The sequence below is a fragment of the Salmo salar genome, chromosome ssa17, assembly GCF_905237065.1.
Source record: "Salmo salar chromosome ssa17, Ssal_v3.1, whole genome shotgun sequence".
Taxonomy (NCBI): domain Eukaryota; kingdom Metazoa; phylum Chordata; class Actinopteri; order Salmoniformes; family Salmonidae; genus Salmo; species Salmo salar.
The window spans coordinates 64,350,064-64,422,152 of NC_059458.1; the positions used below are offsets into that span (position 1 = coordinate 64,350,064).

General features: G+C 43.9%; 2 protein-coding genes across 3 annotated transcripts; one reads left to right on the forward strand and one right to left on the reverse strand.

The window, feature by feature from the left end:
• The first annotated feature begins 565 nt into the window (after window positions 1–565).
• Window positions 566–10,117, forward strand: LOC106576427 (platelet glycoprotein 4). The gene is made up of 12 exons (XM_014153607.2): window positions 566–874; window positions 1,229–1,389; window positions 1,730–1,877; window positions 3,834–3,980; window positions 4,190–4,281; window positions 5,103–5,152; window positions 5,374–5,443; window positions 5,962–6,146; window positions 8,048–8,166; window positions 8,435–8,508; window positions 8,607–8,661; window positions 8,810–10,117. Exons 1-12 carry the CDS (start codon window positions 752–754, stop codon window positions 8,978–8,980), a joined length of 1,395 nt encoding a protein of 464 aa, XP_014009082.1. The 5' UTR covers window positions 566–751; the 3' UTR covers window positions 8,981–10,117.
• A 676-nt stretch (window positions 10,118–10,793) lies between these two features.
• Window positions 10,794–58,221, reverse strand: LOC106576426 (semaphorin-3C). Of its 2 annotated transcripts, none has more exons than XM_045699969.1 (18): window positions 57,852–58,221; window positions 53,216–53,390; window positions 35,640–35,800; window positions 33,495–33,557; window positions 28,914–29,033; window positions 27,605–27,695; window positions 26,314–26,433; window positions 25,922–26,079; window positions 25,663–25,777; window positions 25,009–25,078; window positions 20,886–21,030; window positions 20,341–20,563; window positions 18,648–18,736; window positions 17,853–17,894; window positions 17,471–17,628; window positions 15,614–15,681; window positions 14,552–14,682; window positions 10,794–13,367 (listed from the first exon to the last, which is right to left on the reverse strand). In XM_045699969.1, the coding sequence occupies exons 2-18, from the start codon at window positions 53,349–53,351 to the stop codon at window positions 12,936–12,938; spliced, it is 2,322 nt and encodes a 773-aa protein (XP_045555925.1). In that variant the 5' UTR covers window positions 53,352–53,390; window positions 57,852–58,221; the 3' UTR covers window positions 10,794–12,935. The 2 variants fall into 2 exon arrangements, with proteins under 2 accessions (XP_045555925.1, XP_014009081.2); XM_014153606.2 differs by having other exon boundaries at window positions 25,937–26,079; window positions 57,852–58,215.
• Window positions 58,222–72,089: the final 13,868 nt, after the last annotated feature.

Below are 72,089 nucleotides of genomic sequence, written 5' to 3' on the forward strand. Positions count from 1 at the left end.
CAGTACGGTATTGCAATAATAAGTACTCCTGTTCAACAAAAGATGTAGGTCTGTATTTGTAACACCAGGGGGCATATTTGTAACACAGAATCTCCCACATACTGAATGACCTGACATTTGACCAGACTGAGGGAGAAGATAACTCCAATATCACTCAAATTTATGGCTGTCATAAACATGGTTTGCCATAGTCATATAATCAAGATTACGCTTCTTCTTCTTCGTTATCAGCATGAGATTAATAAAGCTCTGCAAATTCCATTGAAAACATACAGTTGTGGATATATTATATGAAAAGTACCCAATTCGTCTCCTCCGACACACCTCCAACAGTGACCATCTCATCTCTTCCTCTAAGCAGGGGAGAGCATAAAGCAACCCCCATCCCATCAGGAAATAATATTAGAATAGAATATCCAGTTAACACAGCATGATATACAGAGACCTGCTCTGTATTTAAAGGTACAGAAATCACAGTGCCTCTCAGAGCATCTCCTTCCTTCTTGACTCCTCCTCAGTTAAGCAAAGCTCTAATCAGCTGTCATATAGTGTGATGATATCTTTTGGCCAGGAGTCATCATCACTCAACCTTCAACCCCCAGCAGTCACATTATTATATACCTCTTATCAGTAGGTGGCCTGGTTTAGGACCAGCTACGTCTGCCTGTACTTGTCCTTCAGTCTCAGTCGCTCCACTGGCACAGCTGCTGCTGGGACCTACATACCCCCACAGACAGAAACACACAGCACCATGGATTGCTGTAACAAGCTGTGTGGGCTGAAGGTTGGAATTGGGGCTGGAATTGCGGTGGCCATATTAGGTATAATCCTTATCCCCGTGGGGAACAATATCATCCATGAGACTGTAACAAAGGTGAGTGTCAGCTGGCTAGAGGTGTAAACATTGTGGAGGTGGTCAATCAAATGCATGAGAGGTGGGCAAGAGAAAAATAGAAATAAGAGGATTTCAAAGAGGGCCATTTAGGAAAAAGTGGTTTTCTGCTAGCAAGAAAGGGACATGAGAGTGGATTCTAAATAGTAAGTGAAAGAAACATCTTCATTTGTTAAATCTCTTGCATTACTAGGTACCAGGTCATATTTTCCAAATGCATCTAAAAAGTTGACAGCCACTTTGGTCATAACTTAAATAAATGAGTGAAAAGTTTGCTGCTTTACTTAAAACCAGGGCACTGTATAGAAACAGTTAATGTCTGTCTGGTGAATGCAGGAATCGGTCATCGAGCCTGGGACCACAGCCTGGGACAACTGGGTGTCTGCAGACGCACCTGTGTACAGGCAGTTCTGGCTCTTTGACGTGCAGAACCCGCTGGATGTGGTGGAGAATGGGTCAAAGCCAAAATTGGTGGAGAAAGGGCCCTACACATACAAGTATGTCCCTACTCACTCAAATGTCTCTAAAAGATTAACAAAATGATGTATATATGATGTGCATCATCTCTGTTAGGTGATTTCAACGTTGTATAGAGGAAAAAAACTATGGTGTTCATCACTTTGTATTCTAAATATAATTGGATGACTTTGAATTATAAATTGCTCTTTAATTCTACAATTAATATAAATGAAGAGAAAACACCTATATTTTACTAAATCTAATCTAGAATCCAATCTAATATGGTATAATGTACGAGAGATTAAAAGTCACTGGGTGAGAAAACAGGAGACCAAAGGGTGGGTGACACTCGTCCGTGTGTCTCTCTCTACCCATCAGGACACGGTACCTGCCCAAAGAGAACATCACGGCCAACCCAGAGACCTACACCATCTCCTTCCTGCTCCCTGCGGGGGCCATATTTGAGCCCTCCATGTCTGTGGGATCTGAGGAGGACAGTGTCACCTCCCTCAACCTAGCTGTGGCTGTAAGTGGGTGACATCTCATTACATTGTAATGGCTCTCTACCTGTCTGAGTGGATGTTGTGTATTCCACCTCTGTCGGGGTTACTTTGTCTGGAGTAGAAAAAAACACAATAAGGAGAGCTGGGGTTGAAGGGAACCAGGTGTCTGGATTGTACGAGCACAACATAAATTATGGGGCCCTAGCTTTCACTGTTTTTACAAACCACAACTTATTTAGTTGTGAGTCTGGCTGTGGTGGTCTCACAACACTCCAGTGTTATTGTGAATGTTTGGTTGAAGTGCACATGTACAGTGCCTTCGGAAAGTATTCAGACCTCTTGGCTTTTTGCACATTTTGTTACTTTACAGCCTTATTCTAATATGGATTAAATCGTTTTTCCCCCTCATCAATCTACACACAATACCCCATAATGACAAAGCAAAAACAGGCTTTTAGAAATTGAAATATCACATTACACTACCGTTCAAAAGTTTGGGGTCACTTTGAAATGTCTTAGAAAGAAAAGCACATTTTTTGTCCATGCGTCCTCCGAAGCACAACCCAACCAAGCCGCACTGCTTCTTGACACAATGCACAGCCAACCCGGAAGCCAGCCGCACCAATGTGTCAGAGGAAACACCGTACACCTGGCGACCTGGTCAGCGTGCACTGCCCCCGGCCCGCCACAGGAGTCGCTAGTGCACAATGAGACAAGGATATCCCTGCCGACCAAACCCTCCCTAACCCAGACGAGGCTGGGCCAATTGTGCACCACCCCATGGGCCTCCCAGTCACAGCAGGCTGTGACAGAGCCTGGGCTCGAACCCAGAATCTCTGGTGGCACAGTGCCTTAGACCACTGCACCACCCGGCAGGCCCAAGTTTATAATTTTTAAAGGCTAATTGATCAATTGAAAACCCTGTTAGCACAGCAGAAAACTGTTGTCCTGATTAAAGAAGCAATAAAACTGGCCTTCTTTAGACTAGTTGAGTATCTGGAGCATCAACATTTGCGGGTTCGATTATAGGCTCAAAATGGCCCGAAATAAAGACCTTTCTTCTGAAACTCGTCAGTCTATTCTTGTTCTGAGAAATGAAGGCTATGCCATGCGAGAAATTGCCAAGAAACTGAAGATCTCGTACAATGCTGTGTACTGCTCCCTTCACATAACAGCGCAAACTGGCTCTAACCAGAATACAAAGAGGAGTGGGAGGCCCCAGTGCACAACTGAGCAACAGGGACAAGTACATTAGAGTGTCTAGTTTGAGAAACAGACGCCTCACAAGTCCTCAACTGGCAGCTTCATTAAATAGTACCCGCAAAACACCAGTCTCAACATCAACAGTGAAGAGGCCACTCCGGGATGCTGGCCTTGATTGGGGGAGTGTGGCAGAGATGGTTGTTTTTCTACAAAGTTCTCCCATCTCCACAGAGGAACTCTAGAGCTCTGTCAGAGTGACCAAAAAAAAGGATGATCAATGGAAACAGGATGCACCTCAGCTCAGTTTCGAGTCTCAGCAAAGGGTCTGAATACTTATGTAAATAATGTATTTCTGTTTTTTATTTGCAATACATTTGCAAATTAAAACCTGTTTTTGCTTTGTCATTATGGGGTATCGTGTGTAGATTGCTGAGGATTGTCTTTATTTAATACATTTTAGAATAAGGCTGTAACCTAACAAAATGTAGAAAAGGTCAAGTGGTCTGACTCCTTTCCCGGAGGCACTGTAGATAACAGATTGGGACTTTTTTATCCTATATGTTCAAGGACCTATAAGATTAGAGGCAATAAATACAACCGTTTGTAGGACACAGCCCTCTCTCGCATGTCACCATATCAGTCATAAAACGTTGTTGTTGTAATATTCTATCTTTATGAGCCGGGGAAGCAGTGATATGCGTGTGTGCTGACATTGTGTAATGTACTCGTTTTGAATATTGGAAATGTGACTTCATTTTTCTTCTCCTTCCTTTCAGGGTGGGTACAAGTTGTTTCCCCCATTGGTACTGGAAGCTGCAATAAAGTTAAACAATGTCTCACTCTTCCAACGACGGACAGTGAGAGAAATACTCTGGGGTTATAAAGACCCCATTCTGAAAGGGACACTGGGCCTCTTTTTTCCTGTAAGCTCACATGCATATCATTTTCATACACCTTCGCTATACAGAATAATAATACAAATCCTTTATTTCGTTTTATATGTACATTATTAAAATAATTACCAATCTGCATTATTTATGTGACATTCACTGAAAATGTAAGAATAACTTAATGAAATGTAATGTTGTGTAGCTACCTAACTGTACTATGGTGTGATGTGCTGTTTCCTCAGTACAACGGCACCTATGATGGGCCATACAGTGTCTTCACAGGCAAGGATGACATCTCTAAAGTGTCTATCATTGACAGCTGGCAGGGGGAAAAGTGAGTCTATCTTGAGCCTCAACACACTAAAGTTGATGGAGAGTTGTTGTGAGGGTTGAATCCAAATAGTGAAATGAGTACACACTAACCTATATCATAACAGGGACCCATGATGGACCCATGATGGGACCAGGGACCCATGATGTAATTCATGATGTAATTCTCTTACCGTTATTCCGTTACCGGATGTAAATCCACTTCACCTACTGTAATATCAACAAACAAAATAAAACATAAATATACCGTAATTCTGTGAGAAAAATGTGCATCTGCACAGTACTAGTAAATGTGTTTTTGTGACATTTTCTGTGTAAATTGTTCAAAGTAGTCCTTGTGCATAGAGTTGCATGGTTTGTTATTAAACTTTGAAATCATGGATTTTTGTTTGGCATACATTTTAAAGTGAAAAATCGGAGTCTGGTCCATATTGTCAATTCAGTCTAATGACATCATGGATTTGCAGCATCATCTGTAGTATTCTCCTGGCAAACCACATAAAACCACAGGTCTTTGGTGATTGTAGGCAGGCGCGGACTGATGCCAGATGCAAATGCCAGATGGGCTGGTCCATTTGTAGCCCAGTGGGCTTGTCTAACTAGTTTTTTTTGTTGCCCCAAATAATTATCTGGCTAATAATGGGGGCCTCAAAGAAAAAAAATAGGCCGGTGTGGGGGCCTCAAGGGGGAAAAAAATAGGCTGGTATGTTTGAAATGCCAGGGCAATTTATTGTCCCAGTCCGCCCCTGATTGCAGGTAGTTTTTGTCTGAGTCATATTACCCAAAAACGGATGGTTTTACTGAGAGGCCATTTCTCTCTAATAGGAAGGTGTCTTTCTGGAACAACACATACTGCGACATGATCAACGGCACAGGTATAGTCACCCAAATACCCAGGCAGCAGACAACTTGCATTGCATCACTGTCTGGTTGAATTATATTTTACTCTATCATCACACAATCAAAACATTTCAAATGCGTAAGAAATCAATTAAGAACACTGGAGAATAATTACTAAGTCATCTTATACTCCCATGGTTAATATATTCAATTTTATGTTCTTCACCATTGATCTGACTAACTTGTATTTCATCAGATGGCTCGTCATTCTCTCCCTTCCTGGACAAGAAGAAGCCTCTGTACTTCTTTTCCCCTGACATCAGCAGGTGGAGTGATCTGTTTTTCATTTACCTATTGGGGTGGATAGTAATGTTCTGATCTCATGTAGACTGGCGTTATGGTAAACAAAGACAAGTGGAGATGACAACTAATTTAGGTTTTGCAGTGGGCCTAATTTGTAAAGCAACTTCCATCAGCTTTAATCCTGTTCACTGCCGCCATACAGCCAATAAGCATTTACTACTTGTTTATCTTCACTATGTCCTTTGGCCTAATATTCACAGACACTGTAGTCAGATCTGGGGCCATATACAATGAGCATCTCAGAGTAGTGCTGATCTAGGATCCCCCCTCCATGCAATCCTATTCATTCATCTAAAAGACTAAACTGATCCCAAATCAGCACTCCTACTCTGAGAAGCTTTATACATACAGTAGGGCCCCTGATCTTTTATTTCCATCATCACTTTTGAGGATGCCTTTCTAATCATGACCACAAGAGGTCCGGCCCTGGCAAAAACAAAGAGCCTTGTCTCCTAAAAGCACTGTTCTTCAATGTCTTCAGGTCTGTGTCGGCTGAGTATGAGAGGAGCCTGAACCTGAAGGGGATCGAGGTGTACCGGTTCAAACTGCCCCCGCTCACCCTAGCCTCCCCTGCAGTCAACCCAGACAACCAGTGCTTCTGCACGGACTCTGTGGTCACTAAGAACTGCACATTGGCCGGAGTCCTGGACATCAGCTCCTCTCGTGGTGAGGGACACGGGCAACCATCACTAACTGGTTCCTGCACTGCTGGACATCAGCAGATAAAAATCATAATATGATCTAATGATCTATTAGCACTGTATGAATGGGACCGACGTCTAATAAATTCATATTTTACTCATGTTAGCAGACACTCTTATCCAGAGAGACTTACAGGAGAAATAAAGGGTTAATAGCAACTAGCATTTACTGCAGTTCCGTTGGACTATAAGCAGGTCCTAGAGTTTTTCATGGTCAGGGAAAACTGTGGGTACTACGCTTACAGTCGTGGCCAAAAGTTTTGAGAATGACACAAATATTAATTTTCACAAAGTCTGCTGCCTCAGTTTGTATGATGGCAATTTGCATATACTCCAGAATGTTATAAAGAGTGATCAGATGAATTGCAATTAATTGCAAAGTCCCTCTTTGCCATGTAAATGAACTGAATCCCCAAAAAACATTCCACTGCATTTCAGCCCTGCCACAAAAGGACCAGCTGACATCATGTCAGTGATTCTCTCGTTAACACAGGTGTGAGTGTTGACGAGGACAAGGCTGGAGATCACTCTGTCATGCTGATTGAGTTCGAATAACATACTGGAAGATTCAAAAGGAGGGTGATGCTTGGAATAATTGTTCTTCCTCTGTCAACCATGGTTACCTGCAAGGAAAGACGTGCTGTCATCATTTCTTTGCACAAAAAGGGCTTCACAGGCAAGGATATTGCTGCCAGTAAGATTGCACCTAAATCAACCATTTATCGGATCATCAAGTACTTCAAGGAGAGCGGTTCAATTGTTGTGAAGAAGGCTTCAGGGCGCCCAAGAAAGTCTAGAAAGCGCCAGGACCGTCTCCTAAAGTTGATTCAGCTGCTGGATCGGGGAACCACCAGTACAGAGCTTGCTCAGGAATGGCAGCAGGCAGGCGTGAGTGCATCTGCACGCACAGTGAGGCGAAGACTTTGGAGGATTGCCTGGTGTCAAGAAGGGCAGCAAAGAAGCCACTTCTCTCCAGGAAAGACATCAGGGACAGACTGATATTCTGCAAAAGGCACAGGCTGCTGAGGACTGGGGTAAAGTCATTTTCTCTGATGAATCTCCTTTCCGATTGTTTGGGGCATCCGGAAAAAAGCTTGTCCGGAGAAGACAAGCTGAGCGCTAACATCAGTCCTGTGTCATGCCAACAGTAAAGCATCCTGAGACCATTCATGTGTGGGGTTGCTTCTCAGCCAAGGGAGTGGGCTCACTCACAATTTTGCCTAAGAACACAGCCATGAATAAAGAATGGTACCAACACATCCTCCGAGAGTAATTTCTCCCAACCATCCAGGAACAGTTTGGTGACGAACAATGCCTTTTCCAGCATGATGGAGCACCTTGCCATAAGGCAAAAGTGATAACTAAGTGTCTCGGGGAACAAAACATTGATATTTTGGGTTCATGGCCAGGAAACTCCTCAGACCTTTATCCCATTGAGAACTTGTGGTCAATCTTCAAGAGACAGGTGGACAAAGAAAACCCCACAAATTCTGACAACTCCAAGCATTGATTATGCAAGAATGGGCTGCCATCAGTCAGGATGTGGCCCAGAAGTTAATTGACAGCATGCCAGGGCGGATTGCAGAGGTCTTGAAAAAGAAGGGTCAACACTGCAAATATTGACTCTTTGCATCAACTTCATGTAATTGTCAATAAAAGCCTTTGACACTTATGAAATGCTTGTAATTATACTTCAGTGTTCCATAGTAACATCTGCCAAAAATATCTAAAGACACTAAAGCAGCAAACTTTGTAGTAATTAATATTTGTGTCATTCTCAAAACTTTTGGCCATGACTGTACTGTATGCATGTACTGTGTACAGTACCAGGTGATCAACATGTACATCTTTGATATTCTCAACCAGGACAACCAGTCTACATCTCCCTGCCTCACTTCCTGCATGGTAGTCCATACCTGGTTGAAGATGTGGAGGGCCTTGGTCCTAGTGAAGAGCATCACGTCACGTTCCTGGATGTGGAACCGGTGAGAGCGCTGCATCCATTCACCTTTCACCTCTGTCAAATGACCTTCCCAAATATGCAGTCATCTGTGAATATGCTAACACTCCCCAAAAAGTCTTAGCACGCATGGTATTCTTGTGCTGTTCTCGCAATAAGCGACATCCTTTTGCTCTCGCAACTATTTCGATTTTGACAGATCATGATTGTCTGTTGCTGGCGTGTGCAGTACAGTAGGCCTAACTGCTGTGGGAATAAATGTGTCTTATTTGGTGTTTGTTTGTTTCTGTCAGACAACAGGGTTCAGTCTGAGGTTCGCTAAGAGACTGCAGGTGAACATGATGTATGGCCCCTCCAAGATCATCACGTAGGTTTAATGTCTTGGTCTATTATTTTCCTGTACTTTACTATTGTATATACAGCAACTCATCCAAGGATATCTCTCTCTCATTACATATTCTCCAGGGTGTTAAAGAAAGTGAAGGATTACACCATACTCCCTATAGTTTGGCTAAACGAGGTAAGTTATTTGAGTTGTACTTACTGCTGCCAGGTCTTACTTCTAAAGCTTTAACTTGCCTTTTATTGCATATTTCCAAAGTATTTAATGAGTATATAATCTCTCGTTTCTGTACATGCTATACCTCAACGACTGTCTGTTTCTACAGACGGCATCCCTGGATGACGAGACAGCGGACAGGTTTAAGAAGGAGCTGTTATCTCGTGTTGACATGCTGGAGACGGTGCAGTTCACGCTGATAGGCTTAGGGTCAGCAGCCTTTGTACTCTGCACAGTGGCACATTGTTTGATAAGCAGAAACAACAACAAGCTTGTGTGAGAGGGACAATGCTGCTGTACAACAGAGGAACAGCGGGGGTACAAGGATATCAGTGTGCTGTAACCTGTCACTTTTAATATCCTGCACGTTCTTCATTTCAATGTTATTTACAATGTGAAAATTCTTGCTCTGTTACATAGTGAGGATATATTGTAGACGTGAGTTAGAATGTACTTTTTGTTGTAGATATTCTTATAAACTGTTCTTTCATGTTATTGTAATTTGATTTGCACACACCTCCCTGCTAGATTTTGGTCAGGGATCTTGAAAGCTAGAATATACAGTGGTTGAAATTGCTATGGCATTAATGTAGCGAACATTCATGGCTCCAACAAAAATAAATCAAGCCGATTCAAATGTATTCAACTTAATCTCTGCTCACGCTGAAGTTGAGCCATGAATATCAATGGAGGCAGGAACGGGGAGGAAGTGAAGTTATTTTTTTATGATACCTTGCTTCTCAAGGGGTCTTAAGTAGGGTTATGACACGGCATGAGTCTAGCAAAACTGGCCCACATCCCCATGGGAAGTAACCAGCTTAGGTTCTCTCATTGCTGGAACAAACCGCTCTATTGTACATTTGAAGCCAAATTATTCAGTTTCCCTTTCACCTCATGTGGCCCGTAAATCAAAATGAGAGTCTAAACACCCCCATACGGATGATTATTCTGTGGTTTCTGGCACTTGGGTTTGTTTGGTGAGAAAGCACTGTTTTTGCCCTGCAGGAAACTTCTCTTAGTTTTAGGGGGTTTTAAATGACCATTTGCCAATTCCCGGGGCTCTTTGTTTCCTCTGTCTACTGTAGAGAGTACAGTAACAGTGGAAAGTGAGATTGAAGGAGACATCTTTACTTGCCTTAGTGCTCCTCAGCTCTCTCGCCTTCTCTGCACCAGTGCACTCTGTAAGGCAGCCATTTTCTTTCTAAGCCATATTTTCATATGGCTTAGAAACATGTGTGGCTGTTTGAAAATGAACATTAAATACTGAGTATGAATCTACAAATGGAAACTAACCAATATTCAATGCTAGTTCTAACAGCAGCTACTGATATCTTCATTGAAATATTCTGAAGAAAAGTAGGCCAATTTCTAAAATATTTAAACTTGTGGGCACCTAATAAATCACATTGTAAATCTATTCGGCTATCACTTGGAGTCATTACATTGTTTCCCAGAATTCTTACCCGTTTCCCATTTGCATGGGCAGCTTCTTCCTACCCATAATTCCTCAGAAGTGACCCCTGACCTTTTTCTCAGTATTAATGCCGCGTTCACGTGCTAGTCGGAACTAGGAAACTTACATTTTTGACTTGCTAAATGGTTGTAGTTATTATACACGTGCCGCGTTCATCCAGTTAGCAAGATGGAAATTTCAGCGTTTCAACTAACACATGAACACAGCAAATATCTAGCCAATAGAACAGTAATGTGATTGTTTTCATTCATCATACAATTTCATCAGTGGAGGCTGCTGAGGGGAGGATTGCTCATAATAATGGCTGGAATGGAGTCGATGGAATGGCATCAAACACATGGAAACCATGTGGTTGATGCATTTGATACCATTCCACCTATTCCACTCCAGTCATTACCAGAAGCCCGTCCTCCCCAATTAAGGAGCCACCAACCTCATATGAATTTCATACATTCAATAAATCTATGTAAAGCCTAAGCGTGACTGTGAACGGTGAAAGTGTATCACATCTGAAGAGATAAGTGAAATATGGGGACTTACTGCTCCTTGGAATGATCCTGCTGTTCCTCTGTCAGATTCATCTAGGACTACTTACAACCAAAATGTATGAAATTCAAAGTAGTTTCTAAATGCATTTATTCAGGCTGTCATTACATTAATAAATAGAAATACACCAGTTTTATGATAACATGGAAATGACATTGAACATTCACTATGACGACACTTCTTTGTTAAAAGTTTGAATCGATCTCAAAACTTCAATGAGTCGTCAGTCTAGAGATTTATGTTAAGGAAAAGTCAGACCTTCAAAAAATATTTTGTCAAAATGAAAATATATCTCTACGATTTGCAGATACGGTCGAGAATATTTTATGAAATATGTTAAATTATATACACTAGGGTCACATTCAAAAGCGCAGATCCACAAAAACTGGACACAATGACATAAGTTATAATGATGAAAATATAGAATGAAAAACACTCTGTACACATAACAACCATGAATACATCTACACAGACTATACTTTGAGACAAACAGGAAAGAGCTATTCACACTATATAAACAGAGTGCACCAATCTGACCATCCCACAAACTGTGAATTAAATGCATTATTCAAAATGATTAAAATGATATTCAAGTTAAATGGTCATCATGATTATTTTTGATCATGCATGTCTGTCTTGCTGTGTGTGAAATGAAAACTCAGTAAGGAGATGAAATATATCTCATCAAATCATGGATCAAGAAAATGCGAACCCCCAAATCAGGAGTGTATACATGCATGTACCTGAATACAAAAGCTAGGATGTGCGTGACTGCTATACTCCATCAGTATAAAACCAATCCAGCAATGTATTGCAAATAGCCACAAAGTTTAGATGGATTTTATATACATTAACATGCTTATGTGCTGACAACACAGTATCATACACTATCGAAGAGATAATGGAGAGATACTTGTACAGTATGGCACAATGTCCCGTACCATTTAAGAACATAAATGTTCCAAGTAATGTGAATAAATACAGGAAAAAAAGACAGAATGTAAGGATGCTGTGACCTAACGTTTTACATGACCTTTGTCCTATTAAACGTGATGTTTAGAAAATGACTAAGTAAAGATTGTGAACATGTAGGGTGGTCTTGCCCGTGTTCCTATAATAAATTGAGCAGAATCCCTCCCAACAAAGGTTCTTTGCTCACACAGCGCTACATGTTCTAGGGTAACGGTACTGTCCATATGGGTGGCAGCTGAGCTGGAGGTGTACTTTGGCCTAGCCACTATGTTTTCATTTCCAAGGCTGGAATCTTTTTATTGGGACCACTTAGTATGGACAATATGCCCTTTGTATAGACAGTGCTGCCATTTTATCTGGTGTTAGGAGGGATAGAGTTCCTCCATAGAGACAGAGCTACAACGTGTACATAGAAACGGGTCATACAATGAGAGATTTGTTTTGATCTTGATGATAGCTCTGTCGTTTTGTCAAATGTAAAACTGTAATAGGTGGTAGTTGTAAACAGTGTCCATATGGAAGAATATGATATGAATATGAGTCAATGTACAGTTGCAGAGTGTAAACAGCTAGGGTGCTCCCTATAAAACACCCCTCTTGGATATGCAATGATAATATGCCAATGATTTCCCTACTCAAATTACAACCTTCACCATCTGAAACTCCAGGTTTGTTCTCCTTGGACCAGACAACCATTCATATTAAGCCATTACATGCTGCCTGATACATTTCCCCATTCTGTAAATGTCTATACTGCAATATACTACATTACTGCTATCAGACCATTGCCTACTGTATAGCGTGACTACAGTATACATGTGTGGCAAGTATTATCATACAACTACATGAGCAGCAGTGAATGCAGTAAGTCATCCTGTGTATGTAGCCAACGACACCTGAACCCGATGCCTAAATCCACACATCTCCATGTGTCCTGATCCAGGGTCAGGGCTTACACCTCTGTCTAAATGGCGAGTGTGACAGGATGTGAGATGTGTATGTATATCACAGTAATCTGGTCAGCGTACCTCATGCATATAAGACTACAGACAGCCCCAGGCAGGGTGAGTCCCACTCCCACTTCCTCCTTGTAAACCTATAGTAGCTAGAGCTGGGGAAGCATTCAGTTCAGGTCCATTGCCTCTGGGCAGGGCGGGAGCTCAGGGGATGTGTGTGTGTGGCCAGGTGTGTGTGTTCATGTATACCCCCCTCTCCACAGCCGTTAACCCCTTGTTTCCCCCAGTCAGACATCAGGCAGTTCCAGGTGGTTCCTGCGGTTACGGCTCTTCCGGAGGTCTAGCAGAGGCTTGAGCTTGGCCATGTCTCCCCGAAGAGGGGGCCCTCCCCTCGGCCCCTTCTGCTGCCTGGCCCCCTGCAAGCTCTGGAGCTGCTTCCTCTCCTTACAGTACTGCTGTACGGCCAGGCTCTCTGCAGGGCTGAAGGCTGAGAGCAGGGCCTTGGGGTGCAGGGTGCTGGCCCAGGCCCAGGGAGACTGCTGCTTGTCCGTCAGCACTGACACCATGGCCTCACTCAGGACACGCAGGCGGAGCTTGGCCACGGTGCGCTTGAAGGTGTTCTCCGTGGCCAGGCAATAGTACAGGCCCTGGTCGGACAGCTGGACGGAGCGGATGAGCAGGCCATGGTCAGTGGCGACCACACGGTCACCCAGCTTCACCTGGAAGGGGGAAAGAGAGGTGTCAGCAGAATGGTCTTAATTGTCCTATAGCATAACACATTATCCCACAGCATGATCTATAATCAAGTAAATCGAGCAAAGACAAATCAACTTCAAGTGGCACTCCAGTCTCCTTTTCACCTCATTTAACACTGGATTTACTTAACGTAAGGCACATCTCAATAGGTAGTCCAGGTATGTCATTACATAGCACAAGGAAGGGGGGGGCTTTCCTCTTTTATTCTCTGTTGTTCCTCAAGCAAGGGGGGAGGCCCATGACATCACTACTTCCCATCAGCCATCAATGTCCTACTCCTAGAAGTTTGCTGTTGTGTCTAAAAAACACAATTTTGCTCAAAACAAACATTTTTTACCCTCTAGGGTGTCCTTTACTGTACGTATACTGGGGATATGGCTTTTCAACAGTAAAAGGTCAAAAATCACTGGAGGACGTCTTTAAACAGTTCATCTGGAATACTCATTCTCATAGAATCTCTGATATAAATATTACTCATGAGCTACAAACAGTGAAATCTGTAAAAGATGTGAATCTTTATCAAAGAGCAGGTTCTCTTTGCACAGCCCCGTATCATTTCTCATGGCCTGATGGGTAGCAGGAAGTCTTAGAGGGTGTCAGTAATGTGAAATGTTTCCCCCCGTTGAGAATAGACTCATTAGTTAGGCTCCATATCACATCTGATCTACAGTATATCACTACTCATTATCTTGTTACACAGACAATAAATACTTTGCAACGTCATCCCCGAGGCATGCCATGATAGTGGTCTGATATTATTTCAAACACGTCATCACAGTCGAAGGATTGTGTCAAATGCCTTGATCTAGTTCCAACTAGTTCCAACTAGATCAAGGCGTTCGACACAATTATTTGACACAATCATTCGATTGTAACAACGTGTTTGATAATGTAATCGACCACCAACAGCCTTTGTACTCAGTCTGTCCCGTGTGTTACTGACTGAGGAAAAACGATACCTCCTTAATCCTCCTTCATGTCATGGGATTCCATATTTGCTTAAAAAGTCATTGATTTCCAAGAAACTGGAGTCGGAATTGAGCCATTTGAGCCAGCTCCGACGTTGAACACATAGAATGAATCATTCCATTTCTATGGTTCAACCCAGCTTCTCAGTTAACTTTGACTCGGGAAGTTGTTGTCTGACCTCTTTCCTCCGGTCATTGTCTCTGTGGATGAGCCAGCGGACGGAGGCCTGGGGAGACTTAGGAAGACACTCCAGGAAGGTGGTGTTGTTCTTCACCCCATACTGGGTCATCTCCACCGCGTTCCTGTACGCTGAAACAAGAGCGTTTCACACACGTCAACTCACTGACAGACATAAACCACACAGTTGTATGATGTAGGTCCCAAGAGTCAGGGTCAAAAGTTGACCTGAGGGTTAGTGACACCTGCAGTACAACCAAACCCTCCCAGTCACTAGGGGGTGAATCCTAACTTCCACTGAAGTCTAATTTTCACTTAGTCTCACATTGACTTTAATGTTCTAAAGAAATTTGACTCAAGTTAAGATTATCCCCCATGTACGCTTGTTTGTCAGATTGCATTCCCACTGAGATGCACTTCATATCTGTATAGTAGAACAAGCTAGGTTGACCTGGTCTTTAACTGACAGCATTGCCATCTGATGTTTATGTCCCAGACAACTAGCTCCATGCTGGATGGATGACAGGGTATAAACTAATTAGCACCAATGACCATATGGTTTAGTCCCATGACATATGTTCAATTACACAGACTTATACTGGAATGTAGCACTATGAGGGCCGTAGCTCTTCCCCTTGTAAGACCGCTTGCCGACAGCTGATTGAGTGAATCATCTCTGTGTAGTCTGTTTGCTTACACACACACACACACACACACACACACACACACACACACACACACACACACACACACACACACACACACACACACACACACACACACACACACACACACACAGTCTCAAGGGGACAATACAGTAAAACACAATGCACTTGCTACTGAACCACGAGAGGGCATGAACTCAAATGACCCATAAACCAACAGAATCTATGTTAGACCCTTTTAGAGTAAAATGAGTACAGCTGGGATAGACCAGCCACAGAGCAAATGAGTCGAGGAAATCAGATAAATGGACTAGCATACCAATGCCCTCTGTTGGCCAATTCAACAGAGCTGTGGGTTTCTCAGGCATTGGGTACATGTTGGCTGGATGTTGTCATACCTTTCAGGTTGAATCCTCTGCACTGAGTCAGTGGGTTGCCATGGATGATGTCCTGTCTTCTGCTCCTTCTGTATAGAAACCATAAACATACATAAATATTTCCAATGCCACAATACAGTCCCGTATATATGTTATGTACTGTGAAGTGGCATAAACGTTGAATCCTGTCAAATATATTGTATATCTAGTTTCATTGCCTACACAAACTAGTTGGAGAATACATACATTTCACAAAGCCCAGTAGCTTAGAAACCCTCCAGCCCATAATGAAAATCTCTAAAATCCCATAATATCAACAGTGAGGAAGGACCACTGAGCCAGACACAGAGGTGTGAGGAACATTTGACAATGTTATTCCACTACATGGTTCAATCGCTTCCCATCCAACAGCTACAGGGAGAGGGAGCTTAAACAGCAGGCACATTTCCAGCAGGTTTTCTGAGGAGTAAAGGGGCAGAGCCTCTGTTCCCTGACCAAGCTAAACTTGAACTGCGGTTGACTGTAATGGCAGCTGAGCAGCCGGTGAGGAGGGAAACCAGAGGGGGGACTGTTCAAAGTAGAACAGTATCACTCACTGCTACGGCTGTGTTATGGCTATGGTTGGAACAATTCAAGAATACATGGTGTATACACTGAGTATACCAAACATTATGAACACCTTCCTAATATTGAGTTGTACCCCCCCCCTTTGCCCTAAGATTAGCCTCAATTCATCGGGGAATGGGCTCTACAAGGAGTCGAACTCCAATGCTTCCCACGGTTGTGTCAATTAGGCTGGATGTCCTTTGGGTGGTGGACCATTATTGTAAGAACCGACGCTGATGATGAGAAGCAGGTACGGAGAGTGAACATTTAATCAAGCACAGACGAGGAGCAGGACAGGAACAGCGTCAGAACAGGGGGAACAAAACGGCATGACGACAATAATGCTGAAGCAGGGAACAACCTCGGGAACAACCTCGGGAACAGACAGATATAGGGGAGGAAATGAAAGCAGGTGATTGAGTCCAGGTGAGTCCAATGAATCGCTGATGCACGCGACGAGGGAAACAGGTGTGTGTAATGATGGTGGCAGGAGTGCGTAGTGCTGCGCAGCCTGGCGCCCTCGAGGGCCAGGGAGGGAGAGCGGGAGCAGGCTTGACAATTATTTATACACACAGGAAACTGTTGAGCGTGAAAACCCCAGCTGTGTTGCCATTTTTGACACAAACCGGTGCTCCTGACACTTACTACCATACCCCGTTCAAAGGCACTTAAATCTGTTGTCTTGCTCATTCACCCTCTGAATGGCACACATACACAATCCATGTCTCACTTGTCTCAAGGCTTAAAAATCCTTCTTTAACCTTTCTCCTTCCCTTCATCTACACTGATTGAAGTGGATTTAACAAGTGACATCAATAAGGGATCATATCTTTCACCTGGATTCACCAGGTCAGTCGGTCATGGATGTTTTCTATAGTGTATGTTATCATTACGACCTGCAGATACATTGTATAACCAGACTAATACATTACCTTATACCAGTGGAATAACCTAGCTATGTAATTACAGTAACATCAGTATATCGTTAGCTCAAACCTTTTGGTATTTTGGGGAAACGAAAGAAACAACTAAGTGCTGTGTAATGACTTGTACTCATTCCCCATGAATAACACCTAAGCTATGTGAAGTGTTGCCCTATACTGTAACCCTTAACAACCTGGGTCCTCAGCACCAATGTTTTATGGGTAAAAGCAGACTGCAGCATAGAGTGGAATAACACTGTCACCGCTCGGTTTGCTTTAGAGCGCTCCTTTCTCACAGCTGGTACTGTACTGTTGATGTTGACCCAAACCAGGGTCTGTAGTACCGTACCTCTTGCCAGTGGGGTAGAAGCGGGAGCAGCTCAGGCCGTCCCAGGCACAGTAGGGGTCTCTGGCTAAGCAGCAGTCGGCGCAGGCTGAGCCGTAGGCATGGCAACGGTGCAGAGACACTTGGGACACGCCGTGCTCTGAACTTACGTACAGCTGTTGCTGCAAGGCAAAACAGTTCAAATGTCAACCACACTGTTTGTTTTAATAAGTGGAAGAGTGACTTGATTAAGTTAAGCTCACGGACCATTATGGCTTATTAGCTGACTTTCCGGCTGAGTCACAATTTTAATGCAGAAAATAAACTATTGCATTAGGCAATAGCAATGAACTAATCAGAAGCATTCTGAAACAATATTGATTAGGCAATGCTTGCATATACTTACTTTTTTGGAAGATATTCTCAAGTTTGTCACTGGAGCTTGGTTCTGGGAAGAGAGAAACATGCCAAAATGTCAATACTCTTATGTAACAAATGTTTTGACCCTATGTCATAAATGTAATGGGCCATAATAACTTTCTTATCTTTCATGTCATATTACATAAGGTGTGTTTGAGCTAGTCCTTGTTGCACACCGGAAATCTTAGGAAATTAATTTGGTCCTTTACATTCGGTGGAGGGATCTTTTAATCAATGCTCTCACTCATTCATCTCACACTCAGGTTATCTTGCATCCTATTGAATACCATATAACCTTCCACCGCGCGGCACTAGTAGGAACACTATGTGAGATCTCGATGACACGTCAAACCACACTAGTGGGAGACTGGGAGACCGGTGTCGTCCAGGTGCAGAGAGAGATTAGCTTGGTTGGGCCTTGATCACACGGATGATTTGCTTTGTTTATCAGGCTGAGATAAAACACAGCTTGTGAGGGTTGGTATGGGTGACTGGCATCGCCCTCTATCGTCAGTATGCTTCCCATCATTCTTGTGTGGTGGTCTAGTGCCTGGGTCATCACTCTCCTGAATGCCCCTCCCTTAGGAGTATAGTCTGCAACCCCTTGTGAAGAAGCCAAGAGTTCCTATTCTGCCTGCCTTTGATGTCTGTCTGTCTGTCTGTCTGTCTGTCTGTCTGTCTGTCTGTCTGTCTGTCTGTCTGTCTGTCTGTGTTTGAGAGAGAGAGAGAGAGAGAGAGAGAGAGAGAGAGAGAGAGAAAGAGAGAGAGAGAGAATTCAAACCTTAAACACTTCCAGCTCTTCTAGTATCAAATCCTGGTCCAGGGAGCGGTTTGTGGGGAGAGCGATGACCTTTTGCACTGTCCCTTTGTCTGAGGACACACACACACACACACACACACACACACACACACACACACACACACACACACACACACACACACACACACACACACACACACACACACACACACACACACACACACACAGACAGACAGAGATACATTTTCATTTGATTTATTAGGATCTCCATTAGCCAATGGCGATAGATAGTCTTACTGGGCTCCAACACATAACGAAAAAGACATTACAGACAAAAGACTTTACAATTGACATACATTTAAAAACATGAACATCTAGTGTGTGTGTGCATCTATCGGTTCCACATACATGTAAGAGAATGGAGACAGTCATTAGACAACCACTTCATAGGCACAAACCCTACGCACACTAAACACACACAAACCTCACCACAGACCCAACACTGACACATGTGGTTAGCGAAATTAGAGTGCTAGCGAAATCATTGTAAATAAGAATTTGTTCTTAACTCACTTGCCTAGTTAAATAAAGGTTTAATTCAAAAATGTAAAAAAACAAACATATTTGGGTTTAAATTAAACTCGACTGCTGTGACCGGCAGCCACAGTAAAGTCAGTTGGTGTGTGATCTTTAGAACCCACAGACAAGAGAACGGACAAAGGCCACGAAAAGGGCAGAACTCTGTTTGTCCCGGAGTTAGCTAGCGAGCAGAGGGAGGAGAGAGGAGAGTTACAGCAAGATCTCCTGGAAATCCCTGAAAAAAACTCTCCACATCCCTGAAACAAAGCCTCCACCTCTCCACCCTGCAGTCTGACATTACTGGCATGTCTTCAGGAATTTTGGAAGACTGGAAGGCTGATAAACATAAACAGCTGTGAGTGAGAGAAAGGAGAGAGGCTCCCTGGGATGCAGGACGTACAGCCAGCTCCACACTCCCCTCTGTGTTGCGCAGACCTTTCCTCTTCCTCTTCCTCCTCTTCCTCCACCCAGTGGGCTGCATCGCCCTCCTGAACGTCTATTTGTCTCTGTTGCAGCTCATTACAGTGTAGGCTATTGTTCTATTCACTGAGGAGCGAGACAGACTACTTATCTTGAGTTCATATTCCCTCTGTAATCATTTGCCTATGAAACGCCAGTGTTATGGCATGAGAGAGCAGAGATAGATTATTACAATATAGAATATAATGGAATTAAGTGGGTTATGTATAATGAGGGCATTGTGGTGGCGCCACACCCTGGTGACAGAGAGAACAGGTCATTTAGGCTGTCATGCTGGGGCCTGGAATCTATTAGCATCCGTAGCCAACATGGATGCTCCACCATGGACGATGTCACACTCTTTACGAAGCATCCCACTCATGTAACCCATGTGTAACTCACTGTAACTCATGTGTAACTCACTGTAACTCATGTGTAACTCACTGTAACTCATGATGGTTATTGAACACAAGTGGCGAGACGAGGAATATGAGAATGTTAGTCTGAAGGAGAGATCCTGAACAAGCATCCTGAACAGCTACTTAGGTGCTGATGTAGGCGATGTACAGGCGTGACCCTGTGCTGCTCCCAGCCTGTGGCGTGTGTATGTTGTGTGGTGGGAATGGGTGCTAGTTGTCTCTAATAGATCAATAAGGATGCATCGTTCAGTACAAACCTGTGCCCAGGAAGAGGACCTGGTAGTGCCCGTCTGCGGCGGTCACCTGGTCCACAGCGATGGAGGTGTACTTGTAGTCAGCTTGCGTTCTGACCACCAGGGGCCTCCTGCCCACGGGGTAGATAGAATTGAACATGACCGGGTGGTTCCTGACAAACGTCACCACGTCGTCAGGGAACTCCTTGGTGCTCTGAATGTGAGGGGTGAAGGCTCCGCCTGGACACTGAAGGGAGGGAGGGAGGGAGGAAGGAGAGAGCAAGAGAGAGAGAGAGATTTGTTATAGAGGTGAATACATCCCTACTACTCAGCTCTGTGACAAAGGTACAGAAAGTAAAAGCCTAACCCCTGACCCTGAACTCTGCTGTCCTCATCCTCATTGATTCATGTTTCTCTGACCTGGTTTCCTCAACCACACTGATAGACACAGTAGATACACAGTAGATACACAGTAGATACTGAGTAAGAGAAGAACAAGGAACTGTACATTTGCATTGGAGCTCTTGTCTTATTTTGAGTTCAATACAGATATTAGATCCTAAACTCACTGTTCCAGGCCGGGGGTAAGGGATCCGTCCCTGGTACGCCACCCACTGAAAGTTCGGCCCATCTCTGTGAGCGAACGGCCCATTGAAGACTGTCAAGATGTCCGCCATGTTGTACACACACACGGCCGAGCCCTTAAACACTGAGCTGTGGGAAACGACACACACACACATTCCGGCGGTCAGTGTGATGTGAACTGACATCCTAGAAGCCCCCAGATCCACCCAGTTAAAACATCACAGTCCTTTAAACCCTGCTGTTCATAGGATATCCAAGCCATCAAATCCGGGTGAAGCTTACTGCCACACCACTCCGCTCTACCCAACTTGCCCCTCTTCCCCCATTCTTACTCCATTCCCAGAAGGTTATGAGGATATGATGTGGTTTGGACCGGACCCTAAAACCATATGACCATCAGTAATACAGAGAGAGCCTTTGTTCAGCGAGCGAAACAGAGGAGAAAGCCTGAAGGAGCGAGAGGAAGAAACACATTGTGCTGATAGGAATGACAACGTTGCCTGGAGACCTGGAGACTACAGACTGTTTGTGTTGGCTATAGAGAGAGATAAGAATGACCACGTTGCCTGGAGACTACAGACTGTTTGTGTTGGCTATAGAGAGAGAGATAGGAATGACCACGTTGCCTGGAGACCTGGAGACTACAGACTGTTTGTGTTGGCTATAGAGAGAGATAGGAATGACCACGTTGCCTGGAGACCTGGAGACTACAGACTGTTTGTGTTGGCTATAGAGAGAGAGATAGGAATGACCACGTTGCCTGGAGACCTGGAGACTACAGACTGTTTGTGTTGGCTATAGAGAGAGATAGGAATGACCACGTTGCCTGGAGACCTGGAGACTACAGACTGTTTGTGTTGGCTATAGAGAGAGAGATAGGAATGACAACGTTGCCTGGAGACCTGGAGACTACAGACTGTTTGTGTTGGCTATAGAGAGAGAGATAGGAATGACAACGTTGCCTGGAGACCTGGAGACTACAGACTGTTTGTGTTGGCTATAGAGAGAGAGAGATATGAATGACCACGTTGCATAGAGACTACAGACTGTGTTGGCTAGAGAGACAGATATGAATGACAATGTTGCATAGAGACTACAGACTGTGTTGGCTAGAGAGACAGATATGAATGACAACGTTGCATAGAGACTACAGACTGTGTTGGCTAGAGAGAGCAATAGGAATGACAATGTTGCCTGGAGACTACAGACTGTTTGTGTTGGTGTTACGTTCCCCAGTTTCTGTGTTGTGGTTTTGTATGTATGTATGTATGTATGTATGTATGTATGTATGTATGTATGTATGTATGTATGTATGTATGTATGTATGTATGTATGTATGTATGTATGTATGTATGTATGTATGTATGTATGTATGTATGTATGTATGTATGTGTGTGTGTGTGTGTGTGTGTGTTTCAGGATGGCTTCCTCAAATTCTCCCAAGCAGCCCTCTCATCAGGATACAGCTGTATCCCATTAGACTCCTTCTCCAGCTATATAAGCCAGTGTTCTGTTGCTTAGAAGAGAAGATGATTATTGTGTCCTGTGTTGGTTGGTTGGTTGGTTGGTTGGTGTTGAGAGAGAGCTGATGGTGATGTCCTGTGTTGGTTGTTGTTAAGAGAGATGATGGTTGTATCCTATGTTGGTTGTTGTTGAGAGAGCTGATGGTGATGTCCTGTGTTGGTTGTTGTTAAGAGAGATGATGGTTGTATCCTATGTTGGTTGTTGTTGAGCGAGCTGATGGTGATGTCCTATGTTGGTTGTTGTTAAGAGAGATGATGGTTGTATCCTATGTTGGTTGTTGTTGAGAGAGCTGATGGTGATGTCCTGTGTTGGTTGTTGCTTAGAGACAGGTTTTTGTTAGGTATTTTTGTAACCGCTGCTCTGAGGTATGTGTGCCAATAGGATGCAGTGTTTTGATTCTTGAAATTGATTACTTATGCTTGTATTGTTTAATTTGTTCCCAGGGGGGAAGGCCCCTAGGGAGTGCTTAGGCAAGAGGCCTGCGGGCATACATAACCCGTAGTATTTACTGTCTATACACACTAGGTAAGACCTGGGCGGACCACCCCCTGTATTTTGGTCAGTAGTGGGTAGGTCACCAGGTGGTGCTAGTTAGGTCAGTAGTGGGTAGGTCACCAGGTGGTGCTAGTTAGGTCAGTAGTGGGTGGGTCACCAGGTGGCGCTAGTTAGGTCAGTAGTGGGTGGGTCACCAGGTGGCGCTAGTTAGGTAAGTAGTGGGTGGGTCACCAGGTGGCGCTAGTTAGGTAAGTAGTGGGTGGGTCACCAGGTGGTGCTAGTTAGGTAAGTAGTGGGTAGGCAGGTAAGGTAGAAGAGGGGTCTTTGACATTTACTTTCTTTGATTTGGTTCCGTTCAGCCCCTTTTCCCCAAATTTACCGTGTGAAGGAATAAATTCAAAGTAAACGGTAAATTCTCTGCCTCAACGGGGAGTTGAGTTGAAGCAGGGTGTTGCGTTCCCTCTCTAAGAGGTGTACGTAACAGTTGGCTAGAGAGAGATAGGCATGACAATGTTTCCTGTAGACTAGACTGTTGGCTATAGAGAGAGATGACAAGACTCTGAAGACTCCAGAGATGAAGACTCCAGACTGTTTGTGTTGGCTATAGAGGGAGAGAGAGATGGGAATGACAACGTTGCCTGGAGACTACAGACTGTTTGTGTTGGCTATAGAGGGAGAGAGAGATGGGAATGACAACGTTGCCTGGAGACTACAAACTGTTTGTGTTGGCTATAGAGGGAGAGAGAGATGGGAATGACAACGTTGCCTGGAGACCTGGAGACTACAAACTGTTTGTGTTGGCGAGAGAGAGATAGGAATGACAATGTTGCATATAGACTGTTGTCTATGGAGAGAGAGATACAAATGACAACTTTGCCTGGAGACTACAGACAGTTTGTGTTGGCTATAGAGAGAGAGATAGGAATGACAACATTGCATGGAGACCTGGAGACTACAGACGGTTTGTGTTGGCTATAGAGAGAGGATGAGTCTCAAATGGCACACTCTTGCCTATATAGTGCACTACAGAGCCCTATGGGCAGGGTCAAAAGATACAAGCATTTCCTTAGGATTTATGGAAGGGTCACGGTACAAGGTTAAGTAACCCTGATCTAGATACTGCCCAATTAGCCTTGATGACTAAAGAAACCAGGGTTGTATTCATTAGTGCACACCAACGCAAAATGTTTTGCAATGTAAAAAAGAAAATGTGTTTCTTATTGATAGTTCCCTTCCTGTTTCTGTGCGTTTGCTTCTGTTTAGTTCCTAGTGAATACAACCCAGTGAGTACACGTAACAGGCACGCATAGCCATCCTGCAAAAGCCCTTGAGGATAAATAACGTAATTGAACACATATAGTGTCTGAGTTACCACATACAGTAGACCTCAGGAAACACCAGGGGTACTACATGGTGATACTCATACATAATGAACTTGCTGTCAACATTGCGAAAGGAAGCAGAGCTCACTAACTGCATTGCTAGTACATAAGGAAAAGTGATCAATGTAATGAGAACGGTATGGTAAAGTCAATGAGCCAAATACTGTAGTGCTGGTGGGAGGAGCTATAGGAGGATGGGCTCATTGTAATGTCTGGAATGGAACATATGGAAACCACATGTATGACTCCCTTCCATTTATTCCATTACAATGAGCCCATCCTCCTATAGCTCCTCCCACCAGCCTCCCTGGTACATGCAGGTCACTAGAGTAGGCTCCCAAGTGGCGCAGTGGTCTAAGACACTGCATCTCAGTGCACGAGGTGTAACTGCAGTACCTGGTTCGAATCAAGGCTACACCACATCCGGCCATGATTGGGAGTCCCATAGGGCGGTGCACAATTGGCCCAGCGTCGCCCGGGTTTGGCTGGTGTAGGCCGTCATTGTGAATAAGAATTTGTTCTTAACCTTGATTAAGTAAAGGTTACATTAAATATGCTATGCTAACTGGCATTTCCAGTGAAAGGTGATACTGGGGTCTCTATCCAGGAGCTCCTGTCATGTCTGCTTCATTCCTAGTGATATCCGGTGCTGCCATGCCAGTCAGCATAGCCACCAAGGCTTGAGCAATATTACCATTGGCCTCACCTTGTGGATGTGAAGACGCCGAACACCAGGAGGCTCTTGGGGTGATCGGTTTCCAGCGAAAACACACTCTCTGGAAGGGAAAACACAGCGTTGTGTTATGGAGTCAGCGTTCATCATGCACCTTATAGTTTAATATTCCTGGAATGGAAGAGTCTGAAGTGGAGATGAATTGAATGAATGTCCGTGTTGACAGACCTCCATAGACTCACAGAAGACTAAAATAATACTACGGGATGAGTTGGGTCACTCTGGTTGGATAGTCCGGATTGTCATATTATCAACAAACGATCTGTTGATAAGCAACTGCTTGTTAGGATTAGACTAAAGGATAGGGTAAAGGTTAATATTGGGGTTAGAGCTAGGGTTAGTAGATTGTTTACATGTTACTAATAGTCTGTAGATAGTCTGTAGAGCATCTACAGGTGGACTAGCCAACTAAAGTGCAACCATGAATTCTTTCAATACTGACGAGAAGGTCAAGAAATAGGTGTAAAGACCCTTCTTATAATCCAAAACACCTGAGAATCTGAGATACATTGGTATTTGTAGAGACTGGCCAGGGAGATGTTTAGTTCTAGGTAAACAGGAGAGGTGGTTTGGGTTGGAACAGAATGTTCCAGGCCTTAGGTAGGTAGGTGTTGGCGTATTCCTCACCGAGCTCGTCAAAGTGTGTCTCGGTGCCGTCCTCCTCCAGCACTGAACACACCATCCGGGCCTTCAGGAACGTGGTCCACTTGTTCACCAGGCTACGCTGGCCACCTATGTCATTCTGTAGACGTTGAAAGAGATGCATGTTAATGTCTCATGCATGCACACATATGCAATGCACACACGCACGTACACACACACTTCCTGAACACACACTTACAGGACACACACTTACAGAACACACACTTACAGGACACACACTTACAGGACACACACTTACAGGACACACTCTAGCGACCATGGTGTGGATGTTCTTGGTATTCCCACTGTTGTCCGTCAGTCTCTCCCGGAAGAAGAAATACAGTTTAGCATCGTTGGGATCCGATCCATCTGGGATTAACTGGGCGTCTATGAAGATGGGTTCTATGGAAAATAAATAAACAGGGTAAAATGTTACAGTATAACGTTCTGTCCATTGTCTCCAGTATCAAAGTAGTTGAAGTACTTTTAATTTACTTCATGTGGATCTCCAACTCCAGATGTGTTAGTGCAGGGATGGAACAAAAGCCTGCCCAACCTCTAGCTTTTCAGGGTCACAGTTGGAGACTTCTGGTGTACATTACATGTGCTTCATATGTTTCTGCTGTATGTGCTCACCGCTCAGCCACTTGGAGTTGTGCTGGTCTGTCCTCACTGCGTTCCTCCTGGTGAGGCTCCTGAAGATGGCAGCGTCCGTCCCCATGAAGTCTATGTACATGCCTGAGAACAGCTCCTGGTCTGGAACACAGAGACACATACAGGGCTGTGTTCATTATGGCACAACATGGAAGAAAACAGAGTGTAACAGGGAGGTACTACCGGAACTTGTTCTACCTGAACTTGTCCACTAAGAAAAGCTTGTTTTAATTTTCCATTGCAAAAAGTGTTGCCATATAGTGTGCCCTAATGAACACAACCCTGACCCTGGAGACTTGGCAACACAAGATCAACCACTGACTATTAACAGCCAACGGAACAAAAATGTGCCTGTGTCAACGAACATTCTGGGTTCATATTCAATGCTGATGGAATAAACACAACTATATAATAATTTTGAACCTTTATTTAACTAGGCAAGTCAGTTAAGAACAAATTCTTATTTACAATGACAGCCTTTGATGTACTGTTTACAATGACAGTACATCACTGTGGACAGGGAATGGTGACAGTAAACAGTAATGGAGCCAACAGAGGATTTACAGCCATAGTGTTTGATCTCCCTGTACTTTGCTAATGACCCTGGCTGTGAGCCCGCACTATCTCTCTTTCTTTCCTCTCTCCACACCCGCTGTGCATTTCATCATTCCATTACTCTGTCACTTCATCATTCCATCAGCCCCAGCCCAGCATGCAGCAGCCTGTACTCTGGCGGTGTGGCTCAGGTCCAAGTGGGAGTGTTTGTATGTGGTTGGCTGCTCTGAGGGGAGCAGTGGTGTCAACATCCCCCAGACAGCACAGGCTCATATGAGGGGTTCAGTATGGAGATAGAGCCTTTTATCTAGCCCAGACACAGGCCTGATTGTCCCCTAGTCTGACTCAGAGGCCTTCTCTCTGCCACCACTACCCCTCCTCTCTGCCAACCCTCTCCTTGTGACCGGACTGCCCGGGCTTGAGGGGCTGATGATGGGTAGGGCTGCTGATGCCACGGGGCTCGGGTGTCAGAAAAGCGAGCTGTGCGTGCGACACGGTGACTCCGGCTATTTCGTCAGCAACTTGACACCCGGCAACCAATCAGAGACCATAGGACAACACAGAGTGACGAGGGTGTGCGGCCCGACCTACGGCAGGGTCACCGATAAGGGGGAGTGGGGTTAACCATAGGGTGGTGAAGTATAGCGGTTTGTGTTTTTGGATGGCGCGTGCTACAGAGACATAAATAGAGCCAATAGAGGGACAGAGGAGAACTTACGAAGCATGACGGAGACAGTGTTGACTCTAGGACTGAAGGAGCACCTTCCCTTCCCAGATTCCGCTCTGGAGTCAATGTGGAACACTTGCTCCTACAGGAAAAGAAAATGTAAATAACAGATTTTAGAATGGGAATTTGGCAGAACTCTACCCTCCGCTCTTATTAGCAATAAATATGAGATTATGAGCATTTCAAATGTTCTCAAGGTAGTCCAGTGTAAGGTTTTATCCCTCTGGTTTAAAGAGTTACAAAGCCAGCGCTGGGCTTTACCTTTACTGGTCTGTACGGGACATTAAAAGAACATGTCCTCCGATGGGCTGAGATGCTGTGGTTCCATCTCAGACCTGGCCCTCTGCCACCCCTCACAGTGAAATGGATCATCTGAATTTACAATCTTGGCAGTCAGCGGAAAATCCCCCCATCCCATCCCCCCGATTTGGTCCTACCCACACTTCGACAGTTCTGACTGGGGGAATGAAGGGGAAGGGGGTGTCGTCAGCCCAGGGACGTTCTCCAGAAAAGCGCGACTGATCTCCACTGCGTGAAGATTCCCCGTGGCTCTGGCGGTGAACCGTGGCCATTCATCACAGGGTCTGTACGGCGACACCCTCACACAAAAGGTGACCTGTCTGTGACACTGAAATCCCCCTCACTAGGCTCCCATACAACAATGTGACACGCGCTTAGGGGTCAAAGTGCCCAGGGAGTTATGCGTCAAAGTCCCACAATAGCAGCTTGGTACTGTTAGCAAACCCAGTCTGAGACACGATACTGACACATCCAAGCATTGGCTGATGGGAAAAACAGAGCAAAGCAGCTTTTCAAACAAAACCCTAAATGACAGAAGACACCATACTGCAGAAAGAGCCTGGTTTCGAACTCTGTGCCGATTAGTACTTGGCAGGCGCTGCAGACTGCTGTAACTATGAGTGAGTTCAGTGAGCGCTTTTCTCCTGGAGGTTTCTCAGTCTGGTTTCCAGGGCCGGGTGGCCAGAGACTGGGTCAGACAGCTCCTCCATCCCTCTCTTCTCTGTCTCAGAGAGACAGACACACATGACTAAACTCAAATGGCTGCTTTCCTGAGGATGTCTTGGATTAAGACAGACTTCCTCTTGCCCCAGACGAAACATAAAAAATCCCATAGTTTGGTTTCAGAAGCAGACGCCCAGTAGTAAACCTAAGAAGCTTTCGTTTCAGCAATATCCACATCACATATCCACAGGAATTTCCATTTGTATGACACTATGGTGGTAGAGAATGTACTGTAGGTCAAGAATAGCATAACTGTCATGGTCTGGAGCATACTAACTTCTGGTCTCCTGCCCCTGTTGATGAAGGCACAGACAGGACTGTAGGCACCACTCCCACAGATGAACAGATGGGTTCTGTTGAACGGCTGGACCACCCGGATGAAGTTCCCACATCCATGCTGCAGAGAGATGGGGAGGAAATTGGTTAGTACATGTATGAAATCACCAAAGTATTCATACATCAGTCAATCAATCATCAACAGCAAAATCCTTCCAGACTGCAATTGTTGAGAAGGTCATAAAAGCCAACAGTGGCCAAGTTGTGTTTGGTCAGGGACTATGCTTCATAAAGAACAATTACACAGTTCCAAATGGTTAGCTACCAATGTTATTCCAACTTTCCTCACTTGCTACTTACAGCTGAAGTTGGAAGTTTACATACACCTTAGCCAAATACATTTAAACTCAGTTTTTCACAATTCCTGACTTTCAATCAGAGTAAAAATTCCCTGTCTTAGGTCAGTTGGGACCACCTTATTTTAAGAATGTGTAATGTCAGAATAATAGTAGAGAGAATGATTTATTTTAGCTTTTAGTTCTTTCATCACATTCCCAGTGGGTCAGAAGTTTACATACACTCAATTAGTATTTGGTAGCATTGCCTTTAAATTGTTTAACTTGGGTCAAACGTTTCAGGTAGCCTTCCACAAGGTTCCCACAACAAGTTGGGTGAATTTTGGCCCATTCCTCCTGACAGACCTGGTGTAACTGAGTCAGGTTTGTAGGCCTCCTTGCTCGTACACGCTTTTTCAGTTCTGCCCACAAATTTTCTATAGGATTGAGGTCAGGACTTTGTGATGGCAACTCCAATACCTTCAGTTTGATGTCCTTAAGCCATTTTGCCACAACTTTGGAAGTATGCTTGGGGTCATTGTCCATTTGGAAGACCCATTTGTGACCAAGCTTTAACTTCCTGACTGATGTCTTGAGATGTTGCTTCAATATATCCACATAATTTTCCTCCCTCATGATGCCATCTATTTTGTGAAGTGCACCAGTCCCTCCTGCAGCAAAGCACCCCCACATCATGATGCTGCCACCCCCGTGTTTCACAGTTGGGATGGTGTTCTTCGGCTTGCAAACATAACGATGGTCATTATGGCCAAACAGTTCTATTTTTGTTTCATCCGACCAGAGGACATTTCTCCAAAAAGTACGATCTTTCTCCCCATGTGCAGTTGCAAACCGTAGTCTGGCTTTTTATGGCGGTTTTGGAGCTGTGGCTTCTTCCTTGCTGAGCGGCCTTCCAGGTTATGTCGATATAGGACTTGTTTTACTATCGTCGGACGGGGCGACAGTGTCTCCCAACCCCTCCTGTCTCAGCCTCCAGTATTTATGCTGCAGTAGTTTATGTATCGGAGAGCTAGGGTCAGTCTGTAATATCTGTATATTTCTCCTATCTTATTAGGTGTCCTGTGTGAATTTAAGTATTATTTTTTTTCTCTCTCTCTCTCTCTTTCTCTCTCTCTCTCTCTCTGAGGACCTGAGCCCTAGGACCATGCCTCAGGACTACCTGGCCTGATGACGCCTTGCTGTCCCCAGTCCACCTGGCCATGCTGCTGCTCCAGTTTCAACTGTTCTGCCTGCGGCTATGGAATCCTGACCTGTTCACCGGACATGCTACCTGTCCCAGACCTGCTGTTTTCAACTCTCTAGAGACAGCAGGAGCGGTAGAGATACTCTGAATGATCAGCTATGAAAAGCCAACTGACATTTACTCCTGAGGTGCTGACCTGTTGCACCCTCGACAACCACTGTGATTATTATTATTTGACCCTGCTGGTCATCTATGAACATTTGAACATATTGGCCATGTTCTGTTATAATCTCCACCCGGCACAGCCAGAAGAGGACTGGCCAACCCTCATAGCCTGGTTCCTCTCTAGGTTTCTTCCTATGTTCTGGCCTTTCTAGGGAGTCTTTCCTAGCCACCGTGCTTCTACACCTGCATTGCTTGCTGTTTGGGGTTTTAGGCTGGGTTTCTGTACAGCACTTTGAGATATCAGCTGATGTAAGAAGGGCTTTATTAATACATTTGATTTGATATTGTGGATATAGATACTTTTGTAGCCGTTTCCTCCAGCATCTTCACAAGGTCATTTGCTGTTGTTCTGGGATTGATTTGCACTTTTCGCACCAAAGTACCTTCATCTCTAGGAGACAGAAAGCGTCTCCTTCCTTAGCGGTATGACGGCTGCGTGGTCCCATGGTGTTTATACTTACATACTATTGTTTGTACAGATGAACGCGGTACCTTCAGGCATTTGGAAATTTCTCCCAAGGATGAACCAGACTTGTGGAGGTCTACAATTTAAAAAACATTTTTTTTAGGTCTTGGCTAGTTTCTTTTGATTTTCCCATGATGTCAAGCAAAGAGGCACTGAGTTTGAAGGTAGGCCTTGAAATACATCCACAGGTACACCTCCAATTGACAAAAAGTATGTCAATTAGCCTATCTGAAGCTTCTAAAGCCATGACATAATTTTCTGGAATTTTCCAAGCTGTTTAAAGGCACAGTCAACTTAGTGTATGTAAACTTCTGACCCACTGGAATTGTGATACAGTGAATTATAGGTGAAATAATCTGTCTGTAAACAATTGTTGGAAAAATGACTTGTGTCATGCACCAAGCAGATGTCCTAACCGACTTGCCAAAACTATAGTTTGTTAACAAGAAATTGTGGAGTGGTTGAAAAACGAGTTTTAATAACTCCAACCTAAGTGTATGTAAACGTCCGACTTCAACTGTATATACTGCCATGAAGTACAATCATAATAGCATAATATCATAATATCATAATTTCCAGTTTGCTCCCTGGCACTGGTAGAGTGGAAAAAAAGCGTGTCAACAGTGAAAGTGATATTTTGTCAAAGCCCCGTCTCCAGGGCTGAGTATATACAGCCCTGTGATCTGATTACAGATCCAATCGCGATCTTTCCCTCTTCAGCACGAGGTGGGAGTGGCCGGAGCACTGGGCTTTGTGCGTAATAAAAACTCAGACCGCGGAGCGAGCCAGCAGAGGAGAGGAGCACCCAGGGAGCCATTAGGAACTTGGCCATCCCCACGGAAACGGGGCAGCTGTGTCCGCTCACACTCTGCACACCAACTCTACCGAGAAAAACAATGATACGTCCAACATCACACACCCTTCATTCCCTCTCTCGTTTTTTCACCATCTCTTTCATTCCCTCTCTCTCTCCTCCTAGCAGATAAACACCCCTCAGACGACACCCACCATCAACTCTACACCCCCCACTGTCTGCTCATATCCAATAGCAGATTTACATATAAACTAATATCATGTCCCAGAGCTTGCTTGGGTTAACTATCCAGCCACAGCCCCCCTTCAGAGACAAGCCAGAGCAACTGTAGCAGGGGATTTAAAACCAGGCTGATGGCCTTTAAGGGAGGATCACACAGCGAGGGAACTTTTAAACATGGATTTAATCAATCTCAACCTTTTATACATACAATAAAGGAATATTTCTCCCCAAATGCCATCCTCCAGTGCTTACAATGTGTGGTCGTAGTTTGGAGGCCCGGTGACCCCAGATTCTATCGTAAAGGAGGAATTGAATATATACACATCAGGAGGGTAACCATAACAAACTGACTGCGATTCAGGAAGAGAAATAAAATGTCCGGGAGAAACTGCATTATAAAAACAGAGTTTAAACAGAGAGAGAGAAAGAAAGAGCGAGCGAGACAGTAAGAGTAAAGCGAGAGAGAGGGGGGAGAGGCCGAGAATGCAAGAGAGAGAGACCAGGCAGGGCTGCGAAAGAGAGGGATGGCAGAGTAGAGGCGGAGGAGGGAGGTAAGCTGACCACTGGTCTTCTCCACACAAATATTTGTGTGAGGCTGTCCACAGAGCTGGAGCCGTGACTCTAGGCAGCACTAATCACCCTCCACTGACTGGAAACAGCTTCTTCTCTACTCCTACAGTACAAGACTATGGTCCTACACTATAGTACTGTACAAGACCACAGCTCTCTGCCATGGTGGCTGTTGTTGCTAACTAAGGCTACTAGCTTCGTAACAGTACACCACATGCATGCCTTTGAAGTCACAGTCCAAGTAAAAACAGGCCAATACAGTCCAATAAAAACAATGGAACAAAAACAGAACTTTTGTCCTAACATGCAAAACAGCCTAATTAGTTACAAGAAACTGAATCACCAGCTGCTGTTTTGAGATTGTCAATGTTGTATATGCTAATACAGAGACGCAGTGCAGTAAGGGTTCAGGCCAGGTTATGAGATCTGTTGTCAGTCACAGTGGTTAACGTACTGCTTTCATGCTTGTTTGTTTTCTCTGGGTGGATTAGAGCACTCCTACGCCTCATTCTTCTATCGACTAACATAAAGAATGCCAAGAGGAGTCAATGACTCTCCTCAACTCCACATCTGCAGCCCCACGTGTTTGGAACTCAGGATGCTAACATGCTAATACATGCTAATGGAAAAGGACCACATCCTCAGTATAGTGTGTTCATTCATTTAGTTAGCGGGTAGCATCACACATGACTTTCAGTGGATTTAGTTAGCGGTTAGTGCTACATATTGAGCATTACTCTTCTTACCGTGGGGTCCTTGCCAGCCATTTGGCATTCCTCAATCTTGCTAACAGATGCAGGCCAAAACACCTGGTGAGAAACACAGAAAACAGCTTCATTAGGGACCATTGCACATCCTGGTCTTCTTGGAAAGCTGGGAACTTTTTTAAACCCAGAAACAATGGACAGCTTGTGGGAGCGGAAGGAAGGAAGAGATGACAACATATTGAACAGAAATAAACAGACTCTGAAGCAAACTGACAAACTTCACTTACTGTAGTGACTTCCTAATAGGGATGCTCTACACTGTAGTGACTTCCTAATATGGATGCTCTACACTGTAGTGACTTCCTAATATGGATGCTCTACACTGTAGTGACTTCCTAATAGGGATGCTCTACACTGTAGTGACTTCCTAATATGGATGCTCTACACTGTAGTGACTTCCTAATATGGATGCTCTACACTGTAGTGACTTCCTAATATGGATGCTCTACACTGTAGTGACTTCCTAATATGGATGCTCTACACTGTAGTGACTTCCTAATATGGATGCTCTACACTGTAGTGACTTCCTAATAGGGATGCTCTACACTGTAGTGACTTCCTAATATGGATGCTCTACACTGTAGTGACTTCCTAATAGGGATGCTCTACACTGTAGTGACTTCCTAATAGGGATGCCCTACACTGTAGTGACTTCCTAATATGGATGCCCTACACTGTAGTGACTTCCTTATAGGGATGCCCTACACTGTAGTGACTTCCTAATATGGATGCTCTACACTGTAGTGACTTCCTAATAGGGATGCCCTACACTGTAGTGACTTCCTAATATGGATGCTCTACACTGTAGTGACTTCCTAATACGGATGCTCTACAATGTAGTGACTTCCTAATATGGATGCTCTACACTGTAGTGACTTCCTAATAGGGATGCCCTACACTGTAGTGACTTCCTAATATGGATGCCCTACACTGTAGTGACTTCCTAATAGGGATGCCCTACACTGTAGTGACTTCCTTATAGGGATGCCCTACACTGTAGTGACTTCCTAACAGGGATGCTCTACACTGTAGTGACTTCCTAATAGGGATGCTCTACACTGTAGTGACTTCCTAATAGGGATGCTCTACACTGTAGTGACTTCCTAATAGGGATGCCCTACACTGTAGTGACTTCCTAATAGGGATGCCCTACACTGTAGTGACTTCCTAGTAGGGATGCCCTACACTGTAGTGACTTCCTAATAGGGATGCCCTACACTGTAGTGACTTCCTAGTAGGGATGCTCTACACTGTAGTGACTTCCTAATAGGGATGCTCTACACTGTAGTGACTTCCTAATAGGGATGCCCTACACTGTAGTGACTTCCTAATAGGGATGCCCTACACTGTAGTGACTTCCTAGTAGGGATGCCCTACACTGTAGTGACTTCCTAATAGGGATGCCCTACACTGTAGTGACTTCCTAGTAGGGATGCTCTACACTGTAGTGAACTTCCCAATAATGATGATAACTTGTCTCCAGTAAATGCTATATTTCCAATCCCGTGAGGAGCTTGAAGGATCTAATGCTGGGAACGTATCAGGCAATTACTTTGCAAATGGATGTGCTACAGCTCTCTCTGGGGTAAACTAAATGCATTCCCATCTGTTCTGCTCTTCATGCCTGTCAGTTATAGACAGGATAGCTCCCTCACTGCACACAGAGATACAATTAGCATGGCATTTCTGTTACAGAATCACAGAGCTGCATCAAGCACCACTAATATGTGTCATATATTTTGCTCCATGAAATGGGTGTGATCTAGCATATAAAATGTACTATATTATAATTATATTTAATTACCACCATTACTGTTCTTGTATAACTAGCATAATGTATTCAGCCATGATCTGCCACATGCAAGGAAAGCTAAATGAGATCAACATCATTTTGTCTCCTTGATAAATAGGATGGAAAGTAATGGAAGTAATGTAGGCAACGGACAGGGAGTTATGAGTCAACACACCATCATACTATAATACTGTAAGGCTGTAGGCAGTATCCTGCTATATCAATTCTCTACTTACAATACTATCACAACAAACAATGATCAACTAAACATTTCCCTGATGCTGTAAGGAAAATCCTCTTAGCAGTTTAACGGACTGCTAAGAGGACCTCACCTTGAGTGTCCCATGGGTGATGTTGTTGATGTCCATAGACAGGACATGGTCCTTACAGCCAACATACATCCTGTCCTGGTCCTCATCCATCAACAGGACCCTGTAGTCCATGGCCTTGTCTGACAGACTGTAGTACTCCACCGTCTGGGAGGCCTGCAGGTCTGTGGGATACAAACAGAAAATGTTATGGTGGGAAATAATGAGGAATCTGTAGCGTTTACAGCAGGACTATACCAAGTCAGCTAACACTGACTAAACAACAAGTGCATAAAAAGTGATTGCATCATCTGTTTTGCAACGGATGCAGTAGATTCCACACAACAACTTTCCAGCCACTTTATGAACACTTCACTATCATGGTGAGCAAAAGAGATCTGTGGAAAAACCATTTACTTGGTTGTCTCTCTGACCGACCAGCTACTGTAAAAGCCCTTATTGTCCTAAAGCTAGAAGGAAGAAGTAAACATCCTCTGTCTCTAAGCGTCCAGAGACGGAGAGCTCTCCATCCAAACCATCAAAGGCCTTCACTGTCTATGCCAAACTCATGCATATTTATCACTATTGACAGAGGGCAGGAGTGGAGGAGTTGAGAGCAAGTTGATCCTTCTTCCTTTGTCTTCTCTCTCTAATCAACAAACAGGCTGTCTGTGCACTCCTTCAGGCCTCCAGGCTAAAGTCACTTTTCATTATTCTATTCAATAGTATTGCACATTGCTTTTGAGGTCGAGGCCCTTTTATCCTGAATGAAAGCTGTTTTCCAGTGCCTCCCCTCCCCCTCTCTTTTTGATCATGGATGTGTGTTTAGTGCTGTTGCCGTATGGAATAAAGCTAGAGTTGTTTACATGAATAAGTACCATTTCCCACGCCTCTTCACTCTATTGATCTTGACATACCTCTATAAGCATCCTCATATACTATGCCCCAATCATATGGAGAGAAATCAACTTAAGCTATATTGTTAAAAAAGCATAAATTAGTCGGTTGGTGTATCACGTATAATTTTAGGCATGAGCATTCTCACAGTGCGGAATGAAGAACACACACCACACAACATATGCTTTGTTTCCACCAGACTCAAATCTAATACGAAGGCCCTTGTCAAACTCCAACAAGTCAATGTGCATTTAATAAAGGGAACCTCTGGAAAAAGGAGAAGATCCCATCTCCAAAGCTTTACAGCTGAGGAGATAGTGTCGCATTGGGCTCAGGGAGAAATTGGGTTAGCTCAAGCCTTCGGCTCATCAGGCTAAAGATGTTCAACAGCACCTCTGCCAGAGATCAGGGAAACCATGCGTGCCACCAGGGGTGAAGGAGTAACTATAAGAACTAATTAAAACCATGCTTCACTCCAAACCACTCTTACCTACATCTCTCCAGAATAAGCAGGCAGGGGAGAGATTTAAAGACCTTCTTGGAAAGGGTTTTATTTTATATTTTACTTATGCTTGTGGGAAAGGACTGTTCAGTTTACAAGCCTGCGGGCTCCTGCTTCTGTTTTTCCTGGAGCAAAAGGTGCTGATTCTCACTTAATAATTCCTGTTTACAGAAGGGTTCATTGTAACCCTGCTCAATGTGGATCTGGAATCCCCCCTAAAGTCAATGCTCTTGGTACAGTCTGATTCTATCCATATTGTCCCTCTGGAACATTCCACAAGGGGAACAAAGTGTTCAGAGGGGTGGGGGGTGAGGTGGCCCGGGTGAAATAACTTATTATTATCATTAACTCTGTATTGTTTTCTCAGTGGAGGAATTTGAGACTTTCATGTTTCCTCCCATGGGTGGAAGCCCTAACTAAGTCCAGTGTTCGGGGGGAAACGCGGCAGGCGTGCGTCACATGACCCCGCCACCCAGCTGATCCATGGTGAGGCGAGCATAGCCTCTGGTGCATACCATGGGATCCAGTGTCTGTCTGCTCATCATGACCCCAGCAGGAAACACATGAGTCATGCCTGGGCAAGCATTACAGCCTTCTATCAAAATGTCACAATAACCGTTAGTGTAGTGCACCTGCACTCTCTGAAGAAAACAACAAGACTCACTTCAAGTGCTTTCTCCATCATTTTCTGCCTGAGATACATGGGATTTGCACAATTTCACATGGGTCTAATTTATAATGAGATAGGCTTACAAAGAGAGATGGTGGCAGGCAAGTCTGTGGATGTTTATTCTACTACCCATTAACCTTTGACCTGATGGGATCGGAGGTCATCCTTGTGGGACGAGTTAAGATTTTGACGCCATAACATTAACACGTGGCTGTGGAAATGTAATCAAACCTTAAACTATATAATGGCTGTCATAGATCAGTAATAATGAGTCCCAGAAGTATCGCTTAAAGCATTTGAGGACAGTGGCTGATACATGTACAGTACGGTCTGTTACCATATAAATCATTGGGTTGACAATCAAACCCATGCTCTTACGATGAGCTCGGGCCTGTTTATTGAAAACCAACATATCAAATGGGAGCTTCCATATTCTCTCATCACAATGAATTATAAATCCATTAGGTTGTAGTAATATTCCCGAGCCACATGTGATTGATTAGCCACGGGCTTAGCCTGCATTCCACTATGATGACATCACCAGCAGAGATCCTGAGTGTGTCATAAGTGTTTGTGGATATAATTGGCTAAATTGTCCTTGTCTGTCCAGTCTGCTATGGCTGGTGCTGTTTATGTAGACTGGATTCACTCAGATGTGGCTTGAGGATAAACTGGCTCTGAATGTTAAACATAATGGATAAGAATGTTGGTCATTGTTATTGGCTCGGTTGAAGTATTCAGGGGGTCGTAAAATGGGAGGACACCACCCTTGACAGTAAGACGTTGGGGAGGTCTGGTATGTAGGTTGAGCTGCTGTGGTGATGACTGAGGATGAAATGGCGTATCCCTTGTTGTTTAGGCATCATGGACAGACAGGATACAAACACTTTTCTGGCCTCGTTATAGAACAAGCCCGCAGGAGGACAACGCAGAGCAGTGGTGAGGACTGAGTAGAAGATTGTGGGTAGTCTATTATTTATGTGTGCAGGTGGGCCGCACCTTCCCCCATGTGCCTCCTGGTAGGACTCCCGAGTTCACTTTGACTGTGAGCGTTCACCCATGGGGGCTCCGCTGTGCAGGAATAGCGTTCTGACCAAGAGCGGTCATCCATGTAGTGGACTGCGGGTTGGCAGAACAGCCGACCGCTGCAGGTGACCGCACAGTAATACCTCTAGTCCCTTTTGAAGAGTGGTTCATTTGTGAGAGCTGGGTCAAGCGGAAGCGGCACAAAAACCTTTCGTAGGTGCCAAGAGACCACAACGGTCATTCAATATTTAGTGGTGGTGGGTTGCGGGCTTCGCATGGTCGTACACTGCCGCAGAGCAACTGCAGATGTTATCTAGTCTGAGTGAAGTAGTCTACATATTTCGCATGCAAGACTAAAACCCAGATATAAATCCATACTAGCGGTCACCCAAGACAGCAGGTCAGACATCCTCGGTGGTGATAATGTAACTAACGAGCCTAATGAATACACATTCACCTTGACATTACAGCAGGATCTCAGATCTATATTTCAGCTTTCGATTCACATTTGCATTGATCCTCAGTCCAGTGAACCTCGCACAGAGGGCGAATCTGTTTTAGACAGCAGGCTTTTAATCCAGTCTAAAATGTACCCACCAGGAACGTCTAGTGACATGACAAGACTACAAGCCTTGATCATCATTCCTTATAAACGAGTCCTCTGTAAACTAAGGGAGGACAGCAGAGAAAGGCAACAACCGTCCTGCATGCCACATAGTACTGTCCAAAAGGAACAAAACAGTTGTGATGTCAGTCTGTAGAATCTAAGTGAAGGATTCTGCCCATGATGGTTTTACTGTAATTAAAATCGTGGAAGACATTGCAGTGTTCATTTCATATTTTTTTTTATGTAGATGGAGATAGGCCTTGTCTTGTTTCATGGTGCTGTGATTACATTGAGGGGGGAGTGAAAGGGAGGGAGACGGGAATGGTGCCACCACAGAGAATAAGAAGTTTCCCTCCGGCGAAGTGAAAACCCATAACACGGAATGACAGACTAACTCTCCCATTTGTTAGACTGATCAAAGAAGCGGGCCTCCACCATGATCCCCACCAGTAAACAAGCCAGTGGTGTTTTAGGTTTGGCTCGCCATACAAGGAACAGTTTATCACATTGCAGAATTGTAAAAATAGAGATTCAGCGCCGCTGGAAAGTACGCTGTCTGGCTTTTACAAGAGCGATGACTTTGTGGGTCCCCCCAAGATCGTGTTTAAGGACATGGAGCCAGCAGTCTGTGCTGGTCGGCCCACTGAGCCACCCTGACAGACTCATTCTACTCTCCCTTTCTCTATGTGGGGGGCACCAGCTGGGGACTGACACTCTCAGGCTGTACTGAGCCATGACACCTGTAGTCCAGCTGTGTCCAGGCAGGGTTAGGTGCACAAGGAGGCAGGAGAGATATCAAAAGATCAGGATTACGGCATTGTGTGAACTAACAACTTCCTAATATGGATGCCGTACACGGTACAGCGTAGTTCGAGCCAAGGCTTTATCTGGGGATGAAGTTTAAGAGAACCAAGTCTACACAACCAAGATTTAATCCACTCTACTCATAGGAGTACTGGAAAGCTAGACTAGCTTAAATGGTTAACTAGGCCTGTGGAGTGTGAGTTCTTTCTGGATGTTGGCTACCTCAGTGTCTGAGAGCCAAAGGCCCAGAGGTATTCAGACCAAATTAACACCACAGAGCTGGGCAGGCGGCCAATCACAAACCTCCCTTTGTGTCTCAGATTCAATGCAGTCCTTTTCCAAACGGGCCGCACCCTCAAAAGCCATCATGAATTCATTAACCACATGCAAATGAGGAATCGTCTATTTTCAGCGAATAGGACCTGTGTTCCCCTGTTTTCAGGGGCAGGAGTAGGCAGATCCCAATCACTCGCCTTGATAAATATTGAAGCATGGGCTTAGTACACCCCCGCCCCCTGATTCATGTACCCACTGAAGATAGAGTGGGTTTCTTTATAAACGTCTGACTTTAGACCTCTTGCCAAGTGTCGGTGCTCTTTGTGAGGACAATGCCACATCTCCTTGGGTTCAGTTCTGCATGGCTACACTTTTCTAATACAATGTTGGTACAGTCACACATACTGCGCCACTCACAACCTTTATCCTGGCAACTCAAAGCTTCGGTCTGGCTCTGGAGACGCTGACCCGCACGAGGACATTTCTTCCATCTCCATGGTGATACAGGCCTAGCCTACAGTACTTCTACAGTATACAGAGTTTTGGCAGGTGGTATATAGGCAGGTAAAGCAGAGGGGCTGGGTTGGGTATCGTGCCAGAGTATGGTCTCCTCCTTGTCCCCCCTCGTAGAGAGGGACCACCCAGAGTGGCCAGTGCAGGGCGACAGAGTCGTCTGGCTGTCTGTCTATCTGACATTCTCCACATTCTCGGCCAGGCAAGAGGAGCAGGAGCACACAAACTCACCACTCAAGCATCAACACACTCCTCTCCATAGACATACAGGGACTGCTTGTGAGGAAGAGGGACAACCGCTTGGCTGACTAACTCTCATCCCATCCAATGTCATCATCCTCTTCCCAACATTTTCTGTAAGTTACTGCATTATCTAGCAGTCTGCAGACGTAATGTCAGGGGAATCTCATGGCCATATGAAGGATGACTATCCTATTAGCCTTTGGTATAACCTCCCTATCATTGATTTCTCACTCCATCTTCACTACGTAGGACACAAGTGTAGGACAAGAGGGAACGAGAGTCTTAGAGTGAAGCTCTCTGAGACTCTGCAGGGTGAGGTTACTCAGCACCAGCGTCAGAGCAGTCTTCGTTACACGGATGACCTGCGCTGCAGCGGCGTTGGGTAATATTCCCTCCAGGAGTCTGAAACCGGAGACGCAAATCAACCTGTCCATCACGCTAGCTAGCGGTAGCCTTAATTAGCACCTGGCCTCTTCACCTGCCACAGAATCCCACCAACTCTCTATAGAGCCTCTCACGACCTTTCACCTAACCAGTCCTCCGGTTACACCTTCACCCGCAGATACCAAATCAAATGTATTTTTACTGTCAGTTAAGCTACAGACTACAGGCCCCATGAGACCAGAGGGAGTGTCAATATTGGACATGTAAAATGTTCCTTCCTGTATTGTATTTATGCTAAAATGTTTATTCTGTTCTACTGCCATTTACTTTACGTTCGTATTCTTAACTTCTATATCTTATTCTTGTTGCGTTGTTGAGAAGGAACCTGCAAGTAAGCATTTGGTTGGACGGTGTATACCATGTGTATCCCGTACATACGACTAATAAAACTTGAAACTGTCGGGTGTAGGGGAGGTTTAATAGACAGTACTGGGCCATGAGGTTCTCTGATTTATTAGTGATGGAGGTGGAAGAGAAGCAAAGGCTGAGTAAAGTTTAGGCGAATGGGGCGGAGATGACATGTTGAGATCGTCGTTTTGTTGGATTACAAAGTCTGGCTGACATCATGCAGGTCAAACGGTCATCTCAGTGCTGTTGAATGATGGTGAGGGTCAGTGTTGTAAAGTACTTTACTATTTTCGACGAGTTTTACTTTTACTTCACTACAATCATTTCCACTGGTATAATAGAAAGTTAATCCAAAGAGTCACTCTGAGCCTTGTTCCATTGTTAGTGAATGCAGTGCATTCAGAATATATTCAGACCCCTTGACTTTTTCCACATGTTGTTACATTATAGCCTTTTGCTAAAATTGATTAAATCGTTTTTTCCCCCCTCATCAATCTACAAACAATACCCCATAATGTCAAAGCAAAAACAGGTTTTTAGAAATGTTTTAAAATGTAAGAAAATAAAATGTTTTAAATATCACATTTACATTAGTATTCAGACCCTTTACTCAGTACTTTGTTGAAGCACCTTTGGTAGAGATTACAGTGTCTTCTTGGGTATGACGCTACAAGCTTAACACACCTGTATTTGGGGAGTTTCTCCCATTCTTCTCGCAGATCTTCTCAAGCTCTGTCAGTCTGAATGGGGAGCGTCGCTGCACAGCTATTGTCAAGTCTCTCCAGAGATGTTAGATCGGGTTCAAGTCAGGGCTCTGGCTGGGCCACTCAAGGACATTCAGAGACTTGTCCCGAAGCCACTTCTGCGTTGTCTTGGCTGTGTGCTTAGGGTTGTTGCCCTGTTGGAAGGTGAACCGTCGCTGCTGTCTGACGTATGTGCTCTGGAGCAGGTTTTCATCAAGGATCTCTGTACTTTGCTCTGTTCATCTTTCCCTCGGTCCTGACTAGTCTCCCAGTCCCTGCCGCTGAGAAACATCCCCACAGCATGATGCTGCCATCACCAAGCTTCACCGTAGGGATAGTGCCAGGTTTCCTCCAGACGAGACGCTTGGCATTCAGGCCAAAGAGTTCAATCTTGGTTTCATCAGACCAGAGAATCTTGTTTCTCATGGTCTGAAAGTCCTTTAGGCGTCTTTTGGCAAACTCCAAGTGGGCTGTCATGTGCCTTTTACTGAGGAGTAGCTTCCGTTTGGCCACTCTACCATAAAGGCCTGATTGGTGGATTGCTGCAGAGATGGTTGTCCTTCTGGAAGGTTCTCCCATCTCCACAGAGGAACTCTGGAGCTCTGTCAAAGTGACCATCTGGTTCTTGGTCACCTCCTTGACCAAGGCCCTTCTCCCCCGATTGCTCAGTGTGGCTGGGCGGCCAGCTCTAGGAAGAGTCTTGGTGTTTCCAAACTTCTTCCATTTAAGAATGATGGAGGCCACTGTGATCTTGGAGACCTTCAATGCTGCAGACATTTTTTGGTACCCTTTCCAGATCTGTGCCTCAACACAAACCTGTGTCAGAGCAAGAACCAAGACATGAGCTCTACGGACAATTCCTTCGACCTCATGTCTTGGTTTTTGCTCTGATATGTACTGTCAACCTTATATAGACAGCTGTGTGCCTTTCCAAATCATGTCCAATGAATTGAATTTACAACAGGTGGATACCAATCAAGTTGTAGAAACATCTCAAGGATGATCAATGGAAACAGGACTCACCTGAGCTCAATTTTGAGTCTCATAGCAAAGGGTCTGAATACTTACGTAAATAAGGTATCGTTTTTTTTTATGCATTTGCAGTAATGTCTAAAAATCAGTTTTCGCTTTGTCATTTTGGGGTATTGAGTGTAGATCTATGAGATTTAAAAAAACATTTTTTATCCATGTTACAATAAGGCTGTAACATAACAAAATGTGGTTAAAGGGAAGGGGTCTGAATACTTTCCCAATGCACTGTATGTAATAGTCTAGCTGTGTTAGTTTAACCTTTTCCCTTTTATTATGTAGATAACCTTGGCCTTTTTCTATGGAAACTCACTTAAGCTCAAAGCCAGTATGAGAATAGTTCTGTGTACAAAAGAAAATATTTAATGATACATCTGTAAAAAAACAGAAAAACAACTTTGAGAATACATTTCACAGAATCAATAGCCTAAATTCCCAAAGACCAACTGTCACCATTTCCATTTGACCTTGTGTATCTTCCAGAAAGATACTGTCTCTTCCATATTGATGGCCATTGATTACCTTTCAACATGGTGCACGGGATGAACACTAAAACATTCATCTGGGGCGGCAAGGTCAAAGACAGGAATGTCAAAACACAGAGACAGGAAGAGAAAGGAGGAGAAAGGAGAGAAAAGGTATGACTGACAGAAGGCTTGTCAAACCCTGTCTGCAAACACAGCAGCCGTAGGCTTTGCTGCAGCCTGTACCCGCTAACCTTCACTGGAGAATGTCCTGTTTCTAACTCAATCAATTAGCTTGGCTAGCAATAGGACACATGCCTGGAGACACAAGCAACAACCACACAAAAATTACTTCTAAACATCTCTCTGTCGACAGTATTGACAGGTCACCGGTTTGTATAGCCTTGAACTCCCTGGAGCATACCATCACGGATTTGTGATTTCACTTCAAAGGCAAATGTTGTTGCAAATTACAAGTTTAGATGCACTCTGGGAAAAATAGTGTAAAGCAGATATGGGATACTCTGTGAAATTATAAGCATTTTATTTTACTTCCATGCCCCTGAGCACTAACGCAGACACACTGGTCCACTTTTGCCCCGCGTCAGCCCTGCCTATAACCTTTGACGACCTTTGACTTCCTATTGACCCTGCTGACGACCATGCAGGCAGCGGTCTGTTTGACCTATCCGGGCCCCGTAATTGCGGAGGGGTCAGGGATAGAAGACAAAAGGGCAAACCCATAGAGAACACATTATCATGAGATCTGGGGCAAGTTAGGCGATTTATGGTCAGGTTTAAAGGTTTAGGTTCGGCAAGGAAAAAACCTTGAACATCAAACCACTGGCTCAGACCTTCCCATTAAATTTAAAGTTTGAGACATTATCTTACAGGAGGTGAATGTTACATTGGCAAGGCTCTGCTGTTGGTCTTCCAAATGATTTCTTCACGTAGGAATTCAGAAAATGTTTTACCTTGGCTGTGTTTCAGTTCCACTGAATGCACCTCTTGATTTTCCTTAGTAAAACGCTGAGCAGTGTTATTAGGGTTAAATCTGAAAGGGGTCAAACATTTTTCAGGATACCTGAAGTATTCCAAATATTCACTTAACAGCTCACTGCCTCAATTTGTTTTATAAAGAGGGACAAAAAAACCCCGGTCAGTTTCTATGGTGATTCAGCAGAAAGGCATACCATCAGAAAGCAATCAAATGTGAAGAATTTGCATGCGCACACACCCACACGCCATCCCACAATTAAATAAACATACTTCGCAATTGGACGAGCACCCGATAGTCATCCTTTATGAATAATGAGGGCTAGGAGGAGATTCTAATGATGCATGATAAAAGAAGGAACTAATCTGAGGAAGCTGGGACACCAGAGCATCCGTTCTATGGTGAAAGGCTGTGAGACAGACGGCTGTGTGTGTGTGTGACGTCTGGTTCCGCTCAGGGTTTGGCTGAGAACAGGAGTAGCTCCCAGAGAGAGGGAACACTCATTACAAGAACACTATCTTAATTAATCTCCCACACGTCTCAAACTGCAGCTAAGCGACCAAGGCTCTCTACCAAGGACTAGACAGGAGGATTCAAATAGACACCTGCTAAACACACACACTTTACATTTTTTTAATATTATTATTATTATTTTTTATATTTTCTTCAACGTAATTTCCATAGTGACACCCTGACCACCAGCAGTGTTTTACCAGGATAGAAGGACATTAACGACATCTTAAACAAAGACCAACACCCACCCTGAGCCACACGCACCCTGTCAGCGGTGACAGTGACCATGACTCTCAACACCCACTGTGTTAGTGTATAATCCTCTTCACAATCACCCAGAGAGAAACAAAACCAAAATCATCCTACCAGACCATATACAGAAAGCCTTAGATGTGTAATAAATATTCTTAGGGCTAGGCCCCTTTTATCTCAATTTCTGCCTGAATGACATGCCCAAAGTAAACTGCCTGTTGCTCAGGCCCTGAAGCCAGGATATGCATATAATTAGTACCATTGGAAAGAAAACGTAGAAATGTTCAAATAATGTAGGAGAATATAACACAATAGGTATGGTAGGAGAAAATCCAAAGAAAAACCAACCAGATTTTTTTGTTGTTGAGAGAGACCATGCTCTTACAATGGAAAGTATAAGGGCATACAGGAAATTTGCTCCCTGGATGCAATTCCTATGGCTTCCACAGGGTGTCAGTAGTCTATGTTAAAGGTTTCAGGCTTGTAATTTCAAAAACGAAGAAGAAATATCAGTTTTAGTACAGGGACACAGTCTTGGAAATTTGCATGACATGCTTTCACTGTAATAGCTACTGTAAATCGGACAGTGCAGTTAGATTAACAAGAATTTAAGCTTTCAACCGATATAAGACACTTTTATATGTACCTAAATGTTTAATATTATTTTAATTGCACGCCCTCCAGTTTCACCGGAAGTTGTCCCGCTAGCGGGACGCCTAGGCTTAAGAAGAAGTACCATACAGCCATAGCCCTGGGCTGGCAACTTGTTAATATGGCCTCCTAACAATTAGATCGGGGCTAAAACATTGTCTTATTGGCTTGTAAACTCACTGGCAGGTGCAGAATGCAGCCTAACAAAGGTTGTGAACAGCTTCACCTGGGTCAAACAACAGAAAGTATAAACATGGCATGAGCCAGGGCCTTTCTGACCAAGAAACTGATGATCAAACGTTTTCTTCTATGCTCAGCAATTTGGCCAAATAAACTGAGATGAAATCCAGATACTGTATGTTTGAAAGTCTTTTTTTTTGCGGGGTAAAAAGCCAAGAGAGAAAAGTTCATTCTGTTTCTAATTAAAAGCGTATCACCTATGTCACTGAATCCATTTGAGAAAGGGCAATGCTATATGACCACTGGACCAGATCCAGAATAATTTTCCACCTTAGTTGAAATTGAAACAAATCTCCATATAATCTAAGGCAGGGATTTAAATAAACACAGATTATCGACATCACAGTGCACTTGATTTGTAGACCATGACAGAGGTGATGGTAGTAGTAACCATCAAATCACGACGCCAAGGGCTCTAAATCACAAAGCTTTCTCTGAGCATGGGAAGTGTAAATCTGAATGGACTAGGTAACCCTAGCCCAGGATTCAGACAAATATTTTATTACATTTTCTCTGCGTTTGTCTGAATCTTGGCCTTGGATTAGACCTAGTCCAGTCTAATCTACACCTCACCTGCTCAGAGAAAGCTATAGGACGCCTCACTGTTAGTGGTTTATTATTCAGTACTTAGTCCTGGGCTTTGTACCATTCTCACATTTTAATGATTCATGGGAAAATATGGCCCTTGTCTTCTTTGATCCGTGGTTTACAAAACACAGACTTCGGAACGCTCTGCTATTCATTATTTTAACTTTCACTGAGACAACAGATGGAGTCTGTGTTTTGGAATATGTGAAATGAAAGGGAACGCGAGACTAAATATCGGAGAAAATAAAAGTGATTGAAAACAAAAGTTTAAAAACAAATCCCTTATCATGCTAGTAAATCCATAATGATTTTTGCAAAGAATTGAAGCCTCTCGTTTATTTTCCAGCTTTACTGAAACGTATGGCCGTATTTGACGTTTATTATATAGGGCCTGCGTTTCTCACCGTTTATTATTGTGTTTTGGTTGCCGTCCCGTTGCGTTGCGTTTGCCTCTCCAAGACAAGATTTAGCAGTGTGAGGGAGCAGGAATGTCAGTGACGGCAACTTCTCCTGGAGACGCAAGCTGACTCACTCGGCCACGTGAACCTGCCTTACCCTCGACTAAAGTTTCAGGAGAGAGGGATGAAAAGATGGGTAGATAGAGGGAGGGAGACAGAGAGAGAGAGAGTGAGATACTATGTACTGACACAAGCCTCCTCCCAGAGTTTATTTTCTCTTTTTTGGTTTAGTCAGTTTAGGCTGTAGTAATAAAGTCTTTACTCTAGGGAACTACAATATATCTCGCCTCCAGTGCAGAACCTTTGACGCACACCCTTACACTTGCTGCTGACTGGACCCCCCACCTGTTACCCTCTCTGGGCCCTGCACCTCTCCTCTCTTCTCCCCACCCTGGTACTGGAGAGAGCCCATGCACCCCAAATACTTCCCTCAGTGGGGAAATCCACACTGGAGTTTATTGGAGAGAAGAGCCCTCTGCCTGGGTCAGAGGAGTCTCCAACTCCCTACATCTGGATCTCTCCCAGGCAGAAGCTCCACTGAAAGCAGGGTGAAATATGGAGCCTGTCCGCCCCAACGGCAAGTTATTTCCATCTCCACCAACAAAGATCACTTCAGCTCAACTCCCCTGTGCTTAACATTTCGGACAGAATAGCTCTAAAATCACAGCATGGAAGCAAACCAACACCTGAAATCTTGGCTCCCAATCACATTCCTTTCTTTACTTTGAAATGTCCTTCTAGTCACTGCCAAATCCCCTCCCCTTCTGTTTTCCCACTAATTCAATCCAATGAGTCCCATGGGAACGAAGCACAGCGAAGCACCTACATAGATCATCCTAAGTGACAGACACACATCTGACTTAAAAAAAGAAAAAAGCTTCTACCGGTCCATCACAGAACCAGAGCTAACCAACCAAGAACCACTTTAGAACCTATTTGACTGATAATAGCTCCCTTTGACGTTTCACTCAGATACAGTAGTACCGAACTAAAGCATGAAATGGGGACAAATCAAATCCACACATGGAAAAGGGATTGACCAATCCCATGATCAGCAGCAGGGATAGATTAATTCCAGCATGTTGACGGGGAATCCTGGAGGTCAGACATTTTAACAGGGCAGGAGTGAATAGGCCTACCGGGGTTGTATGTAAAAGCCACAGAGGTATTTGAGTGGTTTGGTCTGTTTGCAGTGAGTGAGCAGGCTTTTTCCACGCCACCCGTAATGCTCCACACATCCCCTAGACAAGACTATACAGCCTGGGTCCTGTCTGTGAGCAGCTCTGCTGAGTGGGGCGTTTCACTGCCTGTCTCTGTCTGACAGCTGGGCTACAGCACTCAAGACAATCACAGAGAAACACAGAGAGAAGAAGAGAGGAGAGGGAAAGTCAGTAAATGAAAGGAGAAAGGAGAGACAGTAGGAGAAAAGGGGCAGAGAGAGGACGAGAGCCAGTGAGAGGAAGAGAAAGGTGCCTGGAGTCAAGGAAAAAGATGACCACAGTACATCACAGCCTTTCCAAAGACAATGAGTCACAGTCACAACACCTCTTAACACTGTCTGAGCACTCAGATGCCGCACAGACATGTGCAACACAGACATAAACTCAGCAAAAAAAGAAACACCCCTTTTTCAGGACCCTGTCTTTCAAAGGTAATTCGTAAAAATCCAAATAACTTCACAGATCTTCATTGTAAAGGGTTTAAACACTGTTTCCCATGCTTGTTCAATGAACCATAAACAATTAATGAACATGCACCTTTGGAACAGTCGTTAAGACACTAACAGCTTACAGACGGTAGGCAATTAAGGTCACAGTTATGAAAACGCAGGACACTAAAGAGGCCTTTCTACTGACTCTGAAAAACACCAAAAGAAAGATGCCCAAGGTTCCTGCTCATCTGCGTGAACGTGCCTTTGGCATGCTGCAAGGAGGCATGAGGACTGCAGATGTGGCCAGGGCAATAAATTACAATGTCTGTACTGTGAGATGCCTAAGACAGCGCTACAGGGAGACAGGACGGAGAGCTGATCGTCCTCTCCAGTGGCAGACCACATGTAACAACACCTGCACAGGATCGTTACATCCGAACATCACACCTGCGGGACAGGTACAGGATGGCAACAACAACTGCCCGAGTTACACCAGGAACACACAATCCCTCTATCAGTGCTCAGACTGTTCGCAATAGGCAGAGAGACGCTGGACTGAGGGCTTGTAGGCCTGTTGTAAGGCAGGTCTTCACCAGACATCACCGGCAACAACGTCGCCTATGGGCACAAACCCACCGTCGCTGGACAAGACAGGACTGGCAAAAAGTGCTCTTCACTGATGAGTCGCGGTTTTGTCTCACCAGGGGTGATGGTCGGATTCGCATTTATCGTCAAAGGAATGAGCATTACACCCAAGGCCTGTACTCTGGAGCGGGATCGATTTGTCATGGTCTGGGGCGGTGTGTCACAGCATCATCGGACTGAGCTTGTTGTCATTGCAGGCAATCTCAACGCTGTGCGTTACAGGGAAGACATCCTCCTCCTTAATGTGGTACCCTTCCTGCAGGCTCATCCTGACATGACCCTCCAGCACGACAATGCCACCAGCCATACTGCTCGTTCTGTGCGTGGTTTCCTGCAAGACAGGAATGTCAGTGTTCTGCCATTGCCAGCGAAGAGCCTGGATCTCAATCCCATTGAGCACATCTGGGACCTGTTGGATCGGAGGGTGAGGCCTAGGGCCATTTCCACCAGAAAGGTCCGGGAACTTGCAGGTGCCTTGGTGGAAGAGTGGGGTAACATCTCACAGCAAGAACTGGCAAATATGGTGCAGTCCATGAGGAGTAGATGCAGTACTGCAATACTTATTGCAGCTGGTGGCCACACCAGATACTGACTGTTACTTTTGATTTTAACCCCCTCCCCCTTTGTTCAGAGACACATTATTAAATTTCTGTTAGTCACATGTCTGTAGAACTTGTTCAGTTTATGTCTCAGTTGTTGAATCTTGTTGTGTAAATATTTGTATGAACATATATTAAGTTTGCTTTTATATTAAGTTTATTTTTTTGCTGAGTTTAGCACATCCACACAGTCTCTCCTACATTGGGCCTGGAGGTACTGAAAGATGATCAAACATATCCATCAGTTCCTGTACAACATCAACACCAGTGTACAGTTACACCACTTATGAGGAGGGGTAGGTGGTTCCTGAAAGCATAAGAAACAAGAAACAACCCCTCCTCCCCCGCAAACTCCTTCCTAGTTCAGAGGGTTAATAATTCATCCAATTATCTGTGTCATGGAAATTAAATAAAAGAGAATCAGACCAAGAGGCTGTAACAACACTTACAGGGAAAGGAAACAGTGCCTCCACCCACTGTGTGTGTTTAAAGTTAACCTGTCTGGACTAGGGGGCAATATTTTCACGTCCGGATGAAAAACTTACCTGATTTAAACTGGTTACTACTCTTGCCCAGAAACGAGAATATGCATATTATTAGTCGATTTGGATAGACAACACTCTAAAGTTTCTAAAACTGTTTGAATGGTGTCTGTGAGTATAACAGAACTCATATGGCAGGCAAAAACCTGACAAGATTCCATGCAGGAAGTGGCCTTTCTGACAATCTGACAATCTCTATCGAAATTACAGCATCTGAGCTGTTACGTGACACTTTCTAAGGCTTCCATTGGCTCTCTAAAGCCTTCAGAAAGCGGATTGACGCGTCTCCTGTCTCTGGGCAGATAACAGGAGCAGAGTTTGTCAGTGGTCTGCCTGGGGACAGAGAGACTGGAGATGCGGGTTCACGAGACCTCGCCATTTTTTTCTTTCCCTCTTTGAATGAATACAACGTTGTCCGGTTGGAATATTATCGCTATTTTATGTGAAAAATAGCATAAAAAAAATATTTTAAACAGCTTTTGACATGCTTCTAAGTACGGTAATGGAATATTTTGAATTTTTTTGTCACGAAATGCGCTCGCGCGTTACCCTTTGGATAGTGACCTGAACGCACGAACAAAACTGAGGTATTTGGATATAACTATGGATTATTTGGAACCAAAACAACATTTGTTGTTGAAGTAGAAGTCCTGGGAGTGCATTCTGATGAAGAACAGCAAAGGTAATCCAATTTTTCTAATAGTAATTCTGAGTTTAGGTTGCCCCAAACTTGGTGGGTGTCAAATTAGCTAGCCTGTGATGGCCAAGCTATGTACTCAGATTATTGCAAAATGTGCTTTCGCCGAAAAGCTATTTTAAAATCTGACATAGCGGTTGCATAAAGGAGTTCTGTATCTATAATTCTTAAAATAATTGTTATGTATTTTGTGAACGTTTATGATGAGTAATTTAGTAAATTCACCGGAAGTTTTCGGTGGGTATGCTAGTTCTGAACGTCACATGCTAATGTAAAAAGCAGATTTTTGATATAAATATGAACTTGATTGAACAAAACATGCATGTATTGTATAACATAATGTCCTAGGAGTGTCATCTGATGAAGATCATCAAAGGTTAGTGCTGCATTTAGCTTGCTCTGAAAATGGCTGTGTGATTATTTTTGGCTGGGTACTCTCCTGACATAATCTAATGTTTTGCTTTCGCTGTAAAGCCTTTTTGAAATCGGACAATGTGGTTGGATTAACGAGAGTCTTATCTTTCAAATGGTGTAAAATAGTCATACGTTTGAGAAATTGAAGTTATAGCATTTTTGAGGTATTTGTTTTTCGCGCCACGCGATTCCACTGGCTGTTGAATAGAGTGGGACGCTAACTTCCCACCTAGCCCATAGAAGTTAACCAGGACCAGGCTGAGCCAGGTCAGTCAGTCATGACACAGTACAATCTCACAGAGGTACGGCTGGCTCGCCTCAATGACATTGAACAGAACAAAAAAATGGAACCATGATTTCAGGGTCTCACAGGCCGAAACCAAGGACATGATGATGTTAAGGCCCACAGGGTCTAAGCAGCATGGGTACTATAAAGGATAGAGCCGGTCAATCAAACATCTAAGGGAACATTCAACGATCTCATCTCAGACATTGCAGAGAAGGTAATTATAGAGTATTTTCTCATTAGTTCAAAATGACAAAGATGATTGTACATCCTCTGGTTGGGCATCAATCTGTTATTGACCATATGTGACCCATTAACACCATAAACTAATAGCTTCATTGTGTTCTGTAAGCTCATCACAGCTGTGGTGAAACACAGCAGATCAGGATGAGACTAAGCCTGAGGTAATGCTTTACGGATGTTCTGTAGAAGGTTAGATGGAGGGCATGTCTGTCCGATGCTTAGGGATTCACTGTTGGAGTAAACAGGACATTTCTTTACCTTCGAAGGAGAGGAAGACTCTTGGCAGTGGCTGGAGGAAGCTGGAGACACAAGTGAGGAGGAGAGAGAGAGCCAGGAGGGTGGATCTGACTCCTATCCGGGGTGGGGTCTTCACGACCCCCTCCGGCGACCTCATGACAGCAGGGCCTCAGGAACCACACCTAGTCCAAATGACCTGAAGGAGGAGGAGAGAGGTACATCACTGGTCAGACTACAGTACCACAGATACGGCAGGGATGTTCAAATCCAGTCCACGAGGGCTACAGCACTGCTGATTTTATTCTCTTCCCGGTAGTTAATAGATCCCAGTAATTGATTGACTCACTCATCTGGTTTCCCAGGTCTGAAACAATTCCTGATTGGAAAGGTAGGATTAAAACTAGCAGTGCTGCAGCCCTCCATTAACTATTCCTATCCTATGGTGTCTACTTCCTGTCCTATGGTGACTACTTCCTGTTCTAATAATAACAATACATAAGGAGGATCCGTATTAAAGGAGAGAGATCAGAGCGTCACATGACAGTTAAATCCATCAGTTACCACATCCTTTAACATGGCTCACTGTTAAATATGGATGAGATTCATCTACACAAAAGAGCTGGGGGAGAATCTCCTCTCTGCCTTCACTCTGCTTCCATTATTGGACAAGAGGAGCTCCATTATTGATGAAGACAGGTATTACCAGGGGACCTTCTCCTGTAGAGAGATTCTCCTACTGCTAACTGCTAATGTGCAGGCTCTTCTGCCCATGGCCACGCCACTCAATGTATTGTACGCAAGGGATCCATATTGGTTTAATAAAAAATAAAAAATGGGGGAGACAATAAAATGCACCCAAACAAAGGCAGATCTATATTCTCATGGCTTATAGATGAGGCTGGGATATCTATGAAACTTTGAATTTGGGATGCAGCTGACGGAAAGGTTGAGGCACTGGGATCAGATGAACCTTTGACCATATATCACCCAGCTGAAATGTAACCTGCATGACAGTCTAGGGTTGACGTTTGAGCGGCCGCGTGTGAAGAGTTAGAACGCATATGGAAAAGTGCAGAAGGGTTAAGATCTCTTTGGCAGCATGGCTTCCTAAACCGGCCCTGGCCCTAGCCCCAGCCCTCCCTATCCCAGCCCACCCTAGCTGGGGTGAGTTCCCGGAGAGAGAAGCCCTTGCGCTGGACTAGAGATGTCAGCCTCACAGCTGCTTAAGCCATCGCTGGAGATCCGAGCCTCTGCTGCTGTTGAGTGCCAGGAGTCATTACAGTGAGAGAAGACACAGACCTGCCTTGACACACCACCTCAGCAGGATTAGACACATACAACTGGAACTTCTCTCCTGCTTTAAATCTACCACTGTCACACTGTATAACCTATCAGGTGATATCATGGAGATCCCTACAAATATGACTGGCACCTAGCTAATACAACTGACCTGCCTAACCTCCTAAGGCATGTCTGGCAGCCTGGTAGTGCTCCATGTACACAACCAAACTCCACATTGATGTACATAACAGCCTTATAAGGAGCATTGCTCCACATTCTGGTGTACAAAGCCATGTGGATAGCCATAAACATTCATTTGTCTGGCGAGACTGAAGTCAGTCCAGAAATACTGCTGCTTGTCGAAGCCTTGCCAGGAATCCTGGCAATGACAAATAAATCGGTCTCCACAAAGGAGGTGAACTTGAATAAATACAGCAATACATTACCGAAGGGGTATAAGGATAATTGGGTTTATTGTGTGTTGCTTGGCCCTTTGCCTCACGAATATTCCATCTCACCACTTCAGAGGGAGTCTCTCTTTTCAAAAACGACTAATCGATGAATGTATGATGACATTTTAAGACCGATTTGTTTTTCCTAGATGCCGAACAGGAGATCTGATCGTCTGGCTCTGCCATAATGTCTTTATTGAATGAGAGCAATTCCTCTGTCTGTCTTTTGTAATGGACTATTAACATTTCACACAATTGAGCATGTTTACAGTGCATTCAGAAAGTATTCAGACCTCTTGACTTTTTCCACATTTTGTTTTGTTACAGAAATAAAATATATTAAATTAATGTTTTTTCTCAATCTACACACAATAACAATGGCAAAGCAAAAAGAGGTTTTTAGATTATTTACATAAGTATTCAGACACTTTGCTATTAGGCTCGAAATTGAGCTCAGGTCCATCCTGTTTCCATTGATCATCCTTGAGATGTTTCTACAACTTGATTGGAGTCCACCTGTGGTAAATTCAATTGATTGGACATGATTTGGAAAGGCACACAGCTGTCTATATAAGGTCCCACAGTTGACAGTGCATGTCAGAGCAAAAACCAAGCCATGAGGTTGAAGGAATTGTCCATAGAGCTCTGAGACAGGATTGTGTTGAGGCACAGATCTGGGAAGGGTACCAAAAAAATGTCTGCAGCATTGAGGGTCCCCAAGAACACTCCATCATTCTTAAATGGAAGAAATTTGGAACCACTAATACTCTTCCTAGTGCTGCCCACCTGGCCAAACTGAGCAATCAGGGGAGAAGGGCCTTGGTCAGGGAGGTGACCAAGAACCAGATGGTCACTCCTAGAGCTCCAGAGTTCCTCTGGGGAGATGGGAGAACCTTGCAGAAGGACAACCATCTCTGCAACACTCCACCAATCAGGTCTTTATGGTAGAGTGGCCAGAGGAAGCCACTCTTCAGTAAAACGCACATGACAGCCCAAAAGGCACCTAAAGACTCTCAGACCATGAGAAACAGATTCTCTGGTCTGATGAAACCAAGATTGATCTCTTTGGCCTGAAGGCCAAGCGTCACGTATGGAGGAAACCTGGCACAATCCCCACGGTGAAGCATGGTGGTGGCAGCATCATGCTGTGGGGATGTTTTGCAGCGGCAGGGACTGGGAGACTAGTCAGGATTGAGGGAAAGATGAACGGAGCAAAATACAGAGAGATCCTCGATAGAAACCTGCTCCAGAGCACTCAGGACCTCAGACTGGGGCGAAGGTTCACCTTCCAACAGGACAACGGCCCTAAGCACACAACCAAGACAACGCAGGAGTGGCTTTGGGACAAGTCTTTGAATGTCCTTGAGTGTCCCAACTAGAGCCCGGACTTGAACCCTAACGAACATCTCTGGAGAGACCTGAAAGTAGCATAATACCCAATAAAACTCATGGCTGTAATCGCTGCCAAAGGTGCTTCAACAAAGTACTGAGTAAAGGGTCTGAATATAAAAAATTATATATATATATTTTTTTTATACATTTGCAAGCACCAGTATTTCTGGACAGAGTACAGTCTTGCCAGACAAATTAATGTGAATATTTATGGCTCTCCATATGGCTTTGTACACTAGAACGTGGTCATTATGCGGTATTGTGTGTAGATTGATGAGGGGAAAAAACAATTTAATACATTTTAGAATAAGACTGTAACGTAACAAAATGTGGAAAAAATCAAGGGGTCTGAATACTTTCCGAATGCACTGTACATGGAACGTAATGAGGAAAAAGCAGTTCCATCTGGGTTACGACTTGATAAATGGATTGTTTTGGTCTAGATTCGCTCTTCTTCCTGGTTCTATTTGTACAAAGATTCCTACTTTAGATGGACATAACCGCACTGTAATTACAACACATAAATTAGACAAGAGACTGTGTCTCTCTCTCTAGTCATGACAGATATGCTATTTAGACCTAGAGCATGAAATAATAACAGATGGTAAATAATAATAATAATAATAATATACTGAGAGTAAAGAGTTGATCTGTGTGAATTGTCTGTATCGGAGTGATCCCTCTGCCTACAGGATCTAACAGAGGGGCTCCGAGTGTTCACACCACACTCTGTCACTCACAAGTTAACGGCTCGGGTACATGGACATGTTGCCAAGAACACGTTTGACTAGGGAGAGCTAAGGAAAACTGAGTGATTGTATTACGAAAACAGAGGATTCGTGGTTCAACAGTAACCTGTTGAATAGAATTGAATAATACTTTTGAACAATATCTTTGGTTTATAGTCAATCATCTCAGACTCACAACCTTCTATTTTTACTCATATAGTTAACGTCAGACAACGTGACAATCTCAGTCCCAGAGCAAAGGCACACTTGTGATCACCCTGATATATTTGTAATAGTACGCCCTATAACAATTATACTTATTTCTAATCAATGTAAATGTTAATAACATTTACCCCACCATAAATACAGTATGGTGTGCAAACATCAGTGATGAAGAACAATCAAAAACATATTCAATGATCAGCATTACTTTTCAGACACCTCACAGCATGTCATTTCAGACATATTGTGACAAAACTCAACACAGACAACCCCTTATCCATCATTATAGAAAGGAGAAAATAAACCACCAAACCGTAAACAGGTATCTAAATTAACAAGACACAAATTGATAGTCTTTAGGAGCTTTTCCTAATACTTGTCTAAATGTGTTCCTTTCAGCCGTTCTTATTCCCTTTCAGTCTCAGTCTACCAGTGGGACCCTGCACCTGTTAGTCCGAGTCTATGCAGCTCTCGCCCACTACCACTTCTCTTTCATGGCCCCGGTGAGTGATCTCTCTGTCACAAAGATTGACTGTCCACACACCCCTGTCCCAGCCTAGGACAGCCCAGCCTTGGACCCACCTTATAAGGCTTCCTCTCCTGCTCTGTCTCTGTCCCGATCCCAAAGCCCTGGTTCCCTGTTTGTTCTTGTGTTGACCCAGTCCTTATCCTCTTCAATCACTTTAGTACCACTGAGACGGTTCCCTGGTGACTCTCCCAGATAGAAGGCAGAGAAGAGAGCGCTGCTGCTATTCCATCCAACCGCCTGCAGGACTGACTTGATGAGTGAAAGAGAAAGAGATGATAGAGGGAAGGGGAGAGAGAGGAGGAGAGAGAGAAAGGGCTGGTTTCCTATTACATACTCTACTGAAGTCCCCCCCTCGCTTCTCTTTCTCTCTCCCCCTCCGTCAGCTAACGAGACAGCGGACTGATCACCCAATCCCTCCCGGTACTAACATTCATCTGGTGAAGGATTCCCATCTCACACAGGCAAACAGAGGACTCCTACCTCACACAACCAGGGAGAAAGCAGGAGAATATGAGAGAAACTGAGCCAGTACCAATCAGTTATGTCCAGCAGAGCCCTGGACAGTTTATCTATGGACACTCACTGCCCAAACACATTCAGTCATATTGCCCTTCAGCAGTAGATGAAATTAAAACACAGACCCTTCCTTCTTCACTATCTACACTACACACCAACACAATATTAAAAATGATTCCTGTTGAATATATCCAAATAAAAAAAAATCACAACTAACATGGGCTGGAGACAGTTTCAAAAACCACAGATGAATTATTTCATAGTAGTGTCGTAAAATGTTACAGCCCAGATTTTGAGTTAGTCGGGGGACATGTTTTCTTCGTGCTGAAATATTTAAAATCGGTTGTGAGACGTTACTTGAATTCTGATGATAATTTAATATCCTAAGGAAGTTACTATGGCATTCATACAAATATTCCTAAACTATTAATTTCCTCCACTTTCCTCCATATATATATATATATATATATATATATATATATATATATATATATATATATATATATATCTACACACAGTTGAAGTAGGAAGTTTACATACACCTTAGCCAAATACGATTAAACTCAGTTTTTCACAATTCCTGACATTTAATCCTAGTAAAAATTACCTGTCTTAGGTCAGTTAGGATCACCAATTTATTTTAAGAATGTGAAATTTCAGAATAATAGCAGAGTGATTTATTTCAGCTTTTATTTCTTTCATCACATTCCCAGTGGGTCAGAAGATTACATACACTCACCGTGCTTCTTTCACATGCATTGCTTGCTGTTTGGGGTTTTAGGCTGGGTTTCTGTACAGCACTTTGAGATATCAGCTGATGTACGAAGGGCTATATAAATACATTTGATTTGAATTAGTATTTCGTAACATTGCCTTTTAAATTGTTTAACTTGGGTCAAACGTTTTGGGTAGCCTTCCACAAGCTTCCCACAATAAGTTGGGTGAATTTTGGCCCATTCCTCCTGACAGAGCTGGTGTAACTAAGTCAGGTTTGTAGGCCTCCTTGCTCGCACACACTTTTTCAGTTCTGCCCACAAATGTTCTATAGGATTGAGGTCAGGACTTTGTGATGGCCACTCCAATAACTTGACTTTGATGTCCTTAAGCCATTTTGCCACAACTTTGGAAGTTTGCTTTGGGTCATTGTCCATTTGGAAGACCCATTTGCGACCAAGCTTTAACTTCCTGACTGATGTCTTGAGATGTTTCTTCAATATATTCACACAATTTTCCTCCCTCGTGATGCCATCTATTTTGTGAAGTGCACCAATCCCTCCTGCAGCAAAGCACCCCACAACATGATGCTGCCACCCCCGTGCTTCATGGTTGGGATGGTATTCTTCGGCTTGCAAGCCTCTCCCTTTTTCCTCCAAACATAACGATGGTCATTATGACCAAACAATTCTATTTTTGTTTCATCTGACCAGAGGACATTTCTCCAAAAAGTACGATCTTTGTGCAGTTGCAAACTGTAATCTGGCTTTTTTATGGCGGTTTTGGAGCAGTGGCTTCTTCCTTGCTGAGCGGCCTGTTTCCTCCAGCATCTTCACAATGTCCTTTGCTGTTGTTCTGGGATTGATTTGCACTTTTTTACAGCAAAGTACGTTCATCTCTAGGAGACAGAAAGCGTCTCCTTCCTGAGCGGTATGACGGCTGCGTTTATACTTGCGTACTATTGTTTGTACAGATGAACGTGGTACCTTCAGGTGTTTGGAAATTGCTCCCAAGGATGAACCAGACTTGTGAAGGTCTACAATTCTTTTTCTGAGGTCTTGGCTGATTTCTTTTGATTTTCCCATGATGTCAAGCAAAGAGGCACTGAGTTTGAAGGTAGGCCTTGAAATACATCCACAGGTACACCTCCAATTGCATCAAATGATGTCAATTAGCCTATTAGAAGCTTCTACAGCCATGCCATCATTTTCTGGAATTTTCCAAGCTGTTTAAAGGCACAGTCAACTTAGTGTATGTAAACGTCTGACCCACTGGAATTGTGATACAGTGAATTATAGGTGAAATAATCTATCTGTAAACAATTGCTGTAAAAATGACTTGTGTCATGCACAAAGTACATGTCCTAACCGACTTGCCAAAACTATAGTTAACAAGAAATTTGTGGAGTGGTTGAACAAAGGAGTTTTAATGAGTCCAACCTAAGTGTATGTAAACTTTCGACTTCAACTGTATATACAGACTTTATTATTCCATTGCCTTTACTAAGGTATAGCCTAAAGCCTACATTCTAAGTCACAGGGTAGGTTAGTGCATCCCTGAGAGATCTACTATAGTAGGGTAGCCTCTGGGAGCATATGACTCATGGTCTGAGTGGTATGCCCTCTCTTAGACCAGAAGCATGCAACCATACCATGCAGAGACCATATCACTTTCAGAGTCACCTAAAAACACACCCACCAAACACACTTTAAAGGGGCCATTGGAGTCCTGGGTCATGTTCCTGGGTCAAACGTTTTGCAACATAATATGAACATTTACATTAGACAAGTTTAGGTAGTCTCTCCTTGTTTCAGTACATTTATTCAATTTGGTGCCTAATGAACACAACCCTGTTGTGCTGAGTCAGCTTTGGGGGTTACAATTAACGGGGTCCTGAAAAGAGGGAGCATTTACTTGTATTTTCCACCAGTGAGTTGAGTAGGAACCTCAGGATGAGATATGTAAAGGTATCTCCTCGTTTGTACCTCTACTGCCCAGCGAATTGTGCCAAAACAAAACCACATTGTTCAAAGGCCTGACACATACTTAAATAAATGAATGAGATGTGTTACCACACATCGTAGCCACATACCAATGTGTGTTATATTTCCAGAGGGTGCTCCAGAGAGCTGTGAAGTATTGTACACTCTACCAAGGTTGTGTTTCCATGAACGGGCACATTTGTTTTGCTCTTGGAATGACTTGAATTCCTGTCAGTTTATGGGTAAAGGCAAGCAAGCAGGATTTACAATTTTACATTTTAACAGCTTTGAGGTTGAGTTTTCACAGAGTTTGAGAGCTTGGTGCAAACCGCCCCATTGAAAATGTATATTTGTCAATGTTTTATGGTTTCAAAACATTTACAATATACAATAAACTCGGAAAATGCAACTCAGAGAAAATGTTTTAAAAATACATTGCAACACAATATTAAGACAAATGTAATTGTGTGTGTGTGTGTGCGTGTGTGTGTGTGAGTATGTGTGCGTATGTGCGTGTGCGTATGTGCGTATATGTGTGTGTATTTACTACTACTATGTGTGTGTGTGCTCCTACATGTCTATTTAAGGGAGGAAGAGAGGGCAGTAAAGCTGGTAGCGGAGACAGGGAAATAATTACCCCTCTCTCTGACAGATGGGCTGATTTATGCCTCTCCAATTAAACTGTCAGGATATGGAGCAGCAGAGCGGGAGAGACCATTTCATAGGGCCGTAAAGCCTCTTCTCTTCATCCAGAGAGAATAGAGGCAGAAGGGGTCTCCTCTTTAACCAGCCCCTCTACAGATGAGAGGAGGGAGGAGCAGTAAATTACTCTAATGGTTGTGATGAAGCTGAGAGCACGTCAGCCTCAGACAGAAGGGATGGGCTGCAACTATCTTCATGACATTACATACAGAAATGAGAGACATTATTATAGAGGACAAGAGGAGGGAAATGAACTGAACCTTTCTGAATAACAGCCCTCTCTGACACTGTAAACGTTTGTCACGTCCTGACCATAGAGAGCTCTTAGTTTCTATGGTAGAGTAGGTCAGGGCGTGACTGGGGGGGGTTATCTAGTTTATTTAGTTCTATGTTGTTTTGGTTCTAGTTTCTTTTTTCTATGTTGGGATTTTTGTATGATCCCCAATTAGAGGCAGCTGGTCATCATTGTCTCTAATTGGGGATCATATTTAAGTAGTTGTTTTTTCCACCTGTGTTTGTGGGAGATTATTTTGAGTTAGTGCATGTTGCACCTCTTTCGTCACGGTTTGTGGTTTGCTTGTAGTTTATTTTGCAAAGTTTCACATTAAAATAAAAGATGTGGAACGATACCCCCGCTGCGCTTTGGTCTCCTTCCTACGACGAACGTGACGACGTTGTAGGTAGCTGCAACTCTCTCCCCCTGAGAATAGGATGCATTCTCTGTGGTGTCATGTAAAACATGTCTGCTCTGTGTAGAAATTCCAAAGGCCAGAGATGATAAAACATTGGTATGCTTCATTTGGAGTTTTCCAAAAATGTCTTGTTGGGAGGATTTATACATCTTTCAGTTTATAGAATTCATCAGGCAATCTGGACTGTCCACCTGTACTTATGACTGTGTCTTTGTTTCACAAGCGGCCACGCACACATACACACACCCATATGTTTTTTGTTTGCCACACCGATTTTAAATACATTGAGCGATGGCTAGGGTTACGGGTGGTTCCACTCTAAGCCAAAATATTCCGTCACACACATCTGCTTTCATGGTATGTGATTCTATACCGGAGAGTTCATAGTGTAACACAACAAAAACTCTCATCAGAGACTACATGGACAATCTATCAGGCATGAAATATTCCTCACTTCAAGTTTGGTCTTATTCTTAACACAAATCAAGATTTCTCCGCACTCATTTTTCTTTGGACATTTGCCTTCAGCTTCGCATCATTTAACGGATGTTTCTGGCAAAAGTGACTAAGATTGCTGCATTCAGTGGCCTGTGTGGGAATTTAACCCACAACCCTGGTGTTGCCAGCATCATGCTCTAACCCACTGAGCCAATGAAACCTCCAATTGGTTCCTACTGTCTGAGTACTGCCTGGTGAAACAGTACAGTTGGGAAGTCATTATCATAGCTACAGTCTCTAACTAATTATGTACAATAAACAACTAATTGGAGATGATAAAAGATGTGAGACAGAGAGCTGACCTTGGCCTGCTCCCTCACTGTGTATTCAACACATGGGTATTGAACCCCCACCAGCTTGAGTACAAGCACTCCATAGTGCTCTGGTCAAAAGTAGTGCACTATACACTGGGTGTACAAAACATTAGGAACACCTGTTCTTTCCATGACACAGACTGACCAGGTGAAAGCTACGATCCCTTATTGATGTCGTTTGTTAAATCCACTTCAAATCAGTGTAGAGGAAGGGGAGGAGACAGGTTAAAGAAGGATTTTTAAGTCTTGAGATGTTGAAACATAGATGGTGTATGTGTGCCATTCAGAGAGTGAATAGACAATACAGAAGACATCCAAGCCAACTTGACACAACTGTGGAAAGCATTGGAGTCAACATGGGCCAGCATCCCTGTGGAATGCTTGACACCTTGTAGAGTCCATGCCCCGACGAATTGAGGCTGTTCTGAGGGAAAAAAAAGGGGTGAAACTCAATATTAGGAAGGTGTTCTTAATGTTTTGTATGCTCAGTGTATAGGGAATAGCATGCCATTTCGGACAGCCTATGTACCTCTGACAAATACTACCCAAATTGCACACGACATTCCAATCAACGGACTGAAGCTTATTGCAAACCCTCTCCTCAATTACCATGGGAATGACGGGCGTGACAACGAGGCAGGAGTGTGTGAGTAGTGGACGCCTGAACGCGCTAATGATTGATTGATTTGCGTGTTGTGTGTGTTATGAGAGGTATAATAAGGACATATTGTTTTCTCTGTTGGTGCAGCTGCTCTGGTTTTGCATATCTCTCCCTCCATCTGTGCACACAGCACATAGTTGAGGCCGCGGCTGCCATTTAGCCATGAAAGACTTCAATAACAACAGCAGAAAACGAGAATAGTGGGATCAGTAATAACCTACCAGGCAGCGAGAGGGGGGGAATCTGATCTGAACAGCACCGTGTGTTAGATGAATAGACTGGCCGTTGCCACCCTGGACGGAGAGAGAGAGAGGAGGAATTCAGCCGGAGTCACGGTCAGAACAGCTTGAGGTAGATCTCTTCAGACACTTGTCTTTGAAAGTGTTCCCCTCGGACCGTGTTTAAGAATTCCATTACTGTAGTACAGTTGCAGTTCTGGTGGAATCAGCACAGCCGAGACTACTTATTCAGTCTAATGTAGAATGACTTGGCATTTGAGGGAAACAGAGGGAGATTTTCTACAAACGAGGGCATTTCCATATCTAAAGGACATCATCTCACAGTGGAGGCTGGACGGAAGCCTATAGAGGAGAGGAGAGGAGAGGAGAGGAGAGGAGAGGAGAGGAGAGGAGAGGAGAGGAGAGGAGAGGAGAGGAGAGGAGAGGAGAGGAGAGGAGAGGAGAGGAGAGGAGAGGAGAGGAGAGGAGAGGAGTGGAGAGGAGAGGAGAAACTCCATTAACTAAGTGACTCATAATACCCAGACAGAGCGAGTCTTTGTCAAAATGAACGATTACTTCTCAACTAGCTTCTGGCTGACGTCTGTTTGACCCCAGACTACATGAATCCCACAAACTAAATTCAACCCAGAACACTGTTCATAATATCTCCACACCTGATCCTATTATGAATCGCATACCTTCGAGGTCGCCCAATGAAGACTAAGGCAGCCAGGGCGCGAGGAAAGACAGCCATCAGGTGTCTAATAATAGCGCTGCATCTCACCATTAGTTCTGCCAACACAGTCTCATACGTACCAGCTCCCAGAAAGTCCCACAGGAAGGGCCAGAGTTAGATTATGGGATCAATCAACTGTTATACTATCTCCACCTTCCTACTACTCTCCTTTTCCTTCCCTGAGGTGCACTGTACAAGTCAACTTTAATCTCAACTGGTCTGTCTGTTGTCTGTGACCTAGACTGGCTCTGTATGAGGCCTTCCTGTTGTTTATGACATGTATACACCACACCTGGGTTCAAACACTACTTGAAATACTTCCGCTAGGCTTGAATGAGCTTTTCTGGCCAATAGAGTAGTCACAATAGTGCAAACCCTGACCATCTGGCACTCCAGGCAGGCTAGAACAAACACTTTTTTTTTTAAAGATTTCAAATAGTATCTGAACCCAGGTGTGGTATACAGCACAGTGAACTGTTTGGAGAACCCCACCCCTCACCCCCTGCCACTGAACAATATCGTCTGTCACAGTGCCAGACACCTCAGCAAGGGGTACAGTATAATAATATCATATGTGCCCTCGCAGGTTTTATCTTCTCAATTACATCTCTCTAGCTCAGGCATTAACTTCAATAGGAAAAGCATATTGGAGTTGAGTTATAAGATTTATACCACTTCCTGTAGTTTTGTCTAGCCATGGTCTGTGATAAAGGGTACGGTTACAGTTACTAGCAGAGATAATTACGACCTTCCTATCCAGGGATCTATGGCATATCATTTCAATTTCATGGATTTTGGAGGGGGCAGTGGGTCTAGCACAGATGCATGGTACCTTATGTCATGATGAGAACAGTTATCAGGAAAAGGTCAAATTTAAAGGACCAATGTCCCATGTACACTGTAATAATAGCCTCCTCCAATGATTCATAATAGCAAATGGACAAGTCTATTTCTTTCTGTCCATGTTTCAGCTGCTCAAAGTGCTGCATTCACATTGAGAAGCCACAGACATCTGTGTAGCATTACTCAGCGGATGTTACCAGCTACTAAATAAGTTATTCAAATGATGAGAGAGCGAGCGAGAGAGAGACACAGAGACACAGAGAGGGAACAAGAGAGAGAGAAAGAGACATGGGCCTGAGGGACAGAAAAACTGACCGATAGGCAGATACCACAGTAGGTTTCACCTCATGACCAGAGCTATAGTATAGTGCTTCTCATTCTCTTCCATTATCATAGCTTCCTCTATGCTTGTCAAGTACATGGGTCATTACCCTCCCATAAAGCACCATTCAATTTCACTACAATGACTTCTGCCTTCTACTGGATTTGATTACATTTCATCCCTCATTTTACATCACTGATATTGTGTTCATTTATTTATCCTCATCTCCCATAAGCCAACAAGCACTACTGATGAAGAGTTCTAGTACTGTTGGAGAGTTCTACTGCCTTTGTGGTGGAAAATTGAAACAATATCAAAGCAAGTGGCCAAAGGAGGGAAAATACCACAGTATGAACAGATCAGAACAGCACAGCCAGCTGAGCGCCTACTCCTGGAATAGGAACACCTGAAAACACTCTCCTTCAATCCAGAGTGTATCAGTTCCCAAGATCTAACATGGAGCACTCCTGTCTGGAACGCATGTGACCCTGCCGACAGTTTCTACTGGGACAGAAAACAAGTGAACACACAGGACGTAGTTTGACCTTCCTTTAGACAGGTGGAGGACTTGTTAACTCTTCCTACTCAGAAGTTACAGATGGATACTAGTTTAAAAACACACAACTGAAGCCTCTGAAAGAATGCAGCCGTATTCGTGCCGACCCACCCGGTAAGTTGGAAGCTGAAAATCTGGTATGAAAAGCAGCTTTCCGTCTTTCCGGGGATTGTTGCTTTAACCACTGGCTAAATTCTCCTATCAGCAATGTGCTAATGATTTGGTTGGTGGGTCAAAAGCTTTTGATAACACCTCTGATTACTTTGACACTGAAAACCCCTAAAGACGGACACTGATGAGTTACTAGAGAACCAATCAGAGCCTAGTGAACCTTTAGAAAACAACATTCCACACAGACCGATCCATCATAATCTACTTGGCTGTAGCTGACAGTTAAACATGGAGGTGAAGGCAGAAGGTTCCTTTAGGGCGTTTTTAGTTCTGCTTTATCTTCTGCATCTAGACTCCTGTAATTTGACTGTCATCTTGGATCATGTGGATCATCACCGGGATCTTCAGCTGTTCATTGGTATCCTCTGCCGGAATTTTAATCAGCTCATGTCAATGTAGAAAAATTCTCAACGGGACATTCCTTCTTCAACCGGGTCACGGCAGGGGCAAATCGCTCAATAGTCGTTCTGCTCAAAGCAGCAGATGCCAATCAGTATTCTATGGCCATTCTTCCCTGAGCAGATCATGTCAACGTCAACTGGGAATGGTCATGCTTCTCCGATTGAGTCTCCGTCACAATCCAAGTGTCAATCAGAGGAATGACCTTTCTGACCGCTGAGGAAATGGAGAGAATGCCTGATTCACTACATATGCCTCCACCGTTCATCTCTACCCATTCAACACAGAATAGCTGTCAATGGTCTGTCTGGCAGCCCAAAGTCTAAGCCCAGTTTGTGTATGTGGAAGTCCAAGCCTCACGCTACGTCAATGGTAACAATAAGGTATAATGTACACAAAGTCTCAGAGCAAGGGAAAGTAAGTGCCATCCATCTTGGAACATGTAAACGCCTCACGTTCCCCAAAGACTCAAATTCACAATAGCTTTCAACACGGATGGAGACCTGAATGGCCCACAGATGAACAACCTCAACGTTATTTGAAATGTCTATCTAGATAGCAAATGAATCAAAATATATAAATACATGTTGAGTTTAGCCTGACTTTCAACTCAACCAAAGCTGTTTGAGTTTCATAGAAAGTTCAAAGTTCAAGAAAAACCGCTGCATTAGATAAGGTAAACCTCTTAGGATAGGCAACATAAATCAACGAGGGTCAGGCTATCCCAGAGCTTACAACTCCAACTGCCATCCATTTCCATACACCAACAGACTGCTATGGATGCACAGAAGCCTTGGCCCAGTGGCCCCACATGCTGCCTGCCTCTGAACAGATGTGCTGGGAGCTGCCACCCCCTGATCCAACGATGCGTGACGAATGGCTGGATTTCTCTAGAGGTCAGGGTTCAAGCCATATCCCTTACCCGGTCTGGGCATTAAACACAGATGCATGATGTTAGTTTCCATGCCGATGCTGCCTTGGGAGACCAACGGTGGAGCCTGTGACCGTGGCCCTCCCCACGGACCGGCAACCCCAACAACCACTCAACATGAACTCAAACTAACTAGCCCCAAGTACCCAGCCCTATTTCATCCATCCCTATGGAGCTATGTAGACCTACAACCCTACATCCACTCAAGGTTACCCCAGACCGCCCCCCAGATACCCACTAAAGCCACTCACCTGTGGATGTAGAAAGCCTGAACACAGAGTGTAGGGGAAGGTCAGTATGTTCCCTAGGCCTAGGTCAGGGATTCAATTTGCAATCTGCCGTGGCCTTCAGTCTTTCCCAACCCAGATGTCTCTCTCCTGGGAGATAAACACGATTAAGCAAAAGCCCGACCAATGTTTCCACGGCTAAATCATCTGCACAATATTATCAGGCATTGTTACGGTCCGCTATCTGGAGCATTATTGGATAATCATTGGTTTTATGGAGCTGGTGTAGAATTTGAAAGCAAACAAGACCCAATTCTGAACAAAAGTGTGTTGCCAAATGCTTCACTATTTCCAGAAATCTGATGTTTTAGATCTGATTTTCCACTTCAGAGTGACGTTTTGTTTACTAGCAGATACCATTCCTGGAACCCCAGTCACCAGGAATAATGCCTTTAACCTCTAACATCCAGCAAAACATGACAAAATGTAACCCACTCCCTAATCAAAACAAATGGAATTGCATTGTGACCATGCTTTCCCTTCACCAAGGAGTGCCTTATCTAGAAATCACATGATCAATAAAGCTATACATTTTCATTTAACCTAGTGACTTCATTCTCCATGAGTAACTGCGGGCAGGGGGCCCTGTGTATTGTGGTCCCTCCCTCCACATGCTGTATAAATTAGGTAGAAACAAAGACAAATTTATCTGATTAGAGTGGACTGGCAGGATAGCACAGAGAAGGGAGGGGAGGGGATATTGGCCACTGTGTCTCGCAGCACTTATGAATTGGTCTTGTGCAAACATCCTGCTGTTTTATATGCTTCCTGGGGCCAGGGGTCAATAGGCGTGTATGACCAATCACAGCCACAAATCAGGCTCTGAACGCATTCTGTCATCAGCACAGTGGAATTCAATTAGGTTTAATTCATTTTAAAGACCTGCTGTCAGCCTCATTGTTACTTTGTTGATGAATGTTTTTTTTAACAGGCGAAGGCTATGCAAGGATTGCACGCCTCCTCATGTCAAAAGGAACTGCAGCGAGTGCATTAATGGAAAGAGGAGAAAAGTGACACTTGATTTCCGCTTACCAGTTGCATTCCAGAAGCTCTTTTGGTCTATGCCAGCAGACCATTATTTATGTTGGGTCCACAATTCAATCAGGAGGTCCCCTTAGACCAAACCAATCAGCAGCAAAGAGACTGACTTGAGCCTCAGCCATGTTAATCAATAACTGCATTATTGGTGGGTAGATAGGTTTCACTGCAGAAGTACTACTTCTGATTAGTGTCTGCATTTGGAACAGGAAGTGAGTTCTCTTGTCTTTCCATTGTTTAGTCTTTTCAGATTAGGTTTAACATATTCCAGTCTTAACTTTTTGAATTAGAAAGGCATTGCCTTAGCCTAAACTCATATTTCAGAAAATCGGCCCTATAGCTATTTTATTCTAGACATTTAAAAATAGCTTAGTAACAAAAAAAACTGCACTGAAAGCCACTGATTAAGCAGATACAGCTAAATGAAGCGATAAGTGACCAATTAAACCTACCCATTCCTTTCATTCCAGGCTTTTTGAAATGTCATCTGTAAAGTATGACAATAACAAGTAGTAGGTGTACATAGGCATTTACTGCATATAACAATGTCCTACAATTTCTGGTATTCAATCAGAGTTACCATCAATAAAATACACATTAATTTACTGATACAGTATGTGGATATACTGTAAATCGCTAGACAGCTTGCAACTTTTTACAATTTCCAAAAGCGTTCTTACCAGTACATCTTGCGGATCTTAGACTTTCCGTATAGCCCGCTGATTGCAATATCTTCCTGACCATATCCTGGAATCACTTACAGATTGCTTGTTTTCTTCTTCATGTTGGAAGCTCAGATATGAACTCATTCTCTGAGGGAGGGTTGCTGCAGTGTTAAGGCCAGCTCTGCATCATAAGAAATATGCTCATTACACCAAACCATCAGGCAGTCAGCAGGCTGGATTAGAAACACATGTGGACAACATGAGGCAAGGCTGGGAGCAAGGTGCCGATAAGATATACATATTGGGTAAATAGAAAACAAACAAGAACACCCTCACACTCACAGACCGTTCTCCCACCACAAGCTACGGGTGTGAAGGCGAAACGTTGGCACAAAATAAACAAGTGACACTATGAAAGTGCAGTGTGCTGGGAGCTTTGTTTCTTTCAATCAAGCCATCCTTACCCCCTAGTCTTCCCATTCATTTTCACTCAATTGAAGAGGCATATTTTGAGTAAGCTGCTCGTTCTTTTACTACCACGTCCAACAATTGAATTGCACCCAGGTCTCTGACCTATTGAGTCCCTCATGTTTTAAAGGGGATGACTTAAGGCCAGATCAATATGGCCCAATCCACAGGGGATGGGCTGATGGGATGCCCACCCCTGTATTCTAATCCCAGAGGTATGTGTGTGTGTGTGTGTGTGTGTACGTACACATGGCTGTATTAATACCAGCTATTTAATTGGCCCAGCCTCAGACCGCTGAGGGAGATGTAGGTGAATAGTACTTTGCTAATTATGTGAATGGATGACCTGGGGACCTGGGTGGGACAGGCTTAGGTAATTCTACTTAGGCTCTGATTGATTCTGTCAAGATTAACCTGCGGTTCATATTCCTCCAGCACGCTATGGGCCCTCTTCCTCATTACAGCCCCAGAGAGGACCAAGGTTCATCTGCCATGTGTCCGGCGCTGCGCCAGCGGTCACTTCTTCCATTGCTGCATCTGCAAATGTATGAGAGGTTCCCTGCATGGTGTGTGTTGAGTCATGGACACTAGAACCTGTTATCACTGTTTTAATGAATCAGCGTTTAGTAAGGTGTAACTATGAGTTTTGATTCTCGGTATTTCTAGAGGAATGGCTCCATGTCAGGCAGTACCGACTGCGTTAATGGACTCATGGACTTATTTATGGAGCCGTCACTGGGTCAGGGCTCCACGCTTCAAGCTATATACTGGACCAGATTAATGAACACATTTACTGTTCTGCATATCAGCATATATGTCCTTGACAGTCACCGCAAAGCTGTAAAGCAAAGACTTGAACGTGATAAATAGAAAGCCTCTTATCTAATCATGATGTGTTTAGGGTTCCATGCTGATTCCATGTCTGAACTCCATGTCTGGACTATGAGACTGAACACGCTGCAGGAGAACCAAAGCCAACGCTCAGGACAAAGAGCAGATGTTCGCTAGATAACCTCTCTCTGGGCAATCTTGGCACCCTAACCAGACAAGGATTTCCTGGGTAAACTACACGTCGGCTGTATTGGGATGGAATCACAAAGGCCGGGCTGAAGTTGAGCTTTGTGCATATGAACATACACTATGTCGCCGACATATTTATCAGTGGTATCAGGAACAGTAAAAGCTCATTCCTAGAGCTATATGCGTACCTTAGTTGAGTACACATCAATTATAGGCCTATTTAACAGATAGGAGCAAACATGATCATAACTGTAAAGTCTGTCAGTGATGCCAAGATACACAGTGTCTTCGGAAAGTATTCAGACCCCTTGATTTTTTCCAACTTTTTGTTAGTTTACAGCCTTATTCTAAAATTGATTAAATTGTGTTTTTTTCTCATCAATCTACACACAATATCCCATAATGACAAAGCAAAAACAGTTTTTTCAAACATTTTGTGAAGTTATAATAAATAATAATTTAAAAAAAATCACATTTACATAAGTGTTCAGACCCTATACTCAGTACTTTGTTGAAGCACCTTTGGCAGCGATTACAGCCTTGCGTCTTCTTGGGTAT

Bases quoted from the DNA above. Each gene is read 5' to 3' on its own strand.
- LOC106576426 (XM_045699969.1), bottom strand. From the start codon at position 53,351: ATGAGGTCGCCGGAGGGGGTCGTGAAGACCCCACCCCGGATAGGAGTC. The intron at 25,778-25,921 runs GTAAGTGTGTGT...CAACGTCTACAG, and splicing joins GTCCTGTAAGTGTGTGTCCT to AATGACATAGGTGGCCAGCG. The intron at 21,031-25,008 runs GTGAGGCCAATG...CGTTTCCCACAG, and splicing joins GGCGTCTTCACATCCACAAG to CTCAGTGTTTAAGGGCTCGG.
- LOC106576427 (XM_014153607.2), top strand. From the start codon at position 752: ATGGATTGCTGTAACAAGCTGTGTGGGCTGAAGGTTGGAATTGGGGCT. The intron at 875-1,228 runs GTGAGTGTCAGC...TGGTGAATGCAG, and splicing joins TCCATGAGACTGTAACAAAG to GAATCGGTCATCGAGCCTGG. The intron at 6,147-8,047 runs GTGAGGGACACG...ATTCTCAACCAG, and splicing joins GGACATCAGCTCCTCTCGTG to GACAACCAGTCTACATCTCC.